Raw genomic sequence first — 69,501 nt, 5'->3', positions numbered from 1 at the left:
AGTTGGCAAACCAAATTCGTCCACATTATAAAACATAATGGTGGAGGAGCCATGCAATTACCATTTAAGAATGCGTTGTTAAAAACAGTTTTTTTGAAAATAAAGGGCTAAAATCCGAATTCAAAAATTTTAAGGGGACTAAAAACATAGAAGAACTTTGCTCATTGTGCAAGATCTCAACTAGTAGATGAAAAATGCGTACAAGAAGCTCAAATCATGATCAAACAACATCAAATGCTAACAAATTATCCTCTTGCTGAATCACCATGTTAACACGTTCTTTTGAGGCAGGGACCATTTTGATTTAAAATATGTATATGAACGTCTTCTCGAGAACTGAATGCAGAAAAGTCCACTGATGCCAAATACAATTTTACTAGAAATGCCAAGATATTGATATACTCAGTAACTAAAACTTATCATGATAAAAATCAATTGCTTTCTAACACAAACTGGTTGGCATAAATTGTTTTTCAGCATAAATGGGTTGGCATGGTCAGGTTACAACCTCAAAATACTTGCCAAGCTAGGCACCTTTGATCTTCTGTAGCAGTTCATTTAACAACACTTGCATTTCTTACAAAAAGGGTGAGAAGAATTAGAGAGGAAGTTGCAACATCTACCCAAAAGGACATGAGTAGGTGACTAACCCACAGGATATTCAAGATTCAGGATTTGCATTACAATCTCCCCTAATATTCTTCTTACTATAGGGCATCATTTTGGAAGGAACTTTGCTTCTGTACTGTTCTCTTCTTTGTAGGACGGCTGATAGGGTCAAAAACATCCGACCCGAAGAATGGAGCGGGAATCCCTGATCTGTCCTCATCAGAATTAGCAGAGTCTTCTGGACCTGGCCATGCTATTGAAAGAGGCCGCGCTGCATCAAAAACATCATTATGAATTTATGATAACAATGCACTAAAATCCTCAGTATTAAGACGTTTAATTTCATTCAAAAAGAGTGTTCTATATTGACAGACTATTTGTTCTTTGCTGCATTCCAAACCAGTTGATCATGCCATGTCTTTGCTGCGTTTGTGTCAACAGTTCAATTAAACGCTTATGAAGCGCCTAAGGCATAAGAACCTATTCAAAAGCGAATTTGAGAAGTTTTGAAATAAGCTCAACATAGGTTATAAGTAGCGCTTATTTATAAGCTACTCTGAGCAGCTTATAAAAATACTCAAAAAATAGCTTATAAGTAGGTCATAAGTTATTTAGAACATGTATGGGGTAACAAAAATAAGTAAAAGAATATTTCAACATTAGAAAAAAAATAGAAGAGACAAGGGCTAAAAGATGAATTGAAAGTTAACAAAAAAAATGAATGTACTGAAAGTAAAAGTAAACGTGAACGTGTATGTAAAAAAGGCATTAAAGTCTACGCAAACTTACGCATCCTCATCTCTATAAGAATATTTCAAAAGATAAATCATACTAAACCACCCAATAATTTCTATCCATGTCAACTTCAGTGCATCAAGTTTAAAATTTTTCATTCGAACCCCAATGTATAATTTGTTTAACATTTTGTGTACCTTGCTCAGGTTGAACAGGCCCACTGAGGTCATATGAAGATTTAAGTGTAGCAGGACGCTTCCTCACATAGTTTTCTTGCAGTGGCTTTGGTATTGTAAATGAGAACCGTGAAAGAGTTACCCCATCCTTCAAGTACTCTGGATGATTCGTCAAAAACCTAAAAACACAGAAACCAAGAGCAAATTATAAGAAACAAAAGGTCACATTGCAAAGATAGTAAAGCGGAAACAGCAGAAACATACTTCTGGATATCTACCATTGAGCGCAATCTCTTGCCTGTTGGTGCTACATAGTATCTGAAATATCATTGCAAATTGATGATTGAAAAATTAGAATTTCCGTGAGAATAGACTTCCTAGCACAAAAAACTCAATTAATGGATGGGAAGCAGTAGTATTGTATCATTATATAAGGGTGTTTCCATTTCAATAACAAAGAATAACCAATAACAGATGCTTACACATCTGCAAATTTGGAACTTCCTTCACTTCTGATCCGTAGCAGTCGCTGCCATCCATCTGGAGGCTGTGCAATGCTTGGCTTATCAATAGCCCAAATCCTGTTTCCATCCTGAGAAATATCCTCTGGATCATCACAAGATACATCAGGTCGCCACTCAAGAGCTCTTTGACAAACAAAAGGCTGTTCAAGGATATGTTCACGTATTTCTTCATATTTTTCCTTTGTTGGAATCAACCTCCATTTAAAGCAGGATGCACACTGAACAGTGAAAGCACCGACTGATGGCAAAACTTTAGGAACTGACCTCGAAGGTTTACTTCTTGGAAGTAAATCAAGCAATGGAGGTGGTTCACACTGTAGAGGAAGAGGACCAGGAGCAAGTTCAATTTTGTTGTTTTCATTGCTGGCAGGGTCATAAAGGACCAGTTGTTTAGATGCATCATCATCATTAGGCAGGTCATTTTCATCATCTGACGATGAAGAAGAAACATATATTGGATCTGGTAGACAGCTTTGTTGGTGACTGGTACAACTGGAACCTGTTAGGTCCTCAACTTGATTCTTGGGTGAAAGGAAAAATTTACGAGGATGCATTTCATTCTCCTTGACTTGATTCTTGGGTGTAAGAAAAAACTTACGAGGATGCATTTGATTTTCTTAGAAGTCTAGCACCTGATATGTTCAAACAAAAAAGTAAATAAAGAAAGCCATACCTTAATGTTGTTACTGAACAAGCTTTATGAAACTCAGAGAAAAAAAAAATCTTGAATAAATTCAACACAGGAAGGAATTCTCATTGTCACGTTTAATGAGACTATTTATATTAATCCCCTAAGAGTTATCCATTTCTTCTTGCATACGTTCATTACAGAAGCACAACATCCATTGCCCTAATAGGCTAAAAATTAGAGGATGACTAGTTTAAGATAGAGAGACTAGGAAACCCATTTCATAACCGGCAAACTGGGGGAGCGGGGGGTAGCTTAGAATGTTTAAACAAGAATACACGTAAACATAACACAACAAAAATAGCCAAAATTCAAATAATGTTTGGAATATATATTTAATCCTTTCATTATGAAGGTTTAATTTAATTATATGTCTACAGGTATTATATGCAGTGTTATCAATGACGGATGGCAGTCCATGGCGGAAAGCCAAAATCACGCCATATAATTATGGCGGATGCCATGGCGGCCTTAATAAAATAAATTATAAATATATATATATATATATATATATAATATATTATATATATATATACAATTATACATACACACATTAAAAAACCTGCATAATGCAATTATACAATACCACCAGTGTTGTCAAATCGCGGACCATCGCGGTGAGCCAAAAATCCGCTATTTCAGCCGCTATTTAGTGGTGAATCGCGGGAATAGCGCGCTATAGTGGGCAATAGCGGCGTTGCGATTAGCCGAAATTCCTCTACGCTATAGCGGCGTAGTGCCGCTATAGCCGCTATTTGATAACACTAAATACAACAAATAATATTCTGCTAACTAATAACAACTTATATCATCAAATATAGGCTCAATATCATAGATATAATACCAAATATCATAACAAAGGTTCAATAGATATTAGATACTAGATAGATATTAAGTCTCATACTCTCATCGAGCATATTACATATCAATTACCAAGACATCATGACAAATTCAAGACTTCAAGTTATAATTGACATGAAAAAAAAAAGTCTAAAGAGTAGAATTTAATTTAAACAACTAATCATCCAATCCTAATCATCTAAATAACTAATCTGAGACCTTGGGCGGAGCAGAGACGCGGTGGCCGAGAATGGGCGGAGCGGTGGTCAGAGGTGGATGGGGCAGCAGCTGTGGGAAGGAGATTGGGTAAACTTAGGGTTTATATTCTGAATTTGGGGGTTTAGAAGCTGAAATATGGACTTGGGCCATTAAAATCCATGGGCCCATTGCACAGTTTTTTTTCCAAAACAAATTCGAGAATTTCCGCCATTTCCCGATATTTCCGCATACCGCCAAGGAAATCGCGGCCGCCATGGCCCCGCCCCCGCCAAACCGCAACGCCACACACTTTTTGTGGTGCCATGTTGAAAAACCGATATGAAAAAACACCATGGCGCCGCCATGGCCGATATTTAATAACACTGATTATATGTTCAGTTTCCCATGACTGGATTACTGACACAGGAGCAACGGACCACATGTCACTCTATCGCAATTTCAGTCCTTTAAGAGGATGAAACCTTTAATCATTAACCTTCCTTATGGAAGTAAAGTGGCTGCCCACTCTTCAGGAACTATAGTGTTCTCAAATGAATTCTCACAGCTGTGTTATCACTTATATGTGCACAGCTTAGTTAAAGAATGATATATCTAATTGCAGATTTGTTGCCTAATTATAACGGAATGTCAAACTTCCCCAGATATTGTATTTAATAGTCAATATCTCATTTGATATGACAAGCTCTAATTTAGGAAATCTGTTATTATTCTCCATCAGCACGTGTATATTTAATTGGTGTACCCTATCAAGAAAATTAACACAGCAGAATTATTCTTTCCTGATTAATCACTTTCTTCCTTGTTGCTTTTAAGTTTTAACTAGCTTTACTTTCAATTTGTTTTCAGTTTCAAAAATTACTCAGTCACTACAATGCAGATTTGTTTTCTCAGAGTCACAGTTTGATTGCCACATTCAGAACCTGTATACATTGAGGATGATTGGTGTAGCTAGGATGAGAGTAGGCCTATAAGAAATAATTTCAGCACAGCATACAGGTGCTGAAATGATAAAAATATCTGTTTGATATGATTCCATTCGGACTCTAAGAGATTATCAGAGCTTATCCTATATCTGTTTGTTGGGTCACCCATAAATGGGCCACCCACATGTCCAGTCTTGCAAAATTCAAACTCTAGATGTCCAAACCTGGACTTGAGTAGCGCTAAGGTCTCACATTGACTCGAGATATGACTAAATAACTCATTATATAGGGTAGAGAAATCCTCGCCCCTGAGTTAGGTTTGTGATAAAGTTAGGTCTGACTGGAACTCTAAAAGAATAATACTAGAAATCCTTTAGAATCTTAGAAACCGAATAAGGAAGGCGACAACTGACAAGGAACGCAGAGATTCACTTATTTTTAATCTGATTTGTTCCTGCTCAAAGTTTAAAAAATCAAATCAAGTATCTAACTAAATTAAGAAAGAAAATCATAAAGCCTACATAGCTCAGGTATACCATGGCTAAATGACATCAGAAAATAACAACTGGTTTGGTTCAAGTTCAAACCTTTAATCCAGAGTTCCCAACACTAAGTTCAAAACTTAATCTCGGATTCTCGGGTAGATTATTGATGTAATTTCCCCCATTCCCTTTAACAAACAGAGACAAACAAATTGACCCTATTTGTTTTTCAGCTGAACAAAGCTCAACAATGCATTTCTCTTGGCTATACCCCCAATGCAACAAAAAACTACAAATAAACAAACTTCACAGTTCGCACACTCAGGATGGACAAGGATTTGGCCCACAGAATGCGTGGGGTATACCTAAAGGAACAAGGTAGTGCTCACGATTGGTTCATAACAACTTTACCGAGCTCAGAATCCAGTTTCTACAGGTTCAAAGGCTCTTCAATATCTCAACTTTCCTGTCTTTCCCAGACACAGTTAGCAACAAAAACGGGAAGTCATCTCCTATTTCCAATCAAACTAGTCTACAGAAGACAGTAAAAGTCTAAAAGAACGACCGTTAACCGAAAAAAACATCCTCAAAGGTTGAAACTCAAGAGACACAGATCATGGATAACACAACCAGATAAGCATGAAACCATAGCATTCAACATGCACACACACATACATAGCAATGCTTTAACGAGTACACATACACAACACAACACAAACATACAACAACAGATAAACAGTAAAGGTTCAAACCTATTTGAAATGGAAGGTGAAAGGACCCAATGAAGAAGATCCTGAGATGCTATTGCAAAACCTCTGCAAACAAACACAGCGTATCAAAACTCAAAACCCTAAAACCATCAAATCAAAGCTTACGTTAGGTTCAAAAACGAAATCTCATCATAACCAAAGCTTCCTTTCAAAACAATCAAGGGTTAAACCAATAACAGAGCATTCAAGCTTCGATCAGAAACAACAACAAAAAGCATGAAAAAAACAGGATCTAGCATTTTCTTCAAAACTTTTCATTCTCTGCAATCAAGCATTCATCTTCCACAAATCAAACCGAAACACAGAACGGGATCTAGCATTTTCGTTTCAGAAACAACAACAAAATCAAAGAGATAGAACAAAACTTGTGAAGAAATTATACATCGCTTCATCGGAGAATGATGCTGTGCGATGAGAGAAAGCGAACGCGTGCAGATTGGCGGAAACGAGAGAGGGTTTGGTACGGTTGGTTTCGATTTCTGCAACAAGGAAATGGTGATGAGTATGGCCCTTTTGCTTCCGGTTTGGGTCGAAGGCTTTCGGTTCCGGTTCTTATTATATAGAGTTTCCTTTTTTTTATTTTTTTTTTGAAACCGAGTTTCCTTTTTTTATTAATAGAAATGTTTCGTATTCTTGGGTTAATTGATTCAGTTTTATAGTGAGATCTAAGGTTATATATGAGAGAAATACAATTGGTTAATGTTAGGCTACAAATTCTATAAATAATCATTCATCATATATGTTAACAAACTATACATATTAAAGTGTGAAAATTGTTATTTTTAAAATTTTATTCACATAACGTCATAACATACCAAATATGATATCCAAGTATATCTTAGATAGATTTATTTGATCACTGGCCACATCAGTATGACAATTTCTATAAGGAAAATTCTATAAGACACGAGGAACCCGTCCACGAAAGTCACGACAATGAACATTTCAATTGTTTGTTGATTAATTACCTGATTTTCCTCTCTCCTCAAATTTACTTTCACCGACTTTGATTGGTTAGATTGCCTAATCGTGCTACTCGTGTCTGTTTTCCTTCGTGCCCTGTAGCTTTGCTCTTTCTATAAATATCCAACCCCTGCTTAATAGGGTGTGTTAAAATTTCATATAAACTAAAGATGTGATAAAATAAATCTTTAATTCTTTATAAATAATAGAACAATTCTCATATTTAAGCTAACTTTTGATTTAGAGTTAGGTCTAACTAAATGTTTCAATTTAAATTCTATAAGATTATATCTTTATAATTTTTTTCTAAAAGTAAAAAAAAAATATATATATATATATATATATATATATATATATTGATGAGGAAAATAAAAATAATATACAACCCTTCTCTACAAAAATAAAAACCAAACAACCCGACCCACAAAAACAACTACCAATCCTTATCTTCAAAGTTTATGATATGTGACTTTCAAAAAAAAAAGTTTATGATATGTGGCAACATCACATTCATTTTTTCGTGCCAAAATATTTTTTTTCTCAAACCTTTTTTTCAACTTAATTAATTATGACATTTCAATAGATATCACGTCAAAATTGATTCAATCAAATCAGTTTATTATTAGAAATTGATTCAATATCAAATATTAATATGGTAAGAAACAATTAGAATATTAATTACATTTCATCATATAGTTAAAAAAAACTATTAGAAAAAAAGTTTCTATATATTTATAATTAAAACAATCATTATATCCACTCTTTATGAATTAAATCCTAGTACTCAATCTTGAATCTCATTAAGTCATATCATGAATTGTTTTATCATACTTTCAAAAAAAAAAAGAATTGTTTTATCATGAAGTCACGTGGCATAAGCTTCCATATTAAATAAAAATTAATTTAATGTTGTTTACTTTGATAATTTTTTTTTTGAAGGGGATAAATAAATATTCAATCAAAGCATATGACTAATTTTTTATTTTAATCAATATTTAATTTTATTCAAGCAATTCAAATTATTAGTGTTATTTTAAAGAGATTAATTTATATACACTGACGGTGTAAATGAGTTTTACATAACCATTCAATCACAACCCTCCATTTTATTAGCTCAGAATTAATTTTAAATTTAATAATATTTAAAATAATAAATGAAAAAATGTGATTGAATGAATGTATAAAACTTTTTACGCTGTTAGTGCGTATAAATTAATTTCTATTTTAAATTTATTCCGTTAATTAACATTAAATAAAAAATCGAGATATTTATAAATGATGATACATATTCCGTACAAAATTGAAAATCTTACTTATAGAAAGTAAAGAATTCATATATTTATTCCTATTTTAACACACTACCAAAACATAAATATATTTTTATCTCTACAACGGACTGAATCATATCAAATACATTATTATTTCAATTAACCGAAATCATATGATATCACACTTAATATATTTTTTTTGTCAAAGGTGCAAAGGTTAACATTCAAAGTTTGCCTAACGACACTTACATCAGTGAGACTTTTCTCCCAAGAAGTGATTTTGCAATGCATAATCAGAACATAAATTAAGCTTAAAGCATGCTCACTCATGCTGATCTAAGAAACCAACCAAACTAAGATTGGAAGAAAACACTTGTGTTTGGATAAAAGAGGTTCATCCGGAGGTTGATTTTTTGGTTCAGACTGATGTAATAGCCCAATGGCTAATTTGATACACTTTTTTTGGGTCTAAATTTTGATACTCTTCATATTGGGAAAGATTGAGTCCAGTGGGCTAGGCCCATTTACACACTGAGTTAAGAGCTAGCGAGTGGGAACCGAGTTCGAAGAAACGAGAGAACAGAACAGAACAGAGACAGAAGAGAAGAGAGAAGAAGAAAAAGAAGAAGTGCTGTATTGCATTTGATCGAAGAAATCGAAGATGGGTGGAGGAATGGAAACCAACAAGAACAAGTTTATTGAAGATTGGGCATCTGCCAGAGAGAATCTCGAGGTCAATTTCCGCTGGACTCGCCGGAACCTCCTCCTTGTCGGCATCTTCGGCATCGCCGTTCCCGTCCTTGTCTACAAAGGCATCGTCCGTGAATTCGTGAGTCTCTTCTTCTTCTACACCTTCGAAATCTGAATTTAGGGATTTCATTTCAGCTTTAGGTAGCTAGGTATTGTAAGATTTGTGCCATCACCTCACAATCTGAGGATTGCGCTTCTATCTAATGCATATCCTGCTACATGTGATTGAGTGCTTGGATTAGATTTGTCAGTGCGAATGCCTTTGATTGGATCAGTAAAGGGTCAATTTTCTTGTCTCACTGTGTGATTTAAGGGTTTCAATTTAGGTTGAATTTTTTATTTTTGAAAATGTGAATTTATATATGTGTGTTTCTATCTGAACAAGTGAGCATGATTGCATTATGGCGCGGATAGTAATTTTGAATGCTTATATATTTTAGTTATCAGTTGCAGTAGCTGAATTGTGAAAGTGAAGTTTGAGATTATGGATCATTGCCGGCGAGCAGCTATGCAGTTTGCTAATGCTACCCTTGATTTTTGTGCAGCTAATTTTTTTTGTTGGAAAATTATCTCTTTACACATAGATAGATGAGATATAGGAATAGAAGAGAGGAAGTGAGAAGTATGAGGATTGATGCGATAGGAAAATAAGAAAGTGAGAAAATGAGATGGAAGAGAAAATGAGTGTGAGTATATCAAAGATGGATTTTTTTGTCCTCACACATTAGTACTATACCAAATGGTTCTGAACTGTTTGATTTTGACATTTCTGAGTTGCTTCATTATTGGCCTTAACGTGTATGTTTGGTTGAGCTTTTGCTGAAAATGAGAGAAATGGTTGAGGAAAAGCTACATTTTTTAGCTTATATTTTAGATGTATAGTATGTTTGGAAAGTGGAAACTCATTCATAAACCACTTAGAAATCAATATCTTGATGGTAAGAAGCTACTTCACATAGCTTCTCCAAGAATGAATCAGTCCGGGCTCTTGGAAACATAAATAAAGCCAAACATACGCGTGATTTTGGTGGCCACTTTGGTATTTATGATGTTTCACCAAATGTTTTATTTGAGATAAGGGAACACCTTAATCTAGTCTTGTGAAATAAGATGAGATTAGGATTTTTCGCCTTAATCCCTGAGGGTTGTGAAGTCATTGTCAAAGAAAATTTTATTTGTTTCGTAAAAAGATTGTTAAGTTTTAGCTGGTACCAGAGAATTAGAAGATTTAGTGTCTGCATTGTCGTGTAACTAGTTGGTGTTCCGGGTGGAACGCCTGGTATCACAGATTTGTAAGGTTGGTGTCTGCATTGCAGTGTTACTAGTTGGCATTCTGGGTGGAACGTCACAGGTGTTTCCAAACACGCTAGTTGTCTTATGCTAATCTCCTTTTGGCTTAGTTTAGCTCTGTTCAATCCTTCAGATGTGATGTATTTATTTTTATTTTTATTTTAGGACATATACATAATGTGTTATGGTTCTCAAACCTTCTTGCTCCAGTTTTGTTTGAACCTTTTTTTGTGGTACACATTTTTCTGGGGGACTTTAACATGTAATTTTTTATAATTACAGCATATGCAAGATGAAGATGCTGGTCGACCCTACAGGAAGTTCCTTTGAGAGTGTATGGAAGATGCTTTGTAATAATTGGAAAGGTTAGACCTTAAAAATGAGGCTACAACATGTTCTTTTTCTCAACTCGTTAAGGGTTGTTTGTTTAAGTACTGTAGACCTATCAAACAGTCTTCGTTTGACTGTGTTTATTGAGATTTCTGTGATGTTAACTTGTTTCTGTGGTTCAAAATTAATAAGATTTGTCAACAAAAAAGCTTGAGTTTGAGAAAATACTGTAAGAAATTTGGAACTGGAAAGTATTTGTTTTTTCCAGAGTGAGTGATTCAGCTAAGAGGATAAAGTAAGAAGTTATTGTTATTGGTTGTAAAGTTAACCATTGAAATTGAAACAACTTTTTGATTTGTTATGCATATGTATAAATGAGTTCAATCTCAATAAATATATTTTCAATTTATAATTCTGTCTTCACTCTCAAAAGTAAGTATCTCACTAGCCCAAGACAGAAAAGAAAACACCTCATAGACCATAGTAACCCTGTGATGTATGATACATCAAATAAACTGGCAAATATTCACAATGTGTGGAAGTGTATGGTTTCCTTTACTTAATACATGGAATACAATGTGCTAAGGTGTTAGAAGACTGCTTCTTTATGTTCATTATTTTGATTTACATGTGCTGAAAATGTGGTTAAGAAATAAATTATTATGGAAAGGTGAAGTATATGAGATATATTTGGCATACCCTATTCAGTGTCAAGAATTTGAGGGGAAAAGTGAGTGAAAACTCGCCTATTTTTCTTAGCAGACAATGAGGGACCAGATAATGTATGTGGTGAATTATGACCTGAGTGGATTTTAAATTTTGTATATGACTAACTAAAGAACAATAACCTGTATTATCTCTGAAACGATTAGGGCCTGTAAACAATAGTTTGTCATTACTGTTTTCTGTTAAAGACTTTCTAACAGCAGTTAAAATGATACCGATGACAGTTCTGTTTATAGAAAATGAATCTGCTCTAAGCTTTTGGTTGAATAATTTGCACTTTTTATCTGTGCGTAGCAATCTTAATATTGCACTTCTTACATCGTTTCATAGTATATATGGATATGCGTATGTAATTCATATTCTGTGAAAGGTTGGACATGCATACAATAAAAAACAGAACTATCAAATATCAAAGCAAAATATATAAGTGCTTGCTCACTAAGATGGATGATCTTACATCTATAAGATGAACTCTTCAATAATTGAAAAAAAAAAACATAAAATAGACAAACGGAAACATTCAGTAGCAGACCAGTTTTAGAATGAAAGAATATATGGTGTTTTCCTCATAACTTCTAGATTCGTGCGCTTCTTCATCTGCTGTTTTCTTAATCTCTCAGAATATCTGGTCTCGAATATATTGCTGGCAGACTATTGCTGCACTATAGATCCAAATGAAGAAAACCAGCTTCCATGGTATATGCTGTAGCACGCTCTTGGAGACTGCAAAGATTATGTTTGGCATTGATGTGGTAGGAGTAGAACAAAATCCCACCAATTTCTCTAGAATGTGGGAAATCCAATTGCTCGAGTATATGGTAATTGAGATGAGCACTGGTAATAAAATATGGTAACGCAGTTTTTGATACATGCTCTCACTCCTGTCGTAGTAGAACATATGCAGTGATGGGGCAGCTAATAATAGGGCCACAGCTAATACAGCAAATATTGACAAAACCTTGTAGTTCTCCATGGAAACTTTTCTTCGTCTTGGCTTGGGACAGAGATATACACTGTTTTTTTTTTCTCTCACGAAGGTAGGGCATAAAAAAATTGACAGCAATTCATGGTATAAATATATTGCTTCCAATGGTATGATATTCTAAAGTAAATCTGAAAAGATTATAATAAAAAAGGAATAAACTATGACTAATTGTGATTTATCTTTGAATAAAATCTAATCAAATTTCGGATTGGATTTGATTTCGAGAAAAATTGGAGACGATCAGGATGTGATATTGGAGTTTTTTTCAAATGATTATGCTTTGAGTTTAACTAGCGTTTTTACCCCTGCGTTGCACGACGAATATTGATCTCAATATTTAGACATGTATTAATGAATTAAGATACGAAAAAAAGATGAGCATTCAACCAAACAAAATAAATCACAATGAGTATCGCACAAATTGTAAAGTTTGACAAAAACTTCATATATATATTTAATCCTAAAATTATTTAAAATATATTTAAATTAGATGAAAAAAACTCCAGTATCAATGAATTTAGAAATGTAAACGAATTAAATGTTTAAAATTGTCAATGATACATAATTAAATTAAGTGATGGTAGTCAACGGTTATAATTAAACTAATTAGATTTAATCAATGAAATTAGAAAAAGAATTTCCTTAAACAAATTGTCATTGCATTAAAATGTAAAAAATTATTTCAAATGAGATTTTTAAAAAGAAAAAACGGATTTACCATTTATTTAATATAGCATTTAATGTCTTTTATGAGTGTAAATACAATTTAATATAATTAAGTGGTCTATTTAAGGAATTTGAAGGAAATAAAAAATTAATTGCAAAAAGTAATTTCCTTAAATAGATAGAACAAAGTAATTTCCTCAAAAGGAATTTGAAGGAAATAAATAATTAATTGCAAAACGTTCAATATAATAAATCTAGAATACTATTAAAATAAACCTTGAACCGTAATATAATAAATTCGGTATATTATATTGAAGTTGTGTATATTAACTTAAAATATTATGTTATTAACATTTCCGGATCACTGTATATATTAATTTAAACAAACAAAATTTAAACATTACGTTATTAACTTTATTTATAATTTTTTCATTTAATGGGGGACAACCAAACAAAATTATAGGGAAATCACTTAGGATAATTAATTTGTGTGAGTCTCTCTGACTGTGACACTTGTCAGCCAGAGAGGGGGTGAGATGAAATTGATTCTTGGAATGCATGTGTAAAATTATTTTGGATAACGATTTTCTTTTTAATAATATATAGATGATCATATATTGACAAGCTAAATATGTTTCACACATACATTTAATTATATTTTACTATTTTATAAAAGGATGCAAGTGAAATGAAACAAAATAGCAAAAAACTATTCTGGCAGTTCCCAAGCAATCAGCTGACAACATAGAGCAAGATCCTTCGGAGGTCTATCTCATACCGACAAAGAGAAAGAGTTCAAACCAAAGAACGACATAAAACTAAAGGGAAAAAACCCAAACCTAAATAATTGGTGGCAAAAGAAATCCAAACCAAAGAACGACATAAAAAGTTAGAAACTTAAAAAAATTGGCGTATACATGTGTTAAACCTGACCTTCGTTGCTGTCGATATTAGAAATCGGTGATCCAGTTTTTGCTTTGATCTTTTGCTGATTAAATAAAGTCAAAATAATACGGTCAAAATCTATGTTGAACTCGATGATCCATGCATTGTATTACTTTGAACTCGCGAACTTGGGTCACGGGCCGGGTGTAATAAGACACGTCTGCCAGATGAACCATAGGAATGATTGTGTCTATTGATGAACGTTAATAGTATATAAGTGTTACTAAGAGACGTTTCTCTTTACCAAGAGATGTTTCTCTTCACAAGTGATGTTAGTTTCTCTATAAATAGAGAAACTTGGGCAGCAGAAACATATACGAATTTGGATATAATTCAATATTTTACCTCTCATTTACATTATTTTAAATCATCATTCACTTCACTAATGCATGAGGGAATTGTGAGAATCATCTTTCTGTAAACTATTATTAAAGATATGCTTGTTGTGTTAATGCAAATCGCATCAAGGTATTCAAAGTATCCTGAAGGGAAATCAGTGTTCATCTCAATTGCATCCAATATACATTAATTAGTGGGGTGAATTGAACCTAAAGGTTAGTGTGCATACGCCCATTGAATCTTCAAGTGCTTCCATCATCAACATTCTTTTGTTCAAGTGTTGCAGCATCTCTCCAACATATATTTTCCCAACAGATCAGAGACAACACCAAGTTTGGCCAAAAAATATGTTGCTGCATTCCCTTCACGAAACAAATGAGAGGAAGACCAATCACGCCTAATCAACCTCTTAATCTGAGTAATAATCGAAGCATAGCGATGAAACACATGATGATCCTCCATGAAAAGGCCCAAAGCTAACTTCGAATCAAAGAATAACTCAATATTGCAAAGTCCACAATGCTAACAAATCTCCAAGTCAGGATCATTGCTAACAACTCTGCGTATAGACTGTCTGAAACACAATATGGCTAGCAAAACTAGCAAGCTAAGTCTCATCCTCTAAATGCATTGTGCCACACTGCCACCAAAGCCCGATTGATATGAATTTCCCAAGGAGCTATCATTTGTATTCATCCACCGCACCCATCTCTAAACCCGCTCAGGAACCGCCAAAGAATACACCTTCGCGATCAACGTCCTAAGAGCTTGGGCTTCTGAACCACACGATGCATCAATTGCAACTCCCCGTCAAAATAGAACCAACAACGCTACTTCCATACAACCCAGACCGTGACAAAGACCACGACCAATCCAAAACTAGTGACATTTAACGTGACCCATGATACTAATCTTAATTTGGATGCAATGTTGACTTTTACCATGAAAGTCGACATTATTAAAGGCTTTTCTTGCCGTGTTAGAACACATTCATGCAATGTTGTCAAGATCGGGATCCTACCTAGGATCGAGAGAGAGGCAAAAAGATCGTAAATCGGAAGATCATGATTGGATCGTAAGATCCTACTAGAAATGCAAATATGGACATAATAAAATAAACACATGTAGAAAATTACACAGGTGATGAAAATAATCTTATTCATATGAACTGAAACTAGAAATTTGTAATATACTTGAATCCAACATTTTTTGTGGTGTTAGACCACCATAAATAAGGGTCTAACAAAAAAAAAACAAAAACTCATTTAGTTTATTTAAAAACTTTTAGATGATCAAATTCATTGAAATTTTTAAAATAAAAAATATAAGGATGTGAGTGCTAGAGAATATTGACTCAAATAATTGTTCGTGACGGTTGCCAACAGTGGTCGCGACAAAGGTCAACATAGAAGACAATGGGAAGCGGTTGCGGAGGTCCTGCACCTCAAGCGAATCTCTCTTTTGGTCCAAAACACTAGTTAGGATCAGATCAGGATCCTAGATCCTACCCCCAAAGATCGGGATCCTGGATCGATCTTACAACAATGAGATCCTACATGGGATCCGGATCGTAGAGCCCCAAAAGAATCGTAAAATCATAAGATTCTAAGATCTGAATGGGGATCTTAACTACATTGCACTCATAAGATTACATGCCTTCTTTATATTATGGCACATATTATTTTTTGGTACATCAGAAAAATAAATTACACCCGCCAGGAATTGATCCATGCACCTCCCCTACCCAACTCATATGTCCCCAGCTACTCCAACTTGAGCTATCCTATAGGGATATTATGGCACATATTATGAATCTTCATATTAAATTAAATTTTTTTAAACTCATTAAATTAAAACTAAATCCATTTAAATAATTATAATATTCTCACTTATTTAATCAAAATATATTATTATTTTTCTTAAAATTGTGTAGTCTATCAATAAATTTAATCAATCAATCAATTAACAACTAGCGAAATTATCCGTGCCCTGCACAGGTGACTTTTGTTATTTATAATTTAAATTTCGTGTAATATTATGTTTTGTATCTTTTTAGTAAATATGTTTTAAAAATTGTTTCAATTATATATTCTTAATAGTGATAATTGTGTATTAATCTACCATGATTTTTTACTTAAATTTTTTTACTTATTTAAAATTATAAGACATGTACTCATTATTTTGTATTTTAAATTAGGTTTAATTGCTTTTGGTCCCCCAACTATTGCCTTCATGTGAAAATCATCCCCAAACTTCAAAATTAGCAAAAAAAACCGTCCTCCAACTATACATGTCGTTGCACTTTTGGTCTGTCGTTTGCCTTTCGTGAGAAAACTAACGTGAGAAATTGATGTGGCTCCCTCACGCGTGTCTCACATGACTTTCTTCTGAGAGTTTGATGACTGGACAAGTCACATGCCTCTCACGTGACTCCAAAACGAGGTAATGGTGAAGAAGACGATGGAGGAGGGAGATGACTATTGGAGCCTTTTAGAGTCACGTGAGAAGCATGTGACTTGTCCAGTCATCAAGCTCTCTGAAGAAAGTCACGTGAGACATGCGTGAGGGAGGCACATCAGCTTCTCACGTTAGTTTTCTCACGAAAGGCAAATGACAGACCAAAAGTGCAACGACATGTATAGTTGGAGAACGTATTTTGTTAATTTTGAAGTTTGAGAACGATTTTCACAGGAAGGCAATAGTTGGGGAACCAAAAGTGCAATTAAGCCTTTAAAATATAAATTTTGTATCGCTCAAATTTGTGTATATACATTAAATTAGTATTTTTAATTTTTTTAATACATGTACTCATTATTAATATTTGATTGATTATTTTTCATATCAACGTTTCTATTTATAATAACAATAACAATAATAATAATATATATTTTGATTCAAAATGTTAATTTCGAAGAGAAATCAATATGTAACAACAATATAAAACCCCACTTCTAATAAAACTCAAATCAAATCATTGAAAAAAATCACCAGATTAAATAAACCAAAATAATAGATAATATACGAAAATTATTTAGATCCAAAGGCTTCTCTTATTTTTGAATAAAGTCTCACGTGGCTATTATTTTTAAGTTTGAACTCATGCCCCTTTGTTGTCTTTGGCTCTTCGATCATACCTTTGGTAACCACCGCCTACCAAGGGACGTTGGAGGAAAAATCCATTTTATCAATCCAAGCAGATAAATTGAAGGATTTCTGTCTTTCCCCTTCATGATTTAAAAAAGGGGTCAAACAATATATAATGGTGAATCGAAAATGGAAGAATGAGTAAATAATAGGATCATGAAATAAGGGTGTTCATAACCAAACCAAAAGGAATTAAAACCGCTCAAACCGATCCAAAAAACAAAAACCCGATAACAAAAAAAACCTAAAACCGCAAAAACCGATATTTTGTGAATGGATCGGTTTGTTTTCAGTTCCCATGTTAAAAATCGAACCAATCCAAACCGAAAGTATTTATTTATTTAATTTTTGACATACATAATTACCCATTTAACCATACTTATAATGTTTTATTCCATGTATACCCAGACCTTTACAGTAATGTGTTTAACCTTTTCCAAGTTAGGAGACATATGTCTTCTTTTCATTCAGCGAAAGTGAAACCATCAATGTTCTGCTTCTTTGTCTCTTACTCAAAACAATAAGTTTGTAACATTGGTTGATAATCAACTTAGATAGAGTTAATTAGATATTGTACATGAAATGTAGTAGTGTTACAAATCGCAGTCATCACTTAACAATCATCATATCAGTGCGTACTTAATTCATTTTTTAAAATATTGATGTTAGTCTTAAGCATAATATCTTCTCTCTGTAACTTTTACAGTGCTACTTGTTTTATGATTTTATTTTTTATTTTGTTATTAGATTTTTAGTTTCTTTAAAAAACTGAAATGCAATCCAATCCAAACTGATAAAAATTGGTTCGGATTTGAAAAAAAATGATTGAATGATTAAATTATAAAACTGAAACTATCGAATCAGATGAATTTGTCCTTTAAAACCGAACCTCGAACACCGTATCATGAAACATGAAATAAATCATTTTACACAACAAATAAAAAGAGTGAATAAGAGGATAATAATAAAGTTATAATATTGCGATCATACAGTGGTGGTGGAGAATTATAAAGTAAAAAATGGAATAAAACTCTGAAAACAATAAATCAAAATAAGATAAACACAATGTCACAAAGAACAGGTGAAAGAGAATGTTAAGGATTAAAGAAATAATGTGAGAAATGTCTCAAAAGAGCAAATGAATTCTAACCAATGTGCATGTATAACAAAATTAATTATTATTGCATTAAGATAAAAAGCATTACCTTGCACATGATTGATAAATTATTTTTCTCTATAGTTGTTTTAAATGAAAGAAAAAATGAAGGTGAAAGTTCCTTAACATGAAATCGAATAACGAATTGAGAAACTGAAAAATGAAAGGGAAGAGAGAGAGGAGTATGGAAAATATGGAAGAAGGTTGAAAATACTTACCATGCAGTAGACGAATGGAGAAAAACAAAACATGATCAGTTTTTTTCATAAGAAATCCCAAAGATGTTCAAAGGATTCATTAATTAAATTATATCAATTTAATTTCGAAAATGTCGAATATTCTATTTTGAAAATTCAATTCTTTAATCAATCTTGTCTAATCTAATTAAAAAAATTCGTTATTTATTACAAATTATTTCATTGTTCCAATAAATTATCAATTCTTGAGCACCAACGTTTTTAAAATTTGAATTTCAAAACGATAATTAATTATACTCATTAATTTTAGGAATTAATTAGAGGCATTAATTTAAATTATAAGAAATAAAATTTAGGGGTGTAATCGGCCGGATTGGTTCAGATTTATGGTGTTTAAATGTATGAACCAATCTAACAGGTTCGGTTTGGGTTGATTCAGATTTCATGATTTTTAATTCTAAATTCGAACCAAAACCAACCATATCTCAATCGGATTGGTTCGGATGGTCGGATTTGAAATTAAAAAAATATTATTTGAAAATATGCACAAAAATTAATCTAAAAACGTGAAAAATTATAAAAAATATAGAAAAATCTAACATTTTCAAAGAACAGAACATTCGATAATGACATAATTCATATAATCTAAATAAAAATAACACCTCTAATACAAATATAAATATGTAATGTAATGGGCTGAAAATGTTTGAGCTTAATGTAAAAAAATTCTGAATTCATTAGATTGATTCGGATTGATCGTTTTTTCAATCCCCAAATATGATACCTGAACCGATGGTGATCAGATTCAGTAAATAAATCTGAACCGAACTAATGATGTAATCCAACCCATCATAATGTGTTCGATTCGGATCGGTTTGATCGGATTCGCGGATCAGACCATACCCGCCTGCACTTCTAATAAAATTTGTAGTAACTAAAATAGGAAGCATTTATGCAATTGGAAAATTTTTGAAAAATTCAAAATAAAAAAATAATGATGCTGAAAATTAAGAAATTCAATATTTATTTTATTTTCAAAAATTCATTTGCTCATCACACACATTTTATAATTAATCTTGTATTATAGGAACTTCGAATTTCATAAAAAATTAATTTATCTTTTAAAATCATTTTAACCATAATATTAAGGGAAAACAGAAAAATAAATTTTAGGACTAAAAATTGAAAGATCCAATATACATTGATTTTAGTTTTTTTTTTTTGCTTTGTGTCTTGTCTGTTGTTGGAACTCTTCTGGGCTTTGCCCTTTTTAATAGATATTTGGTTTATTCAAAAAATAAAATAAAATAAAAAGGATTCCAATTATTTTTATGAATCGTATTTTCAAATTTATAATATTTTTTAATATTTGATATATTTTAAAAAATAATTTAAGGGAAAATAAAAATTGATTTTTTTACAATCAGAATTGATTATTTTCAAAAAAATTAAATTTAATATGTAATTTTTAATAATGGATGAAATGAAATAGGTTCAGAGATGTTCATGTATTGTAGCATCTTTTTGAAATTTTGGAGGGGCTGAAAATAATATTATTTGAAATTTATAACCTTACTTAATTTGATAGTTTTTATAAGTATTACCTATGTTTTATTCTTAAAAAAAGAATTTACCTTTGAGTGTAACAAAAAATAAAATAAATGTGGTTACTGGTATGTGGCAATTTATTTTTGTTGATATATTATTTTTTTATAAACATTTTTAGAAATTATTTATGTATTGTGTATGTGGCCATAATATTATTAAATTTAGCAATTCATGAGATAAAAAAAGTTGAAATATTTTTTTTTTGTTTGCGAGGGAAAATGAATTACTTAAGAGGAGACATGTGACATAGGTCTTTTAGAAGAAAATCTTCTTACCTTCTTTTTATATTTATATAAATATAGACATAGATAAATTATTATTTTCCGATGTACAAAAAAAAAGATAAATTATTATTTGGAAAACGTAGCTTTTAAAATCAACTCTGAAGGAAAGAATCACTTTCTTCAAAACATCTAGTTAATTATTATGAAGCATCTGATACCTAGAAGAAACATTAAAGAGGAAAAATTTGTATGACACTAATTTTAAGGGTATATTATCCAAACAAAACCATTTTAAAAGTACCTATAGAAAATTAACCCCTGCATATGAATGAAACTATCCTTGAAAGAAAATATGACGGAGCAAAAGGAAATGGGCGAACAGGAGTACGGTAGAGTGAATGAGGGGGGAAGAGAACGTGAGTGAAAAAGAATGTACCTTTAAGAAATTGTTATTGCATCTAAACAAACTCCTTAATGATACCAAAGAGAAACATGAATGAGTAAAAATAACGAAGAATCGTGAGTTACAACGAATAAGAAGGTCTTGCGTTTATAATTTATAGTAAACATATAAGAATTACAATTTAAATTAGTGTGTTTAATTGCTAACAAAAAATATATTCTGATTTGATTTATTATTATATTATACAATATTAATTAGAATAACTAAATAAGGAATTATTAAGAGTTTTTTTCATTCCATGGAATGATTAGGAGTTGATATCCCTGAATAATGAAAATCATTTAAAAGTGTATATTTTATAATTGAATCACAAAATTGATTGTGCTAAATAAACTATTTGAATTTGAAACACTTGCTAATTTAAATGTTTAAAAGTATTTATAAAATGATTTGTGCGTGTCATCCTTGCGCAGGGGCCATGCAACGTGATATGGCGAGCTCCGGTGTCCCACCGGAAGGAAACAAAGGAGGGGGTGGCGAAGCCATCTCCTCCGTGATGGGTGAGCCAGCGCTTCTGGAACATCAAACGGTGCCAAAGGCGTCGGAAACCCGCCGAGTGATCTCCTACAAGGACGTTTGCGTAGGGATTAATGGCGGCGAAGACTCTGATCATGACGAAGTCCCCATGGAGGGCTTTTTATCGGAATCAGACGATAGCGATCTGGAAGGCATGGCGGCTATCCAGCCAGAGGAGCCTATCAACCCGCTATGTCCTGTCATTAAAATCTCGAAGGAGAAACGACTTGAACTGCGTCGACCGTGGCAGAACGCCCTGATCGTTAAGCTCCTAGGCAAGAGGATTGGACTGAATCTCTTGAAGGACAGGTTAAGGAAGATGTGGAATCCATCAGGAGAGATGGAAGTGATCGACTTAGATTTCGACTTCTTTGTGGTGCGTTTCACTAACAGAGGAGACTATGCTCATGCCTTCTCTGGCGGGCCTTGGGTTATCATGGGTCACTATTTGGTGATTCAGGAATGGCGTCCCATGTTCATTCCTTCCAAAGGTGAATTAACCAGGGTGGCTGTATGGTTCAGGTTGCCGGGTTTCCCAGTTGAATGTTACGATCAGGAGGTGCTTCATGAAATTGGGAAGAATGTAGGTAGATTCGTCAAAGTTGATGACTTCACGTGGAAGAACATGGCTGGAAAAGGTCAGCCCGGGGCATCAACAGAAAGGGCAAAGTTTGCTAGGATCTGTGTGGAAGTAGATCTCAGGAAGACTCTAATCTCCAAATTCATTTTTGAAGGCGAGGAGTTCAAGATAGAGTATGAAGGATTGAATTTGATTTGTTTTGAGTGCGGTAAGTTTGGTCATAAAAAAGAAACTTGTCCAAACAATCAAATGGTAACAAATCTGCAGGGTTCACATGCACAGAGTGCCCCACCAGTTCAGTCCTCCGGCACCAATTCCGATGACTTCGGCCCATGGATGATTGCTAAAAGGCCCTCCAGGAATTTTCCCAAAGCTCAGGGTGGCAAGGGTGGCTTGTCAAGGCCATCCGGCGGCGGAAGCGGTGGCTCACGGTTTTCTGCCTTAGCTGGAATGGAGGTTGAGAATATTAATGACTCTTCCGGAATCAGAGGTACCTCTGTTCCAACGCTCGCGGAAAATATGCAAATCTCCAAACAGTCAACTGTTCAAACAGAAAGGAATATTTCTTCGGATACCGGGGTCATTATTGCTCCACAATTTAATGTGCCCCAAGTCACCGATCCAAAGGTGGCCCCCAGCAAACCACCTGGGGAAAGTCCAAAAGAGGTTGTGGATCCAGAGGTGAATGCAGCAGGGTCAATCATTGACGGGCCCACGGGAAGGAAATCAATGCACTCCAACCAGGAATGTCTGGATCCGGTCCAGAATAAAAATAATAACTCCTCTCTAGGTGGCCCCCAGGCAGTTTCTAGGGCTGATGTTAAGGAGAAAACAACAACTTCAACGCCGCCATTTAATCACATTAAAGGGGGCCCCGTATCTGTTAAATCAGCAAAAATTAAGGCGCGTGGAATGCCTGATGAGGCTAAACGCAGACATCCTAGCGGTGTCCATGGAGATTATTCTCCAACACTTTCTTCACCAACCAGAGCCCCAGGTGGAAAAGTTGCTTCTCAACATAGGGAAAGAGATAGGAGCATGTCTCCTAGGTGCCATCGAGGTCTTTAAGAGACCTAGCCCCAAACCTTTTAATGGTTTTAATGGTGTACAACATTTTTAGTTGGAACATTAGGGGAGCTGCTGCTAAGGGAGTACCTCTCCTTCTTAAGGATATTGTTCTTAGACATCATATCTCTTGTTTGGCTATATATGAGCCGAGAGTGAGTGCTACAAAGCTCCCTCACATCATGAAGACCATTGGTTTTGATGGGTCCTTTGTTGTGGAAGCGGAAGGGTTCTCGGGAGGTATTTGGCTATTGTGGTCTAAACAGTTTGGCACCTTGGAAGTGTTAGTTTCACATCGACAATTCATTCATGTACGCATCACCCCTTCTGGTAACCTCCCTAGCCTCCTAGCTACGTTTGTCTATGGAAGCCCTAATATTTCCGTTAGAGATATTCTATGGCGCGAACTCCGTCACATTGCTGCTACCGTGGAGGGCCCTTGGATGGCCATGGGGGATTTTAATGCTTACCTCCATGCCTCAGACAAGATGGGAGGAGGTCTTCCTAATTTAGTGGCAATGAGGAAATTTCATGAGTGTGTTACTGACTGTGCCCTTTCTGATGTTGGGTACAAAGGCCCTCCTTTCACATGGGAGGGCAGAGGAGTTAAAGAGAGAATTGACTGGATGTTTGGCAATGACCGTTATATTTTGGCCTTCCCTGAAACGACAGTCCTCCATCTTCCTAGACTAAAATCAGATCATAAACCACTTCTCCTTCAGCTAGAGGCCAGCGCAGTGGACTCTTCACAACGTCCTTTCTGTTTCCTCGCTGCTTGGTTAACTCACGACGATTTCCCCCGCTTAGTGAAGGATTCTTGGCAAGGAAGCAGCTCTTGGCCCATAGCCTCTGAGGCCTTTCGTACGCAAGCATCAACTTGGAACCAACAAGTGTTTGGGGAGATAGGAAGGAGGAGGCGCCGCCTCATGCGTCGTCTAGAAGGTATTAACAACAAATTACGTATGCATCATATACCCTATCTTGAGAAGCTCCAACGCCACCTTTGGAATGAGTACCCAGCGGTCCTAGTACAAGAAGAACTGTTGTGGCGGCAAAAATCGCGAGTTAATTGGCTACAACATGAGGATAAAAATTCTCGGTTTTTCCACACAGCCACCTTGACACGGAGAAAGCGGAATAAGATTGAAATGCTACAGGATGGTGAGGGAAGGAACATCACAGACCCTCTTATCCTCCGTGACATGGTTCGCAATTTCTTTCAAGACTTATACACAAGTCCAGGCGCGGGACCAGAGTATCATATTAGAGGAGCGTTCCCAATGTTTCCCAACGACGCCATTACCAGTATAAGTCAGCCGCTTGATCCAGAAGAGATAAAGGCTGCAGTGTTCAGTATGGGAGCTATGAAGGCGCCGGGTCCGGACGGGCTTAATCCTTTATTCTTTCAATCCCAATGGGGGGTGGTGGGCCCTTCGGTGGTGAGTTTTATTCAAGCATGCATGCAAAACCCAGGTAAAATACAGGAAGTCAATGATACTCTCATTGTTCTCATTCCCAAGATTGAGAAACCTCACCTTATTTCTCAGTATAGACCAATCGGGTTATGTAATGTAATTTATAAAACCCTAACCAAGGCCATTGCCAACCGCTTGAAAGGCTACCTTGGTGATCTTATTTCTCCTAACCAATGTAGTTTCATTCCAGGGAGACAAAGTTCAGACAATATCATTATTGCTCAGGAGGTTTTCCATTCTATGCGCGTTATGAAACAGAAGAAAGGGTGGGTGGCCATGAAAATTGATCTAGAGAAAGCCTACGATAGAGTTGATTGGAAATTCCTAAAAGATACTCTTCTTGAGGTAGGTTTGGATAATAATTTTTGTGATCTAATTCTAAGTTGTGTATCTCTTAGTTCCTTCCAGGTCATGTTCAATGGGAGTAAAACTGAGAAATTTTCACCATCAAGGGGCATCCGGCAAGGCGATCCACTTTCGCCTTATCTCTTTGTCCTTTGTATGGAGCGTCTAGCACATCAAATTCAACGGGAGGTAGATAGCTCAAGGTGGAGACCTATCTTTCTGTCTAAGAATGGTCCTCCTATTACCCATCTATTTTTTGCAGATGATCTTCTACTTTTTGGAGAAGCTTCTATTCCTCAAGTGAAGGTAATGATGGAATGTTTAGATGATTTCTGTTTGGCCTCCGGTCAGAAGTTGAGCAAGGATAAGTCCCGCATGCTCGTCTCCAAGAATGTCTCCCATGAAACCTTCAGGGCGATTAGTAGTATTGCTGGGATTCGCCTCACCTCCAATCTTGGTCATTACCTTGGTGTTCCACTTTTACATGAAGCTCCAAACAAAGCTACCTATAATTTTATTTTGGAGCGCACTCAGAAACGTCTCTCGGCCTGGAAGGCTTCCACTCTTAGTCTTGCAGGGAGAGCCACTTTGGCCAAATCTGTTATAGCTGCTCTCCCCTCATATTGCATGCAGACAATGTTGATCCCAAAGGGTGTGTGTGAGAAGTTAGATCAGCTCCAACGTGCGTTTGTTTGGGGTTCTGAGAACGGAGTGAAGAGGGTAAGTCAAGTCAGTTGGCAAACTATCTGCAGTCCAAAGCTTCAAGGTGGGCTAGGTTTCCGACGTTCTTCCGAGTTTAATGAAGCAATGCTAATGAAGGTAGGGTGGGGGATCATACACCAGCCCAATTCTTTGTGGGTTCGTGTGATAAAAGGGAAATATGGTTGTGGTGACCGCGTGATGCCTACAGTGAAGAGATGCAGTAGGGAATCCTTGACATGGCGTGGGATCCGATCAACATGGGAGAAGCTAATTTCAGGGTGCCGGTGGCAAATTGGTGATGGCGCAAGTATTCGTTTCTGGAGAGATAATTGGGTCATGTCGGGTCATACTCTCAGCGACGTTGCTACCCAAGCTATTCCTCAGGCGGAACTTGATCTGCCACTTACATCTTACTTCACTATAGGTACAGGTTGGAGGACTGAAATGTTTTCCAGATATCTTCCCTATCAATATGTGCAGGAGATTGTCCAGTTCCATGCTATTCGAGAGAACGATGGACCTGATGTGATCTTCTGGGACGGAACTCCGTCGGGTAAGTTCACTACCAAATCGGCGTTTGAGCTTATCACTGGGTCAGAATCTCACCGGGATGAAGAGGCTAAATGGAAGGCGGTATGGAGAATTAAGGGGCCATAGAGAGTAAGAGTCTTTACATGGAAACTTTGTAATGGTGGTATTCTAACCAACGCGACACGAGTAAGAAGACACATGGGAGATGTTGATCTCTGCCCGCTCTGTCGCAGTTCGTCAGAGGATTACTTACATTTGTTTCGTGATTGTAGCATGGTTAATGCGTACTGGAGGTCAGTTTGGCGCGGTGGAAACAGCGTGGCTTTCTTCACCTTGGATTGGGAGGAGTGGCTTGCTATGAACATTACAGGTCAGATTCAGGGAAGCGCAGGAACTGATTGGCCCCATTTCTTTGCTTCTTCTCTCTCAGTGATCTGGAGAATGCGAAATGAATGGGTTTTCAACCAAGTCCCATTTAGCCCTAGTCGTATTTGGGTTATCCTCAAAACGCTGGGTATGGAACACCAAGTCATGTCCACCATGACCACCCCATCTTTAATAGCCTCCCATGAGCAATTTCATGAGGTTTTTGATGTTTCCCCTCAGCTTCAGCGTCCGGAGAGCTGGATCAAACCAGATGCGGGTTGGGTAAAAGCTAATGTGGATGGAGCTGTTAGTTCTAATCTTGTGGCTAGCTGCGGAGGTGTATTCCGGGACGCTGCAGGGAGGTGGATAACTGGCTTCAGTCGTAATCTGGGCATCATGGCATCCTCAAGCGTCTTTCTCTCTGAACTTCTCGCGGTGGCAACGGCTGTAGAACTAGTGATAGCTTTGGAGATTCCTCAAGTAATAGTTGAATCTGACTCCATGGAAGTGGTGGAGCTTCTCTGCTCTCAAGATATATCCTCTCATCGATATGCACAGATAGCATCGAGTGTTCTCCAACTGCAAGAGGTTCATGGTAACTTAGTTTTCCAGCATGCGCCAAGATCAGCTAACTGCCTTGCGGATTATATTGCTAAAATTGGCCTAGACCTCCCATATGGAACCCATAGCTTTAATAGTCCGTTTGGTGAGTGCCATACTCTACTTATTAGAGATATTGGTATTAGTCCGAGTCCTAGTTCTCGTTCTTAGCTAGTTTTGCTGTTCGGGGTTTTCCCCTCCTTATAACCAAAAAAAAAAAAAAGTATTTATAAAATTAACTAAATAATTAAAATATGCGAAGTAGAGGACTTTTTTTTAGAAAGTAGAAGTAGAGAACTTGAATACAGGGCATTAACAAACTTTTGACCAATATATGCAGATATATCTTTGTAAGAATAAGAGTGATAAATGTAGTAATAATTATTTGGTATTGATTGCTCTTTATATTCCTTAATTAACTAATTTGAATTTAAATTTGAAAAGCTTTACTTATATAAATTATTTAATATTTATAAATTAATTAAATTAAATTATATAATATTTATATGTTGATATATTTAAAAATAATATTTGATATATTTAAAAATAATTTCAAGTAAATTTTACATCTAAAATATGAAATTTTATAATAGTATAGGATATTAAATATGGTGAGAGATGATCATATGCTCTTTTTTTTTGTAATTTGCCGAGATGATCATATGAAATAAAAAACGTGGGAGTACCAAAATTAAAACTTTAATTAGAAAAAGAACTAATATCCTTACCATATAGTTTTCATAAGTAATACTGATTTTTTATTCTTATCTTTTTTTACTTCTAAGTGTAAAAAAAAAAACTGAAGTTACTGGTTTCAAAATAAATTTCTTTAAGTTTATATTTTTAGAAACTCTTTTTCAAAATTATTAATTTAGTGTGTATGTTGTCATAGGTATTATTGAACATAGCAATTAGTGTGACAAAAAAAGTGGAAATGAGTTGTTTTTGTTTTGGAGGAAAAATGAATCATTTAGGAAGGGATATGTGGCATAGGTCTTCTAGAAGAAAACCTTCTTTTTATATAATATAGATATTAATCGTAATTACCCCTTTTAACATTTATTTCTTAGCTTTTTTAGTAGTTATTATTTTTTAAATTTGTATAACTAACTCTTTAAATATTCAATTGATCAGTACTAAAAAAATTAATATATTACAAATTATCATCAAATAAATGATCTATAAAGTAGTATAATCTTAAAGACGTCAACTAAGTTGGAAACGCAGACAGAGTGTGTGAGAACAGCTCTCGGATTCGATCTCCACACAATACACTTTGGAAGAGAGATGAAGAGCCTTAACTTTGACTAAATCCCAAATCTGACGTCATTCAAAGGGTGACCGGTACGAGATGTTTATAAAAAAAAGGACTTCAAAAGGTAAAAAATCCTTTAAAAAAGTTACTAGAATACTTTGGCGCCAACAATTTTATATTTGATTCAATTTTTTTGAAGATGTGTGATTGAATTTGGTGGTGATTGATAATTGACAAGAACAGCTGATATATAAAAGAATTTGAATCAAATACTTTTTAACAGCAGAATCAAATATGTTTAGTGACACGATGATTGACTGTTTAAAAGATTTATATTGAAAATATATTAAAATTAGCATCTCTGTGAAGTAGTGGGGAATGTAGTGTGATCACTCACAGCAGACCAAATTAATCTCATAAAGAAAAGGTACATCCATAACATCCACAATTGTGTGTTGCTTGTGCACGTTTGCTCAAAGTGGAAGAGGCAACAAATTATTCAGTGGCATCCGGCCACAATCACATTGTATGCGGGGCAATATTGGACCACCCCACTTTCATTCTCCCATTGACCAAGAAAAGAAGAAATTAAAAGAAACACGTATCATTGGGTGCGTATCATTGTTCCAAAACTTGTGGTTCAATTTTTATTTTTTCGAGAACAATGATATATACACACTTCATTTTTTAAACACTTCATTTTTATTTATTTTTGTTTCTATTTCTCTCCTCTTATCATCTATCACATCTCATTCTTTCTCTTTTTTACTTTTTCTTTTTTTCTTATCTCTCTCATCATTCAATCTCTTCCACCTCTTTTTGAGGTGTGTAAGTAACATTTTCCTTTTTTCGATAATTGTTTAATTTCTTTTGCTATCTTATTTTTATCTAAGAGTTAAGAGTTTTGATACATTCACACTTCGGTTTTTCTTCGATTTCATTTTCACTAATTTTTCTTTACATTTTCTATCACATTACTTATTATATCACTCATTTATCGTATTTTCTTCACATTTCATCAAGGTAAAAATGTTTTTAAAGTGTCAACGTAATTATTTTCCATGAAAATATCTAAATTCAATTATAAGCTGTTAAAATTTGTCATATTTAAAATCAACCAACCTCCAATAACTTCATCAATTACGTAGGCTTGTATGGTACAACATATTAAACATAATAATATAAGCTTTTCTTATATATTATGAGTTTATCTATTATTTAATGTTAATATTGTATTGTATAGACTTATTCGTTAATCTACTCTTATGCATAAAAATGATGAATTGTTTAGTCCATTCTACAGAGGTAGGATAAGACTTGATAAAATTGTGACGTATAAATTACTTGAAAAATTCAATTTACCATCGGCACCACCCTCCACCACTGTCACCACCACCGTCGCAACTGCTGTCACCACCACCTTCCACCACTACCAATGCTGTTGCTTCTGCCATCACTACTCCCACCGCCACCACCAGAACCACCACCGTCCTACAACACCACCACCATCACCCTCCACCACGACTACTACCACCACCACCATCCTCATCACCACCCTACTTAGCGACCACCACCACCGGTCCCTCCATCACCACTATTGCTATCACCACATTTTTTTCCCACCTCTACCGCCACCACCACTCTTTCCACTATAACTATTGCCACTCTCACAACCATCGTACTCCACCGCTGCCACTGCTACTGCTGCCACGACCCTCCGCTGCCACCACCACCACCTCTATCGCCAACACCACCACCAATGTCAGATAAGTTTTACAGTATTTGACCAAACGTTTATCCTATTAGGCTTAATATTATCAATATCATACATTATAGTATCATTATTTATACTATGCATTGTCCAAACAAACTTAGAAATGAAAGCTCGGTGCATTAAAGCTTCCGCTATATCTGACACCTGATAATTATAAGTTTATTTGCCTTATTTTTACACAAGAAGCAATTTATAGAATTTGAACCCGTAACCTGAGTCACATTGCAACAACTTTTAGCGTTGCGCAAACTTTCCTTTTTTTTTTCTTCATCGGAAAATTACAAAACAAACAAACAAAAAACTAAGGAATAGAAAGAGAGTCCTTCAACAGAAGGTACTCAACATCATGATCTGGGCTCTGAATACAAGACCCCGAACTCATAGCAGCAGCACCTCTCTGAGCTAAATGTTCCGCAACCGCGTTGCTATCACGGTGAACACTGTTAATTCTCACGTGCCAGTCCCTAGCCAAGAGAGTAAACTTTCCCCTTCTTGAACAAGTACTTAGATTGTTACGAAATGATTTATATTCAGCGTATACTAATTAAATTCTTGAGTATGTGTTCACATTGAACATGCAAAGTTTATTGGTGTTGAGTGTCCGCATCACACCAAGGTAAGAGATTCCAGCCACACACTCCCAGGGAAGATTTCCTTATGATATTTCATGCATGCCATCTCATGCTTTTGCATGACCTATTAGAAGCTTATAACCGTGAGGAACTGGAAGAGGACACACTGCACAAACAACAATTTTGTTTTCTCATTCTTCATCAATGGCTTCCCGCTTGACTTATATCCAGGCCAAAGCTGTTCTTCAATTACACCCAAGGATGATAAATTTTGCCTACTTTGGCAGAAAGCTTGAGCCTTTTTGCAGTTCTTTCCTGCACAACTTCAACTTCCATGCATCCTTGGCTCGTTTCTTATCCTTTCAATTCAACCCTTTCTTTGTCCAACTTTGCTATTTCTTGATCCTTTCTCTGTTTGGTTACATGGGCCTCAAGGTCTCAAACCCAAGGTCCCCTGTTAGGCTCAATGACCTTGATCTGTTTTACACCTCTGTTTCTGCTTCCACAGTGTCTAGCATGTCAGCCTTAGAAATGGAGGTTTTCTCCAATTCGCAGCTCATTATTCTCACCTTTCTCATGTTACTTGGTGGGGAAGTTTTTATTTCCTTTCTCCAACTCGTGTTTACAAGGTTCAAATATAGCACCACTCTTTCAATGAAACAAGATTCCTCATTTAAGGCCAATCAAATTGAGCTTGGTTTAGTTTCTGTTTCTCACTCAGAAAACCATAAACCCAATCAAGTTGAGTCCTTCAACGATAGAGAGAGACTTAAGTATAATTCTCTTAAGTGTTTGAGTCATGTTGTGTTGAGTTACCTTATTGTGGTTCATTTTGTTGGTGTTGGTTTGGTCTCTTTGTACATATTGTTGATACCAAGTGTGAGACAAGTACTAGAAAAAAAAGGCATCAAATTGCAAACATTTTCTTTCTTCACCATAGTTTCCACTTTTGCCAATTGTGGTTTTGTTCCAACCAATGAAAACATGGTTGTTTTCAAGAAGAATTCAGGGCTTCTCATCCTTCTCCTCCCACTTGTCTTTCTGGGTAACACCCTTTACCCACCATGTTTGAGGCTTGTCATAAAGCTTCTGAAAAAAGGTACCGGAAGAGAGGAATTCTCGTACTTGCTGAAGAATTCGAAAGAGATGGGTTATGGCCATTTGCTCTCTGGTCTTCATTGCTGGCTCCTGCTTGTTACTGTTTTTGGGTTCAATATGGTGCAATTTATAATGTTGTGCTCCATGGAGCGGAACTCCAAAAGTATGGAGGGTTTAAATCTATATGGGAAATTGGTTGCTTCTTTGTTTCAAGTTACAAATACGAGACATGCTGGTGAATCTGTTTTTGATCTCTCCACAGTCTCTTCAGCCATATTGGTGCTCTTCATTGTCATGATGTATGTAACCTCTTACCACACTTTCTTTGCTACATTCTATAGGCATGTGCCCTGCATCATTCCCCTGCCCCACCCACACACACTCCCCTCTCTTTTGTGATGCTTCTGGGTTCTTCAAATATCAGCAATGTTTTCTTTTCATAGGAAAATGATTCTTAGAAATTTATATACAGACATCTAATACACATAGAGTGGACTCGGCGAAACCCCAGTATCCCTCGCCCAGGAGACTCAACCTTAGGCGTGGGACGCATCAGGACCTTGGGCCTCCCTTCCTGAGGCCCAACTGGCCCATTTAGATAGATTTAGGGTGCCAAAGCCCAACTCCACCTCTATAAATAGGAGGGGAATACCAATTGTAAGAGACTTTTTAGCTCATTTGAGAAACAATAACATTGAAATTCAGTTACATGTTCTCTCTCTAAGCGGTTAGAGTTTCTCTCTCTGAGCATTCATATCACTTTCATCACACTTTGGGTACTACCTTCCCATTTTATGTTCTAGCACGGAACATAGAGTGAGAAAGAAAAGAAGAGAGAGAAGGGATTTATGTGATTTAAGATAGAAGAGAAATAAAGAGAAAAATGAGGCATCTATGTGATGTATACACTTTTTACGTCTTTGAGTTGGTTAGAATGGTATATACACTACATGTACATTTCAACTTCCTCCATAAAAGCAGTAGGAATTTCATAAATTTTCTCTGAGCATTCATATCACTTTCCTCACACTTTGGGTACTACCTTCCCATTTTATGTTCTAGCACAGAACATAGAGTGAGAAAGAAAAGAAGAGAGAGAAGAGATTTATGTGATTTAAGATAGAAGAGAAATAAAGAGAAAAATGAGGCATCTATGTGATGTATACACTTTTTACGTCTTTGAGTTGGTTAGAATGGTATATACACTACATGTACATTTCAACTTCCTCCATTAAAGCAGTAGGAATTTCATAAATTTTCTCTGAGCATTCATATCACTTTCCTCACACTTTGGGTACTACCTTCCCATTTTATGTTCTAGCACGGAACATAGAGTGAGAAAGAAAAGAAGAGAGAGAAGAGATTTATGTGATTTAAGATAGAAGAGAAATAAAGAGAAAAAAGAGGCATCTATGTGATGTCTACACTTTTTACGTCTTTGAGTTGGTTAGAATGGTATATACACTACATGTACATTTCAACTTCCTACATAAATAAAAGGAGTAGGAATTTCATAAATTTTCTTTATCTTCCTCCTTCAATAATGCACCTTTTATGTTATGATATCAAACACTATGTTCATGCTTTAAAAAAATAAAAATAAAAACACTTTTTTGATAATGATCTTTAAGAAGTACAGCAAATATCTCAATTAATCTTGTGAAATTGTGAATGCTGTTTTTCTGAGTATTATTTGATTTGAAATTTCTTTCTCCAACAGGTACCTTCCACCATACACTACATTTTTATCTGTAAGGGACCAAGAAAATAATGCCAAGAGAGAAGAAAAAAGCATAGTGGAGTGTCTTGTATTCTCTCAAATCTCTTACTTGGTTATTTTCATCATTCTGATTTGCATCACTGAGAGAGAAAGCTTGAAAGAGGATCCCCTCAACTTTAATGTCCTGAACATCACCCTAGAAGTCATCAGGCAAGTAACCGACTAAATGTGTAGATCAACTGATATGTTGTTTTTTAACTTTAAAAAATTCTATAATTGTTTTGAACTCCAAAATCAATTTTTGGATGAAGTTACAAATAATTAATTTGTGAAACTTTATAACATCACTGATCTGGAAATTAAAAATGTGCAGTGCATATGGGAACGTGGGATTCTCAACAGGGTATAGCTGCGCAAGGCAATTGAAACCTGATGCTATGTGCAGAGATTCATGGGTTGGATTTTCTGGTAGGTGGAGCACTAAAGGCAAGTCGATCCTCATCTTTGTCATGTTCTTTGGGAGGCTCAAGCAATTCAATATGAATGGTGGCAAACCCTGGCATCAATCCAAGCATATACCTAACAGCACAAATGCTTCGCAAACATGAATAATTTTACTCTATATATATAGTCGAGCAAGTTTTGTCCTCAAGCGCCTACAAGCATATAGCTTTATAGCGTGTTTGGTTTTATGGTAGAAAGCATCAGCTTATGATAACTTTTGCTCTGTCCAATCATGCTATCGGTAAAGGGGTAAATAGTAACAAATGCTATTTGCATGAAGAGTTGCAATACTTACAATACGAGTAATGTTTCATCCACACCTCTCTTTTGAGGTGGAGAGGTGGAATGGTGAGATAGATAGGAAGAAAAGAAAAAGTAAGAGAGAGAAAATATGAGATGTGATAAATGATAAGATGAGAGAGATAGAAATAAAAAGAGGTGAAAATGGAGTGTTTAAAAAATGAGGTGTGTATATATCATTACTCAGTTTGGATATGATACATGAGCTGAAGTGGACCAATTAAACAAATCTAAAGTATAATTAATTAAGCATTTTCTCCTTTTTTTCTGTGAAATAAATGTTATTAAAAATTACATTATTTACTTAGTAGTCCTTGGTTAATAAATCAATTGAGAATGACCCTCCTCCTCCTCACCTCCTCCTTCATAAAGTTCTTCATCTTCATCAAAAAAATTTCCAGAAAATCAAACTTCAGCAAACCCAAAGAAATCCCAAAACATTTAAAATCAAGAAAACCAAAACACCAAATCATGCTAGCTATGCACAATGACAAGCATTGTTTGGTGAAACCCAGTAAAAACAAAACGATAAAAAACACCCAAAATCGAGACCAGAGCACCACCACTGTCAAGTTTGAAGCTTTGTAACAACCATCGGATTAGAGAATCAAAAACCCCAAAACCCAGAAGGAAGAGGAGGAGGCACCGTCTTAGATCTCTTAGTCGATTTCGAATCTCAATCTGCGAAAGATGTGGGTTGAGCGATGGTGGAGATTCAACCCAGATCAGAGAACCCAAACCCCAGATCGAGGAGGAGGAACCGTCTTAGATCTCTCCATCGTTTTCCAATCTCGATCTGTGAAGGAAGTGGGTCAAGCTCTCTACCTACAAAGGACGTGGGTCGAGCTTTTAGGGACGAGGTCGCTGGGCGGTGGTGAGGATTCAACGTCTGAGTGCGATCTAGAGAAGGTGGAAGAGGATTGGTAGAGGGTCGCTAGGGTTTTAAAGGTTGAATACCCAACACACAAACAACTCTGCAAATTTCACAAAAGAAAACAAAAATTTTGAAGAAGAAATCATCTGGGTGTCACTGTTTTGGTTCATGCTGCACAAACTGAAAGTGGGGTTTGTGCGTTGTGTAAGTGGCCAACGACGTTTTTTCTTGATGGTGTGGAAGATGTTATATTATGAAGGGAATGGATACATTAAAGCCTTGGGGTTGTGCAATTCGTTCCCCTGTTTGGGCACGTATTCTCCCCTGTTTTTCACTTTTGCTCTTCACTGTATATCTTCTCCTTTTCTCGTTTTATTTTTTCCTTTTTGGCCTTGGGGGAATCGATCCTTGATGAGTAGGAGAACCTTGAAGCTGAATCGATCCTCTTAAGGGAATGAGGATTTGATATGGTAGGGAGGGCTTGTGGATCTTTTTTCCAAATCTGGATTGTGGAAGATGAAGTGGGGTTTTGATTTTGGTGAGGGAGATGCTAATGAAGAAGATGAAGATGAATATGAATTTCTGGGTTAAGATGAAGCTTAATCTCTTTTCTTGAATATGAAAACTCTAAAACGCACAAAAAAGCAGTTTCATGAAATTGGGTTACCACTTAAGAAATTACAAAAATGTTTGGACCATCACTCTAAAATGTTCGTTATTTTTTAAAAAGAAAAATAAAGAAGTCAAAGTTTACAGTCAAAACAACTCTTATTGGTCCATATCACTCAGGTATGATACAATTGTGGTATGGTAGCATTTACCTTTTTGTTTTTAATTTTTTTACCATATCACTTATTATATCAATCACTTCTCCTCTTCTATTGTCTTTCTCTTTCAGGTGCAGAAATTGTAGCGTGAATATATTTTACTCAATATTTAGAAAATAGGACAAGCCGATCCGACTGGGAATTGGTCTAGTAAATGATTTAGGGTGTGTTTGGATAGGGAAGAAAATAAGAAGTAAGAAAATAAGCAGAAAGATAATGAAAAGAAAATAATATATAGAGAAATAAGTAGATATTTTAGTTGTTTGGATTGATAGAAATATGAAGAGAAAATAAGAAGAAAAGTAAAATAAAATAATGATTATTGTGTATAGTTATTGTTCTGCCCTTAAATATATGTGAACTAAAGTATAGGAAAGTGTCATTTGGAATAAGTATAGGAAAGTGTGGCATATGTACATGGCATATTGGAGGCTAGAAATTTTTATGTAGGCCCCACAGATAATATTTTCTTTCAATGTTTTCTATGCTAAACCAAACTAGAGAAAATATATTTTTCACACTATTTTAATCATCTGAAAAAACCAGTAGATTCTAAAATCGGCCAGACTCGGATGACCCAGTCAAGAGTGATGAAAGTTAGGTTAAATTCGTTAAATTCTCTTCTTTTATTTTTAACTTAAAATACATTTTAACCAATTATTTTATTTTTATGAAATAAAGAAGATGAACAATCGATCTATAATAATTTGATATTTAATTAGTATATTGTGTTATATATATATATATATATATATATATTGTTACAAGGAGGAGATTAGAGACCCCAAGCACTAAGGCTGAACAGAACCAAACGAGGACTGAGGATCAGGACAATCATTATGCAACAAGAGGGTGTGGAATTCTTCAAATGGGGAGTCATACCAATGTTCTCCATACTGAAAGTTGAGCCCAATCTTGGCTAAATAATCCGCAGTGGAGTTCGTTTCCCTCAAAGTGTACTAGAAGACAAGTGCCCCATGAGCACTCTGGAGCTGAATGATACTCACCACAACCTGCCCGTAGTGATGGCTCTCAATTTTTGGAGAAGTCAGAAGATTGATAACCTCCATCGAATCTGTTTCAACAATTACACGCGGTAAGTCCAAGCTCATAGCTGCTTCAACCGCAGTTTTTATCGCCAAAAGTTTAGCCATAAAGACATTAGCTGAAGCCATGGCACCCAAATTTCGGCTAAAACCTTTAATCCATAAGCCATCTGGACCTCGAAACACTCCTCCACAGCTAGCGTGAAGGCTATTGCTCACCGCCCCATCAACATTAACTTTAACCCAGTTCACATTTGGTCCGATCCAACCGCTCAACCTGCTGCACGTTGGATTGCTGTCAAACACACCACATTGTTGGCTCTGCAGAGCGTTTAGAGTAGCAGCCATGGGGGAGGATGAGGCCACTTGTTCCCAACCAAGAGTCCTCAGCAAGGACCAAATGCGAGCAAAACTGTGAGGAGTTTGGTTGAAAACCTATTCGTTCATCATTCTCCAGATCACAGAGAGAGCGGATGCAAATAAACGAGGACAATCAATGCCCCTTCCACCTCGAATGTGACCCGGGATATTAGTAGTGACCCAAGTATTCCAATCCGCGTTAAAAAATGCATTCAGATCAATGTCCAGGACCGTTGTACACCAGAATGACCTAGTTTCAATCACGAAAGAGATGTGCGTAGTTTTCTGCAGAAGAATGAAATAGTGGACACAGATCGCACACACCCATATGGCTTCACACACGGATTGCATTCATTAGTATACCTTGGTTGCAAAGCTTCCAAAGAAAAACACGAACACGCTGGGGCCCTATAATACGCCAAATTTCTTACCACAAAACCTCCTCATGATGATGACTACGACAACCTGCAATCAGTTCAAAAGCAGACTTTGTGGTAAAAGCGCCGGAGGGAGTTCCAGACCACACGATCTCATCTCTGCCACCGTTCTGCTGAATCGAATGGAAGGAAACAATCTCTTGCACCGTGGAACTAGGGAGCAAGTGGTAAAATTTGTCTAGCATCCAACCCCTCCCCACTTCGTAAAATTGTGATAGAGGGAGCTCAAGTTCAGCCTGAGGGATGGGCTGAGTGGCCAAGGTGAGTAAAGTATGACCTGTCATGTCCAACGATCTTTCCAAAACCGAATGGAAGAACCGTCCCCCACTTTCCAGCAACTACCAGCCATGACATGATCCCAAGTGGAACGAGCTCCACGCCAAATAAGAGACTCTCTGCTACATTTTCTAACGACCGGAACCACGCCATTTCCATAACCATACTTCCCACGCAGTGCTCGAACCCAAAGTGAGTTAGGCTGGTGAATTAAGCCCCACCTCACTTTCATGATCAGAGCTTCGTTGAAATCCGCAGTACGACGGAATCCGAGGCTGCCTTGGTTTTTTAGGCTACGGATAGTCTCCAAATTCACTTGGCTAACCCTCAAAACCCCATTTTCAGATCCCCAAACAAAGTTCCTTTGTAACTGGTCCAGTTTGTCACAAACACCCTTGGGAATCAACATTGTTTGCATGCAATAGAATGGTAAAGCCGCCACCACCAATTTAGCAAGTGTCACTCTACCCGCAAGGCTAAGGGTAGAAGCTTTCCATGCAGATAAGCGCTTCTGCATCCTCTCAAGAATGAACTCATAGGTAGCCTGGGTCGGTGGTCTGTGTAACAAAGTAACCCCGAGGTATTGGCCTAGATCATTAATGAGCTGAATATCTGCCACCCTGCTGATAAGATTAGCTTCCCCACGGTTCACATTTGTGTTATATATATATATATATATATATATATATATATATATATATATTACACATTATAGTAAATATATATTACATATTATAAAATATATTATTTAGTTATTATTTGTTTAACCACTAATCGACCATTGGACCTAGATTTGGTTCCTCGACCGATCACATTTTATGAAACTTTATTTTAGTTGAATAAAATCATGGTCCAAACAATTACCCGGTTCTCGAAGCACATCCAACGTAGTCCTGTTTCAAACTCATATGCTTAATTTAATATAATTTCTTCACTTTTAAAAAAAAATTAATATAATTTCTTCACTATCCAATTTTACTTTATTATTTAGAATTATTATTATTCAAATTTCGCAAAAAATATTTGAAATAAATTTTTTATAAGTCTAGATAAATATAAATTTATTTATATCATCCAAAGTAATTTAACAAAAATAAATATCATAATGAGAAAGATGAATACTCGCTCCTGTTCTCTCTGCTAGGGTTCGAGTGATTGCTTTCCAGCGCCGCCCCTCCGTGCCATCGCCGGTGGCGGCGCCCCGCCCCTGTGCGTGGCGGTCTCTTCCCGTGGCCTTGTTGTGTTCTTCTCCCTTGAACGCGGTTCTCTGTCTCCTTCCGTCCTGCCTCAGTGCTTCTGTTTCGTTGTTCTCTGTGTCTGCGTTCGTGACTGTTTTTCCTCGCGCGGTTTGCTCACCTTCTGCTGCCTGGGCTCTGCCTCTATTCCAGTGTCGCCACCGCTGCTCAAGTCTTCTTTTCCTGCCGACCAGCACCGCACCTTCGCCATTTTCTTCCTGCTCTGTTTGTTGCAGTCGCGACCCTGCTCGTTCTTTGCTATAGAATACAGCGGACAAACCATCTTCTCTCTACAATGGCGTCTTCAAGAGTGGCTGGGTTGGGGTCGGCTGTTGGGGATGGCGTTGATGTCGGTGATGAAGTTGCCGATGAAGAGGATGGATCGACTCCTAATCAAAAGTGCAGTGGAGTTTCTAGGGTTTCTGTATCTCTGTTTGTGGACGGCATTGCCGAGTCGGTGAGCTATCATCAAATCAGAGGGCTTATCGCTCAATTTGGGAGGTTGGTGAACGTCTTTGTGCAACGTAAGAAAAAGCTTGGACGACGTTTTCGATTCGGTTTTGTGCGCTTCACTTCATGGAAGGTTGCTGCTGTGGCAATCAAGTCTTTGGATGGCGTTAGGTTGGGTGGCGCATCGCTCTCTGTGGGGTTGGCAAAACCTCCCCAAAAGGTTGTTTCGAGGTCTGATGCTAAGGTTTCTAATGTATGTTCTGTTATAAAGAAGGTGGATGGTTCTTCTGGTCTGACAGGTAAGAGGAAGGAGTCTGTCTCTGGTCCTTTTATCTCTTCTTGGCGCGATGTTGTTGTAGGAAACACGAAGGGTTCGCGATTGGTGTCCTTTGCCGAAGATGTAAAGATGATGGCTTATGTCCCATGGTTAACAAATTTGGAGGGATTTGACGATTGCTGCAAGATGGAGTTGAGAATCCCTGACGAAGTCCGTTTTCCTGAGGTTTTTGGATCAATTCTGCAAGGTGGCTCGACCTTTGTTGGTGGATGCAGGGATGCTTTACATTTCCATAAAATTGGTCCTTCTAGAGAGGTAGAAGACGATGTGGTATTTGATGCTTCTCCTTTGGCAGAGTTATTAGATGAGTCCCATTTTCCTCCTTCGACAACTGTGTGCAGGTTGGATGTTGACCCTTCGCAGGCCTTGTCGGTGTTTTCCCCTTGTATTCATCGGCTAGGTATTAGAGGAATCGTTTTTAACGATAACTCTCTGGGTGCTATTTTAGTATCCCTTGTGCGTAGCCTCGTCTTTAGAGATGGGAAGATTGTTTTGGCTTTGTCGGTTGACAGCAGGATCCCTTTGTCTTTTTTGAGATCTTCCCCTGATGTCTTCTTGATGGATGCTTTTCTTGGTCGTTCCCTCTTTGGTTTGCTTCAACTTCGTTCTCTTCCACCTCCCGTGGTTGATGGGGGAGCCTTTGAGTCTAACTCGTTTCCCCCGACTGAGACTGAGTGTCTGACCCCGTATGATGATGATGAGGTCCCTCGACAACAGCTCTCTGATGTGTCTGTTGGTTTGGTTGCACCGTCTTTGGTACCTTTGGCTTCTCTTCCTCGTAGGAGAGGACGCCCAAAAAAGGTCAAGAGAGGTGGCAAACCTCTCCAGGAGCCTCCGGAGGGTTGTGTGGGTTTGGTTGCGGCTGATGGTGGAGGTCCTTCATCGAGTGCGATCTTGCCCTCGGTTTGTTCTACTCTGCTGGTTTCAGAGAGCACTCATCGTGGCCGTTATTGGACGCGGGCCACGAAGGCGTGGATGCTTGGTAAGCTTGTGCAATGATATGTGGGGACGAGGCCGCTATCCGTGGTCTGGCTGAAGAAATGGAGGAATGGTGGCCGCCTTGAGCAATGATATGCTCTTGATGTTGGCTTTTGGTTTTGGTTTAGGTCTTCGCTTTTGCATCGATTTGTTTTTCTCTTTTTGTTTAGGGAGGTTCTTGTTGTTTATATTTTTCAGGGATGGTTAAGTGATTGTGGATGATTGAGGACTTTTGTTTTTGTATTCCTCTTTGTCCTATTCTCGAGCTTAGCCTCTCTATTATTATATATATTAATATATTTGAATTTTCAAAAAAAAAAAATCATAATTTTTAAAGATGAAATGTACCTTGAATTAAAATATGGTGCCCACTAGGATGAGCAAGTTTCAAATTGGTCCACCGGTGGACCAATGACTAAACACCATTGGATCCAAGATTCTTAGAATATTCTTTAGATGGAGGGTCAGGATTAAATTCATGATTAAAGGGTATAAACGTAAAGTGACATTCCAACCCTAATGGAAAAGTTTCCAAAACACAACCTCCTCAACCACAATGTGCTACCAGCGCCGCACCCAGAGCAAAACACCATGACAATCCAATCACCTTCATTTTTCTTGATCATAAATGGAAACATGCAGCAAGATATGAACTTAGTTTTTTTTTTTTCACAAAAAACACAGCAAAAAGGAACAAGAATAATAGAAACTCAATTGATGCATGTTTCCGTGACAGAACTGTAAGACCCCTTGTCCAAAACAATGGTTTCCTAGATCTGTAAATCTAAGAGCGAGATGGGATGAAACTTTACGAATATGGATACGACGTGATAATTTCTCCATCAAAGTTCACATCTATGAAATAGACGATGCGGTTCTCACATGTCAAGCTCCAAATTTCATATTTGTGAAAAATGACAGATGCGATTTTTGTTGACGGGTCTACATCAACGACTTGAAGCTCAAAAAAACAATAGTTGTGACGGATTGAAGTTCCAGGAAAAAGAAAAGTCCCCAACCTTGGAAAGGGGAGAACGTGCGACAGAAAGAGGGAGAGAGGAAGGAAAGAGAGATCGAAGGCATGAAGGAAAGGCGTCGGCTCCCACAGAGGAGGAACGACACGACCGTACATCAACGGCGGCGGCGCTGGCCGTGCGTGAAAGTTGTTCGACTACCTGAATCTGGGTTCAGAGTTGTGATGAAGACAACTGCTCATGGATGGACAACATCTCTATTTTTTTTATATTTTTAATTTTTAATATATTATGAATTACAAAATTAACCCTGGTGCACCGGTGTACCAGTTTGAAACTTGTCCACCCTAGTTGGCACCTTAAAATATCATAGTCTAGATAAACATACCTCGGCAAGAAGGCCTCCTTAGCTTATGTAGATGGAGGTTTGGTCCTTGCTTGTTGTGGGTTTTCTTGGTCTTTGTTTGGTGGGTTATGTAGGCTTTTTTTGTTTTCGGTTTGGTTGTCTACAGTTGAGCATGTATAGGTGTTAGGGGTTGAGTTTTAGGTTTGTATGGGCTGATTGGTCTTTTTGTGGAATTGGTCCCTTTTTAAGGTTTTTTAGGCTGGTGGTTCTGACTTTGACCCCTGATAGCTCCTTTGCAAGTGTACAAAGTTGCCTGTAGTAATAAATTATCGATCCCTCGAGGATTGTGATTCAATAATAGTTTCTATTAATTCTCTTATTCAGACTTACAAAAATAAAAACCAATTTCAGATTTGGAAGTAGTGATGTTGAACGCAATAAGTAACACAGAAAATTAAACAGATTTGAGAATTCAGTTGGGGAAAATAGCACTCGGGTATGTTTCGCCTATTTGTCCTATGATTCAATTTTAACAATATTTATATAAACTCAATAATCCTCTCTTCGGCGATCTAGCCTTTATTCTAGGATGTTGATAACTCACACGCCCTAGACTTCCAATTCAAATACTAAGTCTGTTTTACGAGCACCTAGACCAGAGAATTGAAGATTAAGTCCTAATTAAACTAGCAAACGCAACTAGGTTCTACTCTTGAATCAAGCAGTAGGGAACGCCTAATCGAATCAAATCCTTATGTCCCTAATTCCTAATCAACTTCCGTTCTCATAGAAATTAGCAAATTCCTTGCGTGCACTCAAGAATAAACAATATAAATTGATTCAATTACGAAGATTGGAAAAGAGAATTCATATAAATAAATATTCAAATTAAAACATAATTCAAAAGGGATTCACAACCCAAGTACTAAAAGAAGTTTAGCCAAACATGACCATAATCAAGAATTAAAGAGAAAGAAAATAGCACCTAAAATATCCAGGAGGAACCTTGCAAAAGCTCTCAAAACCCTAAGAAGTCTGTGCTCAATTCCAATCACCAAAAGTCTCCCCCCACTCTTAACCAAAACCTAATATATATATATATATATATATATATATATATATATTATCTATTATAATAATAATAAAATCCTTCTCAAATCAAGTTATCAAGTTCTGTTTTCCGTTCCAATCACGTGCTGATACCTTTCAAAATAAGACAAAAACTTTGTCCTTTACTTCGCCACGTGGTAGCCTTCTATTGGTCCGTGCTTTACGTGAGTAATCCAGCGCTTCGCAATTCACAGCCTTATGGTGGTGCCCTGGCGTGGTTGAGCCACGTGGCATGGAAGAAAAGAGCAGCCGTCAGATCTCCTGCGGGTGCATGGTAGCTGCGTGGATCTCAGCGCAGGATCAGCGCTCTTTTCCTGATTTTCTCTTTTCTTTTTATTCTGAAAATCCTAAATAAAATAAAATAAAATAAAAATAACAAAATAAATCAAAATAAAATACTAGAAAGATAATAATCCAAAAATAAACAACTTAAATCCTAACTAAATCTATAATTTAAAAAGTACTAATTAATGATAAGATAAAAACTACTAAAATCTACCAAATCATAATAAAAACTCCTAAAATCCTAAAATAATTAAAAATACGAAAATTACTTAAAAATATCATAAAAGCTAATTAAAACTCATAAAATAAATTAAAAATAAAATAAAAGACCCATAAAAATACCCTTATATTCTCGGGTCAACAACCCCTTTGAGGAGAGTGTTTTTCTTGACTATTTCATCATTAATATATTATTATCTTTTTACTTTCGAAAAAAAATATACCTTGAATTAAAATTATCTATACAAATAAATTATTATTTAAAGTTAATATGGTATATCGCAGTTGGCATTTGAACTTTGTTTTATGGCAAATATTGAACACGTGCATGATTGAAATAGATGAGAGAGCCAGGTGCATTATAATGTGCCCAACAACAACAGTTCACATGGAACAACAAATAACACACATGTACAGACCACCACAACGAGAAATTGTGCCAACACTATCTCAGTGGCTCACAATTTATCCTCTCATAGCGACTTAGGTGATGGTATCATCGTTGTTTGTGTAGATGAGAGTTGGATATAAGGCCGGGATAACATGAGTATTTCTGACTCTCACTACAAATACACTTGAGGAATCATCAAACCTCAAGCTCCCTTTTCCTTCCCTTAGCCGAAACCTCACCACTTTCTTCCTAAGAGTTCAAATTTTGTTTCTTCCTTTTCAAGTAACAAGGGTTGGAAAAGTGTATGCATTACTACTTGAGGAGGTAAGGGTAACTCAGTCCTAGAAATGTCTTTTGAATCATGTGTTTCTTATTATGTAATGCATGTGTTTAAGATAAAGATGTTATTGTTTTTCGTTGTTTGGATGAGTTTTTGGGCATGATTTGATTACCTTTATGTATAGCTTATTAAATTTATTGTTTAATTGTGTATGAGACTTGATATGCTCAATAACTTGTTGGCTGATTTTCTTTGAGAATAATCTTTTTGTTAATGTTGTTTTAGGCAAGTTTTAAGCATGATAAATGAGTTGCAGGCTAGCTGAAAAATTGGGATGGTATATATGTGTTTCTCATAACATGACTTTTGGATTTGAAACTTGTTGAACAAGTGGCTAGTGCGTCACGAAATTCGGTTGGTTAACATGAGCGTATTAGGCTGGAAATTTGAAGTGACAATGTGATGGTTATTAATCCCAAGCGATTGTCCCATCTCGTGGAGGTGTTTTGAATTATTGAAGTGGCGATGTGTGGTGATTGTCCTACGTGATTGTCCCATCTTGAGACACATTATTGATCAATCCATCTTGATAGTAGCATATAGGTGCATCTTAGTACTAACTTTGATTGTTGCTATATAAATTTGAGCTTAAATACTATATCTTGTTGTTACCCTTGATTTAAATTTGATGGTATATATCTTGTTGTTATCTTTGTTTTAAAATTGATGAGAATATTATATCTTTTTGTTATCTTAATAAGATGAGCATCTTTTGTAATTTGAATTATTTAAGTTAACCTCTCACTTGTTTGGTGTTATTTGGGTGCTTAACACTATAGATTATGAGGAACCATTTAGTGAAGTTTGACCTTTATGACTTATGAGAATGACAATCTTTCTAGTGGAAGCCACACCCATGGAGGAGGAGGTAAAAACCTTAGAGCAAAGATTGGAGAAGAAGATCGACGCATTTCGTGATGAGCTATTTGGATTTGTGAAAGACTTCTTCACCAACTAGAACTTTGTTTTCATTAAACCTTATCATCTTACCGTTTTGGTTTTTGAATAATTTATTTTTGTTTATTAAGTTCATAAGTACTCAAGGATATATTTATTTTGAATTTAGATTTACTATTAATATTAAGATGAGATTTTGAAATTTAAAAAATTGAAATGGTTTTATCAAGTGAGCCGACGGTTAGAACTTGTTTGATCCTGGGTGGGGAATTCTCGGGTTGTTATGGTTAGGAAATTTTTGGTACTTAAGTTGTCCGTTGTGACACACCTCACTTTCCTGGATGAACTTACCCTAGTGATGATGGGTGATTTTCGAAACCCTAGTTTTCTTGAAGTTTTTGAAAATCCAAAATTAGTCCCTAGGTTTTGTTGACTTATTAATGTGATCTCTGATTGAGAAATTGATAAACACTAATTTAGCAATGTCATATTCAAGGTAAAAGAGTTGTTGATGACTAGAAACTGGAGTGTTACCTTGTTCAGACATATTTTCAGTGATCAGAACACGTTGCAGATGCTTTGACTTGTCTTGTTTCACCAGATGGTTCTCCTATGCGTATTTGAAAGTTTGCTCTTACTTTTATTATTATTTTTTTGTGTAAAGACTTACTTAGATGATCGTGTGTCTCTGTATCAAGTGTATAAAAAAACTGTCATATACACATTAGTTATATTATATTATATTTTTTATTTAATTATTTAGATGGTCAATCATTAATTTTATCAAACATTTCCAATTCAGCTAATTAACTTATCCACTTTCATTTTTCAGCTATATTTTGAAATTTATGCATTGTTTGTTTCGGTGGATTTTGCCATGATGGAAAACAGCACCAAGTTAAACCACTGGAAAATACTGTGACAAGTTGTTTGGCAAAGGCATGAAAAGGGGGGGGGGGGACTGAAAACTGGAGCAGCACAGTACTGTGTCACTTTTCCCACCGATTAAGCCAAGAAAATGAAAAGAGGACAAGAATTGGTGAGAAAAAGACTACCAACACCTTCTTGAACTAATAACTGCAAAATATGCGTACATATATTAACATGTGGGTATAATATTTGGATAATATTTATATGTGTATGTATAATTGTAATTATATTTTATTTAATAGTAACAATAATATAATAATAAAACTGCAAAATCACTTTTAAATAATAGTATTATTTTACCATTTTATTTTTATATTATAATTATAATAATATAACAAATGTATATATTTGTTTTAAAGGGTAAAATACTAATCATGAAATCATCACTTTACCTTTTCCTTTCATTCTTTTTTCGTTTTCTCTTAATCCAAACATCTTAAAAATCACCTCATTTTACCTCTATATTCCGTCCTTTTATATTTTTTCCTTTTATATTCTTTCCCCTCATTTTCACCCCTGCATCAAAACAGAGTGTTTTTTTGATAAGCTGGATAAAATATATTGAATGAAGTATAAGGGGTACTTCAACCCAATACAAGTAGGAACAAGAGATAGAAAAAATAAATGTATCAACTTTACAGTAGCTAGATCAAGAACCACCAACTAAGCTGATAGACCCACCACCCACCACCTCCTTAGAGAAAGATTATAGGAAAAGTGTCTCATAAAAACCTTACCAGGAAAAACCCCTTGGGAAAACCTAGTGAAGAAAAAAGAGTACACAAATCCTATAATCAATAGGAAAACTCTAAGAAGGACTATATAAAATATCACAACTATTAAGGTAACTAAGTTCAGCTGCTCAATACAAAACATCAAGACAATGTAGTAGCCAAGAAAAAATCCAGCAGCAAACAGTGCAATCAGTAAGACGTCAGAATCCTTCCAAGCAATATCATGTAACATTCCAATATCCAACCTCCAAGCATGATTGATACCCAAAGAGACCAGCTGCAGACTTCACCCATGGAAATAATATGATTGGAGCAATCTAAAACCAGGAAAAAATCATGAGTTTATAGGACTGCGAAACAAGAAATTGGTTCGCCCAACCAATCAGATATTGTATGATGGAAATTTCTGTTCTTAGCTTTTAACCACAGCCAAGCTTTATTCCTGGCTTGTTCAAAAACCCACTCTGGATTCGGGTCTTCTTGACGGAACACCACCCCATTTCTAGCGATCCATATCTGCCATATAACTGCCACCCAAACTACTGCAAGTCCCTTCCTCACTGAACCTGAGCCTAAGCCAGTAAATTGTCGAAAATGATCCATAGCAGTCCCAGGCGAAACAAAAAACCATCCCAACCATTGAAAGATGAGTGTCCAAACACGCCAAGCAAATTGACATAACAAGAAGAAATGGTTTGTATTTTCCTCCTGTACCAAGCACAAAGAACACAGGGAACTAGGCAAAGGAATATTGCGAGCAATAAGATTTACCTTTGATTGAATACGATCGAGAAGAACTCGCCAACCCAAAGCTAATGAATTTGAGGGAGCCAAAGGTTGTCCACAGAGTCCTGAAATTTGTATCCATATCTGATAAATCAAAATCCATGAGTTTTTCATATGCAGAGCTTACTGTATAATTTCCACTGCCTTCATATTTCCAACGCCATGAATCTTTTCTCCCTCTCACCAATGGGACAACAGATAAAGACCTAAGCAAGGCTTCTCTTTGAGATATAAGATTACCTATAATTTCCTTTGACCAAGTTAATTCCCAATTCCAATTTTCTTCAAACCATAGGCCCATCTCAGCAATCCTGCATTGTTGTTGCGTAGAGATATGGAACAAATCAGGGAACAGTTCAGTAAATGGGCCCCCACCATGCCAATCTTCCTGCCAGAAGAGAATGTCATCACCTTCTCCAATCCTCCTACAGATACCTCTCTCAAACTAATGACCAGCGCTCTTGCACATTAAAAACTTCCAAGTCTCTTACACCTAAGCCGCCCACCTCTTTTGGAGAGCAGATTTGGGTCCAACTAACCCATGAAATTTTCCTATCTTCCTCTCCTCCTCCCCACAAAAATCTCATCATAAGCTGTTTACATTTCTGTGCTACCCCTTTAGGCATTTTGAAGAAGGAAATGTAAAAAAGAGGTAAAGCAGTAAGTACACTTTTAATCAAACATAATCTCCCTCCAAAAGTCAAGTGTTTACCCTTCCAACTAGCAAGTTTCCTTCTCAACTTCTCTACAACTGGCTCCCAAGTGGACAAACGTCTTGGATTGGCCCCCACAGGTAAACCCAAGTAAATGAATGGAATATCCATCCTCCTGCAATTGAGTAAAGCAGCAAACCTCTCTGTTACAGAAACATCAACTGCAACCCCAGCTAACTTGCTTTTGTAAAAATTTACCTTCATGCCAGATACTAATTCAAAGCATCTTAAAATACACTTCATTGTATGTGCTGTCTGTAAGCATGCTTTCCCAAAAAAGAGAGCATCATCAGCAAACTGCAGTAATGCCACATCCACCTTAACCCCCCTACCAACACTGATAGGTTGAAAAGTTCCTGATGAAACTGCTTGTCTCAAGATACCAGTCAAACCTTCTGCCACAATTAAGAACAGGAATGGAGCCATAGGGTCTCCCTGTCTAATACCTTTTTCCATCTTAAACTCATTTGTTGGACTACCATTTACTAGTACAGAAACATAAGAAGATTCAAGACAGCCAACTACCCATCTTATCCAAAGCTCATTGAAATTCATCCGTCGCATCAGATATACAAGAAAACTCCAGCGAACCGAGTCATATGCCTTTTCGAAGTCCACCTTTAAGATCATGGATGGGATTTTCCAACATTTGGCCCCATGAATCGTCTCATTCGCTATAACCACACTATCAAGCATATTTCTTCCCCCAAGAAAAGCAGATTGATTCTCTGCAATCACCTTCGGTAGCACTAATTTTATTCTTGCTGCCAACAACTTTGTAATGATCTTGTAAAGGCATCCCACCAATGAAATCGGCCTGAATTTATGTAAGTTCTGAGGTGAATCCACCTTGGGGATCAAAGTAATAAAAGATGAATTTGTACCTCTAGGCCATCTCCCAGTAGCATAAAATTCATCAACCATTTTCTTCACATCAAACTGTAAAATATCCCAGAATTCTTTAATGAATTTAAAATTGTACCCATCCGGTCCAGGACTTTTATTGCCCTCACAATCCCACACAACAGCTTTAATTTCAGACATATCAAATTCCGATGTTAAAAACACATTGTCAATCTCTGATAGATGTGCAAAAGGGATCCCATCAAGATTTGGTCCAACATCACCATAATCCTTAAATTTCTGCTCAAAGAAAACCTTAATACCTTCCTTTACTGCCGCAGGATCTTCTTGCCAAGCACCATCTAAATTTAAACCATTAATTGCATTAGATCGTCTCCTCCAATTCACCATCCTGCTGTGAAAAAAGGCAGAGTTTGCATCACCATCCTTAAGCCATTGCACTCTAGATTTTTGTCTCAAAAAAGATTCCTGAAGATTGACTACCCTCCAAAATTTTCCCATCAATTCCTTCCTTTCATTATTCTCATCATCAGTTAGAGATTGGTTTGTTGCGAGCTGATCAAGTTCATTCATTCTCCTTACTGCTTCTTTTTTCTGAGAGTTAAGATCACCAAATACCTCAGAGTTCCACCCTTTCAATAGTAATTTAAGTTTTTTCAACTTCTCCTTTAACATAATAATACCATTGCCCCCTGAAACCATGCCACCCCAACTATCCTCCACAAACTTTCTAAATCTGATATCGGAATGCCAACAATTGAGCACGCGAAATGGCTTAGGGCCCCATTCTTGGTTCATATGCTTCAAGACAACTGGACAATGATCACATATATCACGCTCCAAAATATGTTGGACACCAGAGTATTATTAGTGTTGAAAAAAATAGTCACATTTTTCTTTTGCTAATAATGGGGGGAGGGGAAATAGTCACATTTGATTGTGCAACATGTGACACGACATTATACATGCCTAGCACATGTGCCTGCCGTACCCTGTCCGATTTGTCCAATCCGAAAGTAATTAAAAAAAGTACTTAACTTGTGGAATCTAATACTCAGGTTAGGTAAAATATATTTTTTTTTGAAAGTAGGTAAAATATAATTGATAACCAATAATTCGCGGATTGTCTAAATAATCATGAGAAAGTTTAATTTAAATAACTCATCATCATATTGCATAGAAGATAAAGTGAAATACAATTTTTATATTTTATTTATTAATTTATTTATAAAAAAATCATATTAGTCCATTAAATTGTGGGTTAGTAACCGATATGAGTCATTTAAACAACATATAATTCGCATATATTTGTTTTGTTTTTTTAAATATTCGTACATAATATAAAAAGAAATAATTCACTATATATAATATAATAACAAATAATTGTGTTATCCAAGTTGTGAACAATTAATAACGAATAATTAGACACGGCTTCTACGCGGGATGAACACTCAAATTCGATGGTCCAAGTCCAACACTGATCAAGCATATATACTAATGCAAGAAAATAGTTCAACAATTAAGGTTTCGTCCTATTCAAGTGATTGGAATTTTATAAAATATTCAAATTGACGGAGATTGGACGTAGTTACTAATTCATAGGAATAATTGCACTTTTGATCCCTAGCTTTAGCCTTCCTTTAAAAATCGTACTCAAACTTTAAAATTAACAAAAAGTATCTTGAAGTTTACACCCGATTGCAAAATTGGTCTTCCGTAAAATTTCGTCTGAAAACTAACAGAATATTCCGAACCCCACCTTTCCCATTGGAGCAAATTTGGTCCTAACAAATTAATATAGCATTTTTCATCCCTTACTTTGAGAAACGACGGCAGTTTTGGTCCCTTATCCAAAACCATCCAATATTTAACGGTTTTTTGGAAAAAAAAAAGTTAATAAAAAAATAAACTCATCAAATATTCATCACCTACCTCATCATCATCTTGAAAGAAAAACCCAACAACCTTCATCATCATTGTTTTCTTCATCATTCATCATCACATCTTCCCCAAATTTCTTCCCACTTATCTTCACTAAACCCCCAAAATTTTCTTTTCTCCCCCAAAATCTTCTCTTCTTTCCCGGAACCCCAACCTCAACCCCCATTAAACCCAGCCCCAATTTAGCCACTCCAGCCCCATTAAACCTAGCCCCAACTCAAGATCTCAAAACCCAACAAAACCCCAATCACAAATCTCAAAATCCAACCCACAACCTTGAGATCGAGATCGATAGAGGGAGGGAGGGAGAAACTTGGAACCCATATCTCTACAGCTTGGAAATAGATCCGGACTCAAAGCTTTATTTTTTTCATCTTTTCTGATTGGTTTTTTTTCTTGTTGTTTTCCTTGGGTTTGGGTATTGTGGATTGGTTAGAGTCAGGTGGTGGTTGATCTTTGCGATTCTGGGTAAGATATGAATTTTGGGTTTTGCAGCATCACCATTTGTAGAAGCTCGACGGTGTTCCCATGGGGAGAGCACATCACGATCAAAGCCAAGGTGGTGATGAATTTAATTTTAGTAGTTACAAATTTTCTGGGTTTGCACTGATGAAGATGGAGAAAATGAGTAATGAGGAGGGGAGGAGGAGTGGTAGTTATAGAGTGGGGGACGAAAAATGCAATTGACTAAATGTTATTTAATTAAAAAATTATTATTTTTTCAATTAAAATTAATTTAGAAATGTCATGTCATCATTTTCAGTTTGATTTCAGACGTAATTTAACGGAAGACCAATTTTGCAATCGGGTGTAAACTTTAGGGATACTTTTTGCTAATTTTGAAGTTTTGGACGATTTTCGCAGGAAGGTCAAAGTTGGGGATCAAAAGTGCAATTAAGTCTTTATTATAATGACATTTCCTAAACGAAATATTGAGATACTTCTTTCACATAAAATGTAGGGAATGGTTATTATTAATTACAAAATTACTATGGTTAAGAATTAACTAACTTTTAATTTGTTTTCTCCAATATTCTATGCCTAATAAAAAAAATTGTTTATATATAGTTGTCCACTTAGAGTTTTAAGAGAGAATTAAATGATGTTTTCCTAAGAAATGTCATTGCAGAAACAATAAATGAGAAAATATAAAATACATTCTAAAGGGCGAAACAAGAAAACAAATAATACTTTCCTGAAAATTAACAAAATTAATTGTACTCATTAATATGTGTGAGGGAAGTGTGAGTTTAACAGATTCTGAAAGTTGTTATAGATGTCCAATTCCCAACCGAAGAAAGCTCTCCTGAAAGGATGTCCTATACCCATTGGTCTCAAATAAAAAGACCCACCTCATCTAACCAAGCGACTTTGTTGGTCCAAATTCCTAATCTTGGTTGGGTCGGCCTTGGATTTGGGGTAAACGGTCTCAAGAGAAAAACCCTATGCACACAACAACTAATGATTCTTCTTCCCCTTTGTGTTTTAATTTTTTCATCTTCTTCCTAAGCACACAACAACTGAAACTGGAAGTGAGTGTTTTGATTACCAAGATTTGAGAGAGTGCGCGTTTGAGGGCTTAAGGGCACAACAGAAGAGGTTGAGGTGCTCGGGAAAAACCCTATGTTTCTTTTTCTGGATCTGTTCAAGATGATGATTTACGAGATTAATTAGTGAGGAAGAGAGATTAATTAGATGAAGGGAGAGATGAATTTGATTTAGAATTTAAATAAAAAAATTCACCTGGCCTCATTAATCTAACGTGGTCATGCCACATGGGTCACCGGAGCTCCAGCGTTGACCCAAAATCGTTGAGGGACCAAAACCAATCATTACCCCAAACGTTAGGGACGATCGTCCACATTTACTCCAATGAGGGACTAAAACCAAAATAGAGACAAATTATAGGGACCAAATACTTAATTAAGCCTAAATCAGCTTTCTTGAGCATGAAGAATTCCAATTCCATGAGTAAAATCTAGCTCGCTAAGCGAATAGACATTTCTCTATCACATTTTATTGCACATTCCTAAAATTATAAAACCAAAATCTACCTACTTATAGTTGTCACATTCCTAAAATTACAATCCTCACAAATCATTAAACAATGAGAAAAAACTTCTAGATGTATTATCATAGTATCAGTCCTAAAATTTAGTTGAACATACAAAAACATTCCTATAAATTTTCATATACTAAATTACAAAGAGTGAGAAACTGAAAGAAGAAGAAGAAGAAGATGGACCAACCTAAAGAATGAGGAGATGGAGGTGCTTGTGGAGAAGAAAGGAGAAAATAGAGTTGTGTTCGCAGCCTCTAACGTCAAGTGGTGGCTTCGTGATAGTAGAGAGGAGATGGCGACAATAAATTATGGTAAGGGGGGATGTCGGCGGATCGCGAGGCTTGATGGACGAAGACATAGTGAGAAGGGGGGAGTGTCGATGGACTGCAAGGATTTACGAGGCTCAATAGAGATTGTGGGAACAAAGAGGGTGGTAGGGTTCACGATTGGGAACGAGAGAAGGAGGAGTACTATAGTAGAGGAAGAGGAGCATCGACGAAGAAGAGAAGTTTGTAAGGGGATTAAGGTTCGTGATTGGGAGAAGAAGGAAGAGTGAAATCTCAATGTCGTGTGATGAATTACATTTAACTTTAGCCGGCAGTATATGGAAAAATAACTGAGTATCAACCTAAATAGCCAATAGATTGGATCTTGTTGCAACTAGATCGAGGCTAATATTATGGAACATAAATTCTTATTTTAATGCGCCAAAGTCGTGACTGACGCTAAAGTTTTGACTCTAAATGACTATTTATTATAGGTGACATTACACGTCAGGGTCACATCATCTGCAACATCATTCATCACGTATATGTCACCTCATCTTTCACATGGCGTGTCAAATCATGAGTAGTGTCACGTAGGCATTCACTTGACACGTAAGCAACTCACTCGAGTTCATGTTTACGCGAGAATTAAAACTATGTTATTTCTTTAGTGGTGCGAATTAAAATGCGACTTTGCTCTAACAAGATATAAGAAAATTACAAACATAGTGCTATAAAGCTTCTGTTACGCACGAAACTCTAACGTAAATTATCATCACATTACATTATTGTAAGAAGCTTAGTTCCACGACTCGAATGAGTGACTGGAAAGTCACATGACAACTTTAATGTTACGTTGAGCTCGCCATCTTTGCTTTTTGACAATATACTAAAACCAAAATTCCCTCATTTTATTTGACCTAAAGCTAATTCATTTAACCAAAATAAAAAACTATATAAAAAGACATTTAAGTAATTGAAAGGTAGAGAATAGAGATGTCAACATTGGAAAGGTTAGACATGTCTTATAAATTGTACCCTGCATCCAAAGATCGTTGCCACCAACATTTCCCTGCTGGAAACCAAAACCACAGGGATGAAGACACTCACTAGTTTTATAAAAATGTTACAAGATATTTGTAGCGCTTCATGTCAAAAAGCCGCCAGTATTAGCAAATCAGGTTCCTCCTTAATGGCATGCTGTGGTCGCTTCATCCTCCGCAGTTCACCAAATCCTCTATGGGTTCAAATTTTCTACTTCACCTCTCTCTCGTTAATGGGGTACGGAGTTCTCAAGGCTCTGCACCCCAGAAAAACAGGGTCAGATTTCACTCCTACTAGCTTAGACATTTTCTTCACCTCTGTTTCAGCCACCACAGTTTCAAGCATGTCCACGGTTGAAATGGAGGTTTTTTCCAACTCCCAATTGATCATGATGACCATTTTAATGTTCATAGGTGGTGAGATTTTCACCTCAATGGTGGGTCTCTGTTTCTTTAGGTTCAAGCTCAAAACAGAGCTTCATAAACTTGCTGCTTCTCATAGCCGTCTCAGTTGTCCAAATCAAATGATTTTGGACCAAGTTGAACTAGGTGGTATGGTCACAATCACAAACACTAACTCAGATAGTTCTCATTCTCTACCTAAATTCAATGAGATTGAACACGAATCTCATGATTATTTGAGTGCCTCAAATAAAAACTTGAGGTACTTATCTATGAAATGCTTGGGTTTTGTAGTTCTAGCTTATCTTCTAGTTGTCCAATTGATAGGGGTTATTGGAATTTCCCTTTACCTGGATTTAATTCACAGTGCTAAAGAGGTGATACAGAAAAAGGGGTTAAACAAGGTCACATTCTCTGTTTTCACTGTAGTTTCAACTTTTGCTAGCTGTGGTTTTGTTCCAACAAATGAAAACATGGTTGTTTTTGGGAAGAATTCAGGTCTTCTTCTCATGCTGATTCCTCAGATTCTTCTTGGCAATACCCTTTTCCCTCCTTGCTTGAGATTTGGGATCTGGGTTCTGGGGAAATTTCATAAGAAGAAAGAGTGTGAGTACCTTCTGAAAAATAGTACACAGGAGGTTGGGTACAAACACTTGCTTCCAAAACAGCACTCTGTATTTTTGGTGGGCACTGTTTTTGGGTTTATTGTGGTTCAAGTTTTGGTTTTTTGTTTGATGGATTGGGATTCAGAAGGTTTGAAGGGGATGAATGAGTACCAGAAATTCATTGGAGTGTTGTTTCAGAGTGTGAATTCCAGACACACAGGGGAAACCATTGTGGACATCTCAATCCTTTCCCAGGCCATCTTGGTGCTGTTTGTGGTGATGATGTGAGTCTCTCTCTCTCTCACTCCCCACAATATTTACTTTTTGATAAGAGCATGCTAACAAAACTTACTTAAACATTCTCCTTACAAATACTCTTTTATTAAGATGAAAATTTATGTGGGTATCATGAAATTAGAAGCGAGATTCATATATTAGTGGGTCTCACATAAATTTAAATTCATCGATTAATGAAAAAGTGTTAAAATCGGTGCTACCAGTATTTTTCTTACTTGAAGTTTTTGATACTTCGATCAGATATGTTGAAAGTAAAGTGTTTTGTTTACTAAAAGTGCGATTAATACAAATTAAACTTTTCAACTTAAAAATTTAAACATCAAACTTATTTTGAAAATATTTTTTCTAGAGAAAAATAAGACTAAGCTCAAGTGGTAAGAGTTATGAGACATAAGAGTTGGGTGAGATGAAACGTTAATGATCCAGGATTCGAACCCTGAAGATGACCAATTTACATACATTACTAACAACTAACATTTGACTATAAAAACACTTATTCTACTTTTATAAAAAATATAAATTTTAAAATCGTTAATTTCAATTTTTTTCTACCACAAATTTGAATGTTACTTGATTTATTTCTGCAATATGTAGTGGAATTATGAGCAAAAAATTTCAAGGTTTTTCTAGCACTAATTAATTTTGGGTCATGCTAAGTTAATTTATACTTGAATTATTGGTTCAGAAACTAAAGTCTATTTATAAAAAAAATACATAAATTCAATACATAAATGGGTTACATTTTTCAATACAAACTTTATATTTCTTATTCCTTATCATTTTTTCGTGCATAATCCTTAATACTAATAACATTTGCCTTATTTTTTTTCCCGTGAAAATGGTTTTTAATTTGGGGCTTCAAATTTTAGTTTCAAACAGATGGATGCAAGGGGTAAAACACTTGCTTAATTGAACTTCCAGAATTAATTATCAAAGCCATATTAATTTTAATATTTATATCTTATGATGATTTTATTTTGTTGTAAAGCAAAAGATATCTATTATCTTCACACCTCATTTTTAGGTGTGGAGAGTTGGAAGAAGAGAAATATATGAAAAAAATGAGAGAGAAAATAGAGATGTGTAGATGAATTAATTGATAAAAAAATAGATAGAAAATAAAGTTGAGAAAGAGTTTTTTTTTTTTTTTTAAAGTAAGTTGAAAAAGAGGTCGATGTATGTATATATCACAAGTGGAGTGAAAAGTAAACCACCACCCTTAGGTTCGGTGGGTGTCTATCTCTCTTCTTGTAATATTCTCATCTTTGGGTGTTTTTTTTTTTTGTTACAAGAGGAAAATTAACAAAAGAGAAAAGCTAACTAACTGCATCCAAAAACAGTGATGCATAAATAAAAGAGGGAGGTCTAATCCAAACTTGCAAAGGTGAACCCAATCTTCGGGTGTTTTATGCCATCTATTAATGGTAAGGGGCAGTGCACAACCGCCACTACGTTATCTATAGCTTAAAATCTCTTCATTCTATTATCATAAATCTTCAGTTTCATTTTCAAAAAATAAACTTCAGTTTTCAAAAAGAAAAAAGTTATAAATATAACTTTAAAAACTGAAAAGACAATAATATAATCAGGTATTCAGGTTCAGGCATGTTACTCTCCTTCTCTATTGAAAAATACTAACTAAAGAATAATATTTAACTCACAAACTAATTTCATCTCGATAAGGTAGAAATGAGATATATAATAGATGATGTGATAGAAATAGAAAATAGATAAAAAGTAAAGTGTGTAAAAATGAGATAAAAGAAAAATAGAAGTGTGGATGAATCGTATAATTATATCTTCACACCTAAAAAATAAGGTGTGGAGAGGTGTAGGAAGATAGAGATAAGAAAAAATGAGAGAGAAAGTAAAGATGCATGTGACATGTGATTTGATTAATAGAGAAAAGAGAAATAGATAGAAATGAATGTGAAAAAAAAGTGGAAAGGTGTATATATATCATAACTCAGATGAATCAATACTCTAACTAAATTGATGTCACGTAACTCGCTTGCATGTTCGACATTTGTAAAATGCATAATTGTGCCATGCTGGCAATAGTTGCAATAATGTGGATCTCACTTATTTCTATTAACAAGCTCATAGCTTAGGTTGACCATTTAGTCCCATGATATCTATGGTCAGTTTGTCACATTCCTAATCATTTCTAATTTTCAATTACATTGAATTATTTGCATAATTTGACTTCTCATATGTTGTCTATTTTATAATAAAATAAATTCATTGTGTTATGTATTTATTTAGAAGTTTAAGATAATATTACTATTTTTTTCAACTAATTATAAGTATATATTATCCTTATGTATCATTTTTGAAGCAGTATAAATAAATAAATAATTCAATAAACTTAAAGTTAAAACGTAAAGTATGAAGTTTACAAATTAAATTAAAAAACAAAAATGTTAATTGCATTTAGTAAACTCCTTAGAAGAATAATATATTATCACTTTTGTTTATTTATTTGGGGTATACTACGTATACTCTCTAGAATTGTCAACTAAAATTATTCCAAATAATAATGACATTATGTAGGAAAAGTCGAATATAATTCTTGCTCATGCATATGTCACTATGCCACGCGGAATGAAATTGAAAATACTGGAGTACTAACCTTTTCATTGAATAGAATAATAACAAATTTTCTTTACCATTAAATGGTAACACTCAGTTTGAGTGTAAACATCTAAGTAGGGAAGACAACAAATATTAGATGTGATATATAATATGATGTGATTACTCACTTGTTTTTGTTTCTGCCGGTTGATGAAGCTTTCCCCCTGTTTTTGCTGCGTTTTTTTGTTGTTCTTTCCCCCATAATTACTCACTTTGCTCTATTTTCCTTTTGTCTTTGCTTTTTTTGTTGGAGTACCCCTAATATTTCAAATTTTAATATATATTCTTTGCCTAAAAAATATGATGTGGTAAAAAATTAAGTGTTTCTGAGTTATTGTTGCTGATTGTGGTTTATCAATCGGGATTTGTAAGTTGAAACTAAATAACAACGAATTTTCTAAGTGTTTGTCCATATGTACTAGGTACCTTCCTCCTTACACCTCTTTCATTCCAATGAAAGATGGTATGCAAGACTCAGATGAGAAGATTCAAAAAAGAAGAGGAAAAGTTGTAGAGAACTTGATATTCTCTCAACTCTCCTATTTAGTCATATTCATCATCCTCGTGTGCATAACTGAGAGGAAAAAATTGAAGGAGGATCCTCTCAATTTCAACGTCTTGAACATTGTCGTTGAAGTCGTCAGGTTAGGTTTCTTTCAATTTGTTCCAGTTCCAACCTTCCCCATTCCATTCAAATTTTGGCGAACTCAATTTTTTGATTAACCCAACCATCACATTCAGGTTATTGAAAAGCAATGCATTATTCATTAAAATATTATTTACCCCTCAATATTCTTTTCCTGGATATTGATTGATTAGGCACTTTGATTTTGCTTTCTGTTTTAGTCTTTTAGATACTCCATCTTGTCTTTGTTTTTATATATTAGTTATTATTATTTAATTTTCAATATTGAAAAGTCTTTATTAGCAATAAATTTGTATTAATATTTATTAAATTTTCAAATTGATCCTTATATTAAAATAAATATTTGCATCCTCCTTTATCTCTATATTAAAATCTTATCAATTTATTCTGTTTCCACTTTAATTATATTATTAATTTCTCATAAACTTATCTCTCTAAGTTAACAAATTTTCTAAATTTTAATATCTCTTTCATATTAAATATAAGGGTAATTTTTAAAAATATTGAATGATTCCTAAATACTAGTTCCGTAACCCGTGCGTTGCACGGAAATTTAATGTTGTAATATTTTAATAAATAAATAAGCTATTCTTGTATAAGGCAACCCTGTAAAGATAGATGAAGAGAAAAATGAAATAAATAATTGTAGTTGTAATTGTGTATTGTACATCAAACATTTCCAAAAACTTCCTTAAACACTACATTTACAGTACTGGTCTGTTGTTTGCCCGCCTCATCGAGTATACAAAGTTTAAGACCTTTTCTTGAGCGTACTCTAGAAAGAGCTACATATAACTGACCATGAGTGAAGACGGGCCTCGGAAGGAATAGGCCAACCTGAGATAGTGTTTGTCCTTGGCTCTTGTTTATGGTCATAGCAAAGCATATTGCAATTGGAAACTGTCTTCTTCTGAATTTAATTGGAAATTTGGAATCAGAAGGAACCAAGTCCATTCTTAAAATGTGCACTTTGTCACTGACATTTGTTCCCGTGATAACAGTTGCACCAATAAAACGTTCACCAAGTTCATCCACAATTAACCTGGTTCCATTGCATAAACTTGCTGCTTGGTCTATATTTCTCAAAAGCATGATTGGAGTACCAACTTTCAATAAAAGTTTGTGGTTAGGCATTCCTGAACTTTTAGTGTCGTTCAAAAATTCGGTGGTAAACCACTCACCTTGGATTTCAGAATCTTCATCAGATCGCAAGGCAGAGTCGGAGCTCAGATATTCATGCTCTGGTGCAGCTATCATCCCAAGCATGTATGTGTTTATCATTTCAACAGCCTCTAGTGTAGGGGCCAATATTGCCCTATCTTGAAAGAACTGAGGGTCTTTCATTTTGTGCGCAAGGTCAGGATATGTATATCTAATCAATTCCATTAATGGGTCAGGACTATTTGGGATGAGCAGATCTGGCGGGATTTGGACTTCGTACTCTCCTGCTCCGGAATCTGGATGGTCGCCATTTCCAATTTTAAGAATCCAATCTGCAAAGTCTTTGATTTCTTTTGCTTCATCAGCCGTCTCAGCTGCGGTTAGGCGCATGTTCTTAGTCAATTTCATAACTTTGCAGTGTTTCCACAATGAGGAAGAGTTTACAGTAGATTCGACGATTTCCTGTCTGCTTCCTCTAGTTATTACAGGTAGTATTTGTCTAAAATCACCTCCAAGTATTACTACTTTTCCTCCAAAAGGCTTATGGGCGTTATCTTCATTCTTCGACCTCATTAAATCTCGGAGTGTAACGTCTAAAGCTTCGAAACAATACTTTTTCAACATTGGAGCTTCATCCCATATAATAAGACTTGTTTCAAGTAGAAGTTTTGCTCGTAGACTTCCCTGCTTTATATTACATGTCGAGGTCTCTGTAGCATCTAATGGAATGCAGAATTTAGAATGAGCTGTTCTGCCTCCAGGCAAGAGTAATGATGCTATGCCACTGGAAGCAACGGTAAGAACAATTAGTCCTTTGGATCTAAGTGACGCTGATAAAGTGTTCCACACAAAAGTCTTTCCAGTTCCACCATATCCATATAAAAAGTAGAAGCCTCCTGAGTTTGACAACACAGATGTGACAACCCTCTCATATACAGACTTTTGCTCAGGTGTAAGCATACTAAGCAACTCTTCATATTGTACCTTTAATGCATCTTTGTCATAGTTTAGTTCATCAACAATAAATCTATTGTCAAATACTTCATCATATTCTGGAGTTGGCAAACATGGGTAATCATTTAATGACCTACCATTTCTTTGAAGCAACTTCTCAATTTCAATGATACATAAAATTTTCAAATCAGCATCTGCGATTCGTAGGCCTACAGTCGAGAATAAAGATTAACAAATTATTTTTAACTGTATCGAATATAACTTATGTTGTTCACAGATAATTCATTTATATTGCGCAGTTTGATTTTTTAAAGTTGTGAATTTCAATTAAATTAAATCCAATCAATAATTAACTTATTATAACAGCATTTTAAATCTTAATAATATAACTTGTAAAATTTCGTACCTGGATTATGCAATTCTTTTCTTCTATGGTGTAGAATGCCTTCTGATAAGAGTAGCCAACATGATTCCCAAACATCAATAGGTTTTGAGATTGAATTCATCATCAACATTCTTACAAAGAGTTTCCTCATTTGTTCTCCGGAAGCTAAATCAGAGACTTCTTTAATTGCATCAATATATTCTTTGTCATCTGTTAGCAATCCCAATTGATCGCATGCTTCCTTAAAAGTATCATATGTTACTCCTTTCACTGTTCTGATACTTCTATATGATGTACAACCCTTTTGCATAGTTAGTAGGATTCTCATGTAATATAACTCACCGATGCCTGGAGGGATATACTGTAGTCTGCCAATTTTAAAACCCCTCTTTCTTGGTTTCCAGATTCTATCTTTTTTATGATAAACAAATCTACTGGGAAATTCAGCATATGTTAGATCCTGCCCTTCTCGGTATTTTTCATTAGCTGCAAACCAAGCCATAAACATTGTGGATTTTGTACCACTCTTTTCTAGAACATCTCCAACGTCTTCGTCATCATTATAGTAAACCAAATATTCATTTGGGAGATGAAAATTTAGTTTTTGCATAGACGGCCATCGTTTGTGTATGGTAAAGCCAAATGTTCTCCAAGCTGCCTCGCACGGAGATAGATAACGGCAATCATAATATTGCTTTACCTCATCCACTGGCTCTTTCGCTTGAGCATCGTTGTCCTTCTGTGAAATTTCAAGCATTGCTCGGTCTGCGCCTTTGTTGATATATTTGAACAAATATTTTATAGCATTGGATTTGTTGCAATACTCCACATTTATGTGAGCTTGATACCTCATAAGGAGAGTGGGATTGTAAGGCACAACATACCTGCAATGTCGGTTATGGCGAATATAGATTACAATTGTATTAAATAACATATCTGATGTATTTTCCATATTTTCACGGAAAACATATTACATTTGTAAAAAATTGCATACTTGTTATCTATTTCAATGTCTTTTTTCTTGATTACAATTCCTGTTTGCCTTCTTTTATACTGCGGATAGCCTTCTTCGTCAATCGTTGTGGTGTTTTGAAATTTTTTTGGAAAGAATTTAGTGCACCTACCCTTCTCCATGCATGGTGATTTTTTATTTGCACTACCACACGGTCCATGTATCATGAAGTTAGAAACTACAGCGTGCAATTTGGGATATAACACTGGATCAGGAAGCTCGGCAGAGATGACTTTGTCAATGTCGTCCCCAGTCTTCAACTTATTTTCTCCTTGCAACCAAATCAGTATGTGCGCGTGAGGAAGTCCTCTTTTCTGAAATTCAATTGTATACATACCTAAAAAAACATATTAATGATTAAAAAAAATTCTGTAACAGCTTCACATATTTCGTAGCTTATTCTAAATTAGAAACATATTTTTCTTTTAAAATAATAACAAAAAAAGTAGAATAATTCAAAAATTTTGGTTGATTAGAGACGTGAAACATGATAACTGAGCAATAAATTAAACAACATAAGTGAGGCATAGTAATGTAGTGAGAATGTATTACGAACCTGCATCCACTTTTCCAAATAAATGACCATTTTTGAAATCTTTCATTAGCTGATTCACCTTCATCTTAAAAATGCGAACTAACATATCTGGACGCTCATCTGGGCGAGATCCTCTCGACTCAACAAACGACTTGATTTCTGGCCAATTGGCGTTGCATGTCATAGTTATGAACAAATCTGGATATCCAAATTTCTTGCAAATTGCCATAGCGTCCTGACAATTATTGAACATATATCGTGTGCTTCCCATATATGAAGCTGGGGTGTCGCCCCTAGCTACTGCGTCATGTAATCCAGAATAAACCTCAGCTCTGATCTTATTTTGATTAAATCTCACCCAATTTAACCGTTGAGATTCTATCATGGTATATGCATCAACGATAAATTGTTGAAAGAGTCGTCCAGCACGAATGACATTGCCGTATTCAATGCGTCTATCCTGAATACGAAAAGCAACAAAGTCTTTAAGAGTAACTGAGTCTCTTTTGTTATATTGATCCTCCACGACAGGTTCCCTGTATGGGATGTCGTCTTGATAGCCATCTTCTCCATATGGAAATAACAAAGGATACTGCAGGGTGCAAGTGGGGGAAACAGTGGTGGATGTCGTTTTAATCTGTGTGCGCAATATAATCAGGGCTGACCCAAATTCCAAGAGGAATGAAGCAATGGTGGATGGAAAAGTCTGTTATAAATAATGGATTATCAATATTAGACAACCAACAATCAAGAGGACGAAATCTTTAAAATAAAAATAATAATAGCTGACAAGTAATGAAAGGGAGAATTTGAACTTACGAATTGGACTCCTGAAGCCTCATAAGCCGAAAGTCTAACAACGATTTCAGGAAGTTTTCTCTTATATGTGATAAGAACTCGGCGACCGCTACCCACTTTTGTTATAGTAGGAATGTCTCTGTTGTCAGAGAAAGGAACTAAAGCACGAAGAAACATGAGATTTGCATGATTTGTGACAACAGGCCAACCATGGTACTTAATTTCGTCAAAAGTTTCAGTATAGATAGATATATTAAAAGTGAACTTTCTTATTTGACAAAAAAGTACCCAACAATTGTAATTGAAATTGTAGAATGAACGGAGGCCAGTCCATCCATCGGTTAGTACAGTATAACCTTCATGAACTTCGAACCTCAAAACTTTCGTCTTTCCCAAAGGGTCCACAGTGTACAATGTCCCATTAGTCTGAAACTTTATCCTCATGGAATCATATTCACTGATCAACCCAAAGTCCTGTAAATCAAAAAGAAAACTTTAATAATACCGTACATAATACAAAATATATAAGACAATTTTCATAAATAATTGTAGGTAAAGTACAAACCTTCCCCATTTGATGTAGAACAACAAAATTCTGCATCTCAATGATAAAAACAAATACAATGCATAGTAAAAAAAATTCGGCCAAAACTTTTGAGTGGGTGTTTGAATTGACATGAGCAAATGAATTTATATAGCATAATATGAGAAAGGGGGGGGGGGAATTTGAAATGAAATAATTTAATTTTTTCAATAAATAAGTCAGTGATTTTAGGGAAAATTAATCATTGACTTATCTTAATAATTTGAAAGAATACACAAATTTACATTTAAAACTTGTGTGTAGTCAATATGAAAGAAGACAAATTGTTCACGGTAATTTCGAATATGAAAGAAGTCAAATTTAGCTTGGAAAGAAAATTTCGAATAAGAAAATTAATCATTTCATACAGCTCATTTTCTATTTCCATATTTGTTCTCCTGAAATTGAAACCATATTTGGTTTTTACGTGGCATATCAAGTTAGGACTTTTTCCATATTAAACAAAATTTAAAATTTTAATATTTACTTAATATGTGGGCAAAACCGGGTACTAATTAATATTGACAAAACCATGTATGAATAAAGACAAAACCGTGTGCTATTGACATTTCTAATTAATGATTCAATGATTTCGACCAATCAAAATGCAAGGATTTGGACCAATCAGCTAAGGACATGTGGAAAATAGGAGAAACCAACCAATAGAGCTGGGACATGTGGAAATTAAATAACAGTACGGCCCACTTTGGTGGATGGGCTTTATATATTATTAAGATTAAAAAATGACATAGATTTAGGAAAAAAACTGACAAAAATAAATTAATAAGGAACAAATGAAGTAATTTTTAATTATGTGTAAGTATTTTAACAGTCTGCCATATTTTGTTTGCTTTATAATTATATACCAAATTGATTAAGAATGACTATCAAAACTATTACTTAAAACTTAATTAATTTAATGATTATATATTAATATCAATGCATTATTGATAGAAGTGAAAAATTAGACTGAAATTGAAGTTAGCCAAATCGAATCTCATAAAATAAAAAATGAAGTTCAATAATGTTGTATTTTATTTGAGACTGTCTTGTTACTTGCCTCACATTAAAAAGAAAATCATCATTTGTCGAATAACTGTGCTGCCTCGTGGTGCATCTTACTTGGTCACAATTCACAAACATGACACGTTATACATAAAATAAAAGATACCATGATTCAAGAAATATAGACTATAACGTTTGATGCGGCCGAACATGCCCTTTTAAATAAAAAATGGTGAATGAAAAAGAAGTACACACAGCTAGCTAGTTGGATATATATTTAATTTGTTGATCAACAAATTTTTTTTTTGAAACAAATAATGATATTTTCAACATTAATTCTTCTCCTATTTAGTTTTTTTTGGTTACATATATCTCTTATTTAGTTTAGCTCCGCTTGTTTATTTGAATATTAATAGTTTTAGTCTGCCGTGAACTAATAAAAATCTGGTTTCAGAGTTTCTGAGAAAATTAATTTTAGCATGTAAAGACTATATTGTGATTAACGTGCATTTTGGTTGCATGTGTATGTAAACAGCGCTTATGGGAACGTAGGGTTTACGACAGGATACAGTTGTGAGAGACAGTTGCATCGAGAGGCAAACTGCCTAAACAAGTCGATTGGATTTGTGGGAAAATGGAGTGATAAGGGGAAGATTATTCTCATTTTTGTCATGTTGTTTGGAAGGCTCAAGAAGTTTAATATGGATGGAGGCAAAGCATGGAAACTCCTTTGATTAAATAAATATATCATTCTTTTTCATTTGTACTTAATTTCATTTTCATCGATCATTATATTCTCTCCCATTCTCATATCACTGAATTGAGTATGCAATTGTACTGTGCAAAAGCAAAAAGCTTATCTTAGGGATGAGTGTTGTTATATATATACTCCATCCTCGTTCTTTAATATAAGAATCAAATAATTACTTCACACTCGTTAAAAAATTTAGTTAACCTTTTTTTTAAATTATTTAATTTAGGTAATTGCATTAAAATTATTCTCAATTTATATTAACTTTAGAAAATTATCTATATCATATATATCTTTTAATTTCTACGCATCATTAATGCTTTGGAAAGTAGGAAAAAAAGAGAAAAATCAATTAAATAAGGACATTTTTGTCAAAAAAAAACAATGCAATGCAAACTTCAAGTTGATTCTTATAAAAATGACTAAGGTGTACCTCCCGTTAATTCTTATAATAAGGACTGGAGGGAGTATATGAACAAGGGCATATCCAAAAAAAATTGTTTGGGAGACTGAAATAAAATTATAAAAATTTTACACATTTTTTAAGTGTCAAGAATAAACAAAAATTGTATAAAAATACATCATTTTTTTTTTAATGTTTTTGGGCAAATTTGGCAACAACACTTGGTGGAAATAGGAGTGTTCAAAAAATCCGGTTTCCATAACCAATCCATAACCAAACCATAACCATATCCAGAAAATCCGGTTTTATATATAACCGGTTTTAATTTATCCGGTTTTAAAGTGGATACCAATTTGGATATCCAGTTTTTGAATTTGGATAAAAATCCAGTTTACCATATCCAAAACCAAATTTAATATTTTTAAAAAATCAATTTTCTATTATTCATTCATAACCGGTTTCAGTTTCTAAAATCCAAATTCAGTTCCTGTTTCAACTTTCAAAGAACCCTAACCCTATTCCCAAATCAACTCGCCGCCGCCATCACCGCCGCCGCCGCCGTCGCCGCCACCAATTTTGGGTTTGCGTCACTGACCTTCAGGATTTGGAACCGAAATCCCCATTCTCTACCTCGATTTCCCCAGGTTCTTCCTCTTTTCTACTTACCCTTTTCATTTCTCTTCATTGTTGTTGAGGATTTGGGGTGTTTGGTTTATGGGTTTACTCAGTTATTGAGTTTTGAGGGATTCTAAGAGTTGGGTTTGATGGAGAAATAAGGGACTAGTTCCAGTTGTAGCACTCGGCTTAGTAACCCTCTTGTTTCTCTTTCTGCGTCGACGAGGCATAATCTGAATCTGTTCTAGGTAAAGATGTGGGTAGTTTTAACATGTTAATTCATATATCTCAGAGAAAAGATGTGGGTAGTTTCTTCCCTTGATAGTTCATATTTTCAAGTCCAATTATTATCTGACAGGATCGTATCACTATGAAAACTCCAAATCATATTCCAACTTGATCAAATTTGAAACTATTTGATATGACATTAGATGCTTTTATTTCTCACCCCAAATTTCAACTTCCTGTTTTTTTTTTCCACTTGTGTAAAATAATTTTGGGTTTGCAGATCTTGAAGGCATGACAGATCCGAGCATTGGAGGTTGTAGAGGAGCTTAGAACTAAAAGAGCAGACAAGCAGGTCAGTGATCACCCTTGAACTTGAAGTTATTTTGGAATTTCATATCTTATAGTGTTGTAAGCCAGAGCCAATTTCATGGCTGTCTTATGGAATGTAAATCATAACATGGCTATTGTTGATGATGATAGGATATCCATTTTATATTAGTTGACGGTAATGTTCAGCTATTTATGATGGTCTGTTTGTTGAATAAGTATATTTTTATGTTCATCCTATTCTTGGTGTTACTGGAAACTCATAAAAGTTATATTCACGTTTTTTAGTCAACCATCTTAGACAAATTTGACCGTATATCATATTAGACAAATGAAATGACCAAATATAGTTTCAAAATCCAGTTTTAAAATCCGGTTTGAGCCAAATCCAATTTTAAAATCCGATTTTCAACCAAATCCGGTTTTAAATCCGGTTTTTCAATCAAATCCAGTTTTAAAAACTGATTCTGAACTAAATCCGGATTTTAAAACTGGTTTAAAACCGGTTTTAAACATAACCGGTTTTAAACTGGTTAAAACCGGTTAAATCCGGATCCAGATTAAAAACCGGTTTATAAACCGGTTTGAGATATCAAAACTGGATCGGTTAAAAAATCCAAATGGTAAAACTGGTTTTAAAGTGGATATGGTTTGGTTTTAACCATATCCAGTTTTTGAACACCCCTAGGTGGAATGGTTAGTTGATAGTTTTAGACAAGTGCGTCCAAGAAGTTAGCCGACAACTTTAGCCCAAGATTGAATATTTTTTTTATGCTAGCACAAATAAATGTATGCCCAAATCCCTCCTTTTGACCTATGAGATAACTTGGTGGGCTAAAAATATCCATAAGATGTTGACAAAAAAAAATTATCAGATTGTAAACCATGCACATCAAAATCAACAAATTAAGTCAAAAAATTAGAAGCCTTTAATAAACAAAAGCCCAAAATATAGTGGAGCACCTCCATGTACGAAGATGGAAAAAGATCCACTTCATCTTGCAGACTTCATCTAC

General features: G+C 35.5%; 4 protein-coding genes and 1 long non-coding RNA gene across 5 annotated transcripts; 4 read left to right on the top strand and 1 right to left on the bottom strand.

Moving 5' to 3' along the window:
- Positions 1-456: 456 nt before the first annotated feature.
- Positions 457-6,510, bottom strand: LOC130739121 (methyl-CpG-binding domain-containing protein 2). The gene is made up of 6 exons (XM_057591349.1): positions 6,349-6,510; positions 5,949-6,011; positions 2,003-2,676; positions 1,785-1,838; positions 1,542-1,699; positions 457-880 (listed from the first exon to the last, which is right to left on the bottom strand). Exons 3-6 carry the CDS (start codon positions 2,650-2,652, stop codon positions 708-710), a joined length of 1,035 nt encoding a protein of 344 aa, XP_057447332.1. The 5' UTR covers positions 2,653-2,676; positions 5,949-6,011; positions 6,349-6,510; the 3' UTR covers positions 457-707.
- A 2,247-nt stretch (positions 6,511-8,757) lies between these two features.
- Positions 8,758-10,792, top strand: LOC130739122 (uncharacterized). The gene is made up of 2 exons (XM_057591350.1): positions 8,758-9,026; positions 10,520-10,792. Exons 1-2 carry the CDS (start codon positions 8,859-8,861, stop codon positions 10,565-10,567), a joined length of 216 nt encoding a protein of 71 aa, XP_057447333.1. The 5' UTR covers positions 8,758-8,858; the 3' UTR covers positions 10,568-10,792.
- Positions 10,793-30,783: 19,991 nt separating this feature from the next.
- On the top strand, positions 30,784-34,652 carry LOC130739120 (sodium transporter HKT1-like). The gene is made up of 3 exons (XM_057591348.1): positions 30,784-32,198; positions 33,620-33,829; positions 33,993-34,652. The coding sequence occupies exons 1-3, from the start codon at positions 31,006-31,008 to the stop codon at positions 34,225-34,227; spliced, it is 1,638 nt and encodes a 545-aa protein (XP_057447331.1). The 5' UTR covers positions 30,784-31,005; the 3' UTR covers positions 34,228-34,652.
- A 20,492-nt stretch (positions 34,653-55,144) lies between these two features.
- On the top strand, positions 55,145-67,075 carry LOC130739112 (cation transporter HKT1;3-like). The gene is made up of 3 exons (XM_057591343.1): positions 55,145-56,435; positions 59,505-59,726; positions 66,697-67,075. Exons 1-3 carry the CDS (start codon positions 55,198-55,200, stop codon positions 66,893-66,895), a joined length of 1,659 nt encoding a protein of 552 aa, XP_057447326.1. The 5' UTR covers positions 55,145-55,197; the 3' UTR covers positions 66,896-67,075.
- On the top strand, positions 60,601-62,752 carry LOC130739119 (uncharacterized). Its single transcript, XR_009019768.1, has 2 exons — positions 60,601-60,994; positions 61,126-62,752. It is a non-coding gene; the product is annotated as an uncharacterized LOC130739119 (long non-coding RNA).
- Positions 67,076-69,501: the final 2,426 nt, after the last annotated feature.

Source organism: Lotus japonicus, chromosome 2, assembly GCF_012489685.1.
Source record: "Lotus japonicus ecotype B-129 chromosome 2, LjGifu_v1.2".
Taxonomy (NCBI): Eukaryota; Viridiplantae; Streptophyta; class Magnoliopsida; order Fabales; family Fabaceae; genus Lotus; species Lotus japonicus.
The sequence above is the reverse complement of the archived record's forward strand: the minus strand, read 5'-3'. Positions and strand labels throughout refer to the sequence as shown.

Bases quoted from the DNA above. Each gene is read 5' to 3' on its own strand.
- LOC130739121 (XM_057591349.1), bottom strand. From the start codon at position 2,652: ATGCATCCTCGTAAGTTTTTTCTTACACCCAAGAATCAAGTCAAGGAG. The intron at 1,700-1,784 runs GTATGTTTCTGC...CTGTGTTTTTAG, and splicing joins TCAATGGTAGATATCCAGAA to GTTTTTGACGAATCATCCAG. The intron at 881-1,541 runs GTACACAAAATG...TTTTTGATGCAG, and splicing joins GCCTGTTCAACCTGAGCAAG to CGCGGCCTCTTTCAATAGCA.
- LOC130739122 (XM_057591350.1), top strand. From the start codon at position 8,859: ATGGGTGGAGGAATGGAAACCAACAAGAACAAGTTTATTGAAGATTGG. The intron at 9,027-10,519 runs GTGAGTCTCTTC...TTATAATTACAG, and splicing joins AAGGCATCGTCCGTGAATTC to CATATGCAAGATGAAGATGC.
- LOC130739120 (XM_057591348.1), top strand. From the start codon at position 31,006: ATGGCTTCCCGCTTGACTTATATCCAGGCCAAAGCTGTTCTTCAATTA. The intron at 32,199-33,619 runs GTATGTAACCTC...TTTCTCCAACAG, and splicing joins GTGCTCTTCATTGTCATGAT to GTACCTTCCACCATACACTA. The intron at 33,830-33,992 runs GCAAGTAACCGA...AAAAATGTGCAG, and splicing joins ATCACCCTAGAAGTCATCAG to TGCATATGGGAACGTGGGAT.
- LOC130739112 (XM_057591343.1), top strand. From the start codon at position 55,198: ATGAAGACACTCACTAGTTTTATAAAAATGTTACAAGATATTTGTAGC. The intron at 56,436-59,504 runs GTGAGTCTCTCT...CATATGTACTAG, and splicing joins GTGCTGTTTGTGGTGATGAT to GTACCTTCCTCCTTACACCT. The intron at 59,727-66,696 runs GTTAGGTTTCTT...GTATGTAAACAG, and splicing joins ATTGTCGTTGAAGTCGTCAG to CGCTTATGGGAACGTAGGGT.